The sequence below is a fragment of the Anguilla rostrata genome, chromosome 7 (assembly GCF_018555375.3).
Source record: "Anguilla rostrata isolate EN2019 chromosome 7, ASM1855537v3, whole genome shotgun sequence".
In the NCBI taxonomy this organism is placed as follows: domain Eukaryota; kingdom Metazoa; phylum Chordata; class Actinopteri; order Anguilliformes; family Anguillidae; genus Anguilla; species Anguilla rostrata.
The window spans coordinates 23165105-23237193 of NC_057939.1; positions in this window are offsets into that span (position 1 = coordinate 23165105).

Consider the following 72089-nt stretch of genomic DNA (forward strand, 5'->3'; position numbering starts at 1 on the left):
AACAGGATTCTCAAATAATAAAAATGGGACAGGATATGAGAAACTGGATGTGGGAAGCGTTTCTATACGAGGTGAAAGGGTCACAGAATGTGTCACTCGGTTAAGAAAACATTGAAAGACCTCGTACAGACGACTAAAACGCACAGTGTTTTTCACACATCATTGATTTTAAACTGATTTTGTATCTTCCTGAAGAGCATGTTTGGTATTTGCATGTCATCATGCATATACAAGAAATTGCATCAAAGAAACTGGACTGGACTGGACACTGTCCCCAGTGACACACTGGCAACATGGCAGGGTGGACAAATGCCACAAGGGCCACCTGACTATGGGCCTCATGGGCCTCTCAGAATGGACTATTACTTAGATCAAAAAAGGAAAGTAAAATAAAAAGAAATACGAAATTATTTTGTCTTTTATTATTTGTATTCAATAACTTATTTCAGCGACCAAAGACATTTAAAAAAAAATTATAGGTCAATAGGTGTTCGACTTTGAACTCTAAATCAACAATATTCTAGTTTCACGGAACTTCAATTTAGTGTCACATCGTCATCAAGTCTGTAAATGTTGAACCCGTGCTTGATCTACCATGCCCACACTCCTTCTCCCAGGCCAGCGCTAAGCCTGGATGTTGTAATTGTGTGACGGGTCGCTAACCACCTAGCCATTAGCACAATGAATAACAGAATTACACCAAATTTTTTTTATTATAAAAAATGGATGAAAAGCATTCTTTTTTTATACAAACAAACGTCCAAATGTCAAGCATTATTTTGAAGAAATTAGGAAAACACCATGTGTTTCTCCCATAGGCCATCCTTTAGTTGATCCAGAAGTCTCAAAAATGCAAATGAATCTGAAGGGAATGACACAACTTCTGAGGCCCACTGTGGTTGGTGTTGGGCATAAAAATATGGCCAGTCTATCACATATACCAGGGCCCTTTTTAAATCCCAGTCCGTCAGTGCTTGCACCTGAGAGGTTGCAGGCTCAAATCCCAGTTTAAGCACAGCCATTGAGCAATGCACCTTGTGTCATGAAATGCTTCAGTAAATATTAGGCTGTATTATAAATATATAATGGATAATTACATTTTTTTTTGTTTTCTTTGCCGATGTGATCAATAGCTAAAAAAATTCTGAATGCATCCCCTTCATAAGAGGTGCGTGTATATGAAATGATAACTGTTTAAGCGCCAGGGTAGTGTGCCAGTACATGAACTGAAAAAAGTTATTTGGGATCTTTCAAATAACCTTAAGCAGATCACCTCTGGCATGGCCTCTCAGTGTGTAGCAGGAATATTACCTGTGCCATGTTTGGTTTAGCGAGATAATAGGGCAATTTTAAACCAAGCGTTGACCTAATGGCTGAAAAAGGGTCAACCGCACAGTAGAATTTCCTTATGCGGGTTGAATCTGAGAAACATTTGCAGTCTAATATGGCTTACTTCTGGATCGATGGTTGAGCTTTAAAGGCTTTTCGCCTTCTAACGGCTGAAATGGGAACACAAATAACGGGCAGCAGCTCTTTCCCTACCCAGCTAAAACCCATGCAAAGGGAAATCTGTGTTCTTTACTGTTTTCATTGTAGGTGACACATAAAATATCCTTTAAGCCCATAATGCTTCGGGATGGCTTTGGCGCACCCAATATTTCAGCGAATTAAAGCTGATTTCCTTCAATAAACACTGTTTGATCACATTGCTGCTCAAATCTGAAAATAGTATTTAGTTCGAGCTATTTGGAAGGGCTCCAAAAGTGCTTTAATTAACTTTATGGTAATCCTAAATTAGACCAGGGTGTAGGAAGGAGATGGGTTTTCCTTCAATGGGCTGTACACATTTACTGGATGAAAACAAAATAGGGACATTGCTCCTCCTCGTTGGGTGGCCTCCTAAACCAAACCAAAAGTGAGAGAGAGAATATGAGAAAGAGAGAAAGAGGGAGAGAGAAATAAAGAAAGGGAAATAGAAGAGAAGAGAGCAAAATGGAAAGGGAGAGAGACAGAGGCAATGAAAGAGGTGAAGAAGACAGAAGGGGAAAAATAAGAAACCTCCAAAAACAGGGGGGTGGGGGGGTTATTGTGTTTTTCTTGTTTTGGTGTGTCCTGAGCCGGTTTGCTGTGCTACATTCTAATCACTGATATATGGGCGCAGAAAGCTCACGACCTACAGGGATTTTGGCTCTCGTCCTCTGCATGCTAACTACCGACGCCGAAATAAAAACATTCATCACCGTGGAAGCCTCTGAGGTGACTGCGCCATGTTGCGCTAAACACAACAAGGCGTACGTTTCGTCTGCCGATTATTCAAGGAAAAGGGTATCAACGGGAATAATAAGGAAAGCGCTTCTGGAGCGTTTGCTTTCGGAAATCGCCGAGCCTCGTATCGTAATGGCGAGGCAGGGAAATGTTCCGTGATTTACTGCGTAGTCCTGCCGGTCGCTAGAGACAGGGAGGGAAGGAGAGACCCGAGCGAACAAAAGGAGGAAAAACAGGGTATTTCATTGACAGGGATGTATCGGCATTAGCCTGCGAATGTTATTTACGGGCTGAGCGAGAGTGGTGGGGATCTGGGGCCTGGGTGTGAGTCACGCACTGCGGTGTCTGTCCGGCTCGCCTCTGTGAAGGGGAGGTATTACCAGAGAGCGTCACTCCCAATCCTCATAGCACTCATTCACCTGCCACCCCCCCTCCCCCTCCCCCTCCCCCTCCCCCCTCCACCCCCGCCCGCCCTGTGCTGCATTGTGTTACCACCTGCAACTCACCCGCTATTCTTGCTTTTTCCATTTTTTTGCCCTTTTTTCTTCTTGAGAGCTTGAAAGACAGGTTGCGTTTATTCTTAAACAGAAAAACAGAGGTGCTTGTGCGCGCACATACACACGCATACAGGATATATATGAATACATAATGTATGCACACGGGTACACACACACACACACACACACACACAAACACACACGTACACTTGCACGCACATATATACAGCAAGCTCTATAATGTTAAAGTGCAGATTCTCGGCTTTTATTTCATACATTTTGATTTCACCATGTAGAAATTGTAGCAATTTTTCTACATAGTCCCCACATTTAATGGTACCATAATGGCTTCACAGGTGTTTCTGATTAGACAGGTGTGTTCAATTGCTGCCTTAATCCAGGTATAAGACAGCTTTCAGTATCTAGTCTTGGTTCTAGGTTTCAGAGTGCCTTTGGAGTGTATTTGACATAGGCCAAACCTTAGGTTTATCAAAATCAATGGTTTGGAACATCATTAAGAAGAAAGAGAGCACTAATGAGCTCAGCAATCGCAAGGGTTCGGTAACCCCATGATAGACCAGTTGATAACCCATGAATTATCACCATAATGAAGAAAAAACCCCAAACACCTGTCTGACAGATCAACAGAACAGAAACACTCTTCAGGAGGCAGCTGTGTATGTGTCAGTGATTACTATCCACAGGAGGCTTCACAAACAGAGCTACAGTGGCTACACTGCAAGATGCAAACCGTTAGTTATCTGCTAAAACAAGGTGGCTAGGTTACAGTTAGCTAGGAAGTACCTGAAAGAGCCTTCAAAGTTATCGAAAAAGAGGAAACTAGACAGATGAGACCAAGATTCACTTGCATCAGAGGGATGGCAAAAGCAAAGTGTGGCGACCAAAAACATACTGCCCAAGATCCAAAGCACCCCTCATCTGTGAAACATGGTGGTGGGGGTGTTATGGTTTGGGCATGTATGGCTGCCACAGATCAGGTCATTCACCTGATCTGAATTCAAATGAACATGCGTTTCATATGCTGAAGAGAAAGATTAAGGCAACTAGCCTTCAAAACAAGCAGGAGCTGAAGATTGCCGCAGTATAGGCCTGGCAGAGAATCACCAGAGAAAATACTCAGCACCTGGTGATGTCTGTGGGTCAAGCAATCACTGCATGCAAAGGTTATGTGACAAAGTACTAAACACGACTACTTTCATTTACATTAACATTAATATGTCCCAAACAGTATGGTGCCCTGTAACAGGGGGGCTATGTCTAAAAAGTTATCTAATTTCTACCTGGTGGAACCAAAGTGTATAAAAATACCCTTAACTAAAGGCCAGAGGGTGCACTTTAACCACATTTGAATACTTTGATTACAAAATCTAAAATGTGAAGAAAAAAATTATTTCTCCCAAACATTATGGTGCTTACTACACACACCTACAGTACATGAACACACACGCGCACACAGCCATGTTTACATGCACTGACCTCTTTGATGTAGCTGAGAATATTCTTTTGCTAAATTCAAATATTTTCTTTATTAATCCATAACAATGTTATTATAAATATTATTTAATTGTATAATATAGTATCAAGAATATGTAATCGAGGTTTTATTTCTGTAATTTAAAATAAAGTCTGGCTTTAAAATAAGACTGGGCTTCTTATCCATTCCCAAGTATAAATTCATCAGCAATTTCTTTTTTTTATAATGAGGTTCAAACAGCCACGGTACACAGGTGTTTTTGAACATGCAGATTCAGCATCTAGATTACAAACGAATGAAGATATTGGACGGTGTTTACGAGTGACCCTTGAAGGCAAGTTGGCAAAATCGATCTGGCACCCGAACAAAGTCAATGTTAAATATTGGCCAGGATGCTGCTAACAGCCGTTTTATGAATGCCAAACGCATTTGGAGAGTCGCGCCCCGGTCTCTCCTCTCCTCTGCCCAGGCTTCTTTTATGGGAAACAATTTCTTGTCCATCACTCATATTAAAAATCCACAGCGGCGAAATTGCTTTTACCGGATCTGAGATACGTCCAGCTAGCCGTGCACTGTCCACTTGTCTCTTTCCCACTGCGAATTCGTCTTCTTCCTCTACGTGAGCAGTGTGGTATCTGCACCTGTGTGGAGCTATATTTGGTAATGTATTCTCTATGCATATCCCTCTCCCCTTGTGCAAATGGCTAGAGAAATATCATTCAGTCCTTTCGGCTGTTACATTGACTTTGCTTCACAATTCTAGCTGTCCAAGCACTCTCCATGCCACCAGGGAAAATGGCTGAGTTGCCTTTATGGTCGGCCGTTTTTAGTACTCGTTCACAGTGTTTCCAGGTTTGATGGTTTAATCGCTCGCTAGCAGGATTTTCAGGTCGCTTCGTAAGCCTGAGGTTTTTCAAGGAGAGGCGCCGTTACGCGGATGCTCAAGGAATTTTTAGACCAAGTGATTTAAGCACTTGACACCAGTATGTGTGGCTGTGAAATTTTAAGCATTCTCTGACAGCATTTCTGAGTTAGGAAATTTAAGCGCTTGAAAGCAGAATCCTTAATTGGTCTTTTTAAAGAAAAAATTATTTACTCAATATTTTTTTTGGCTGAATAGTGTATTAGCTTGCTAGCAGTATATCCCATTTTATTGGGAGATTTTTGGCATTTACTGAAAGTCTTTCTAGTTTAAGTGATCTAAGCACTACCTGCAGCATACCCATCCGTCTTAGGAGCAGAATGACCTTCAATGTTTATAACACTGTTTTGTACTTAAATCTGTTTCTTGGAAGAAAGTGATAACAAAACCAGATTATGCTTCCCTTTTAGAACAGCCGCGGCAATCGATAGATTAATCTGGAAGATTAGCCAGCTGAAGCTTTGCTTTTTAAAACTTGTGAGCATTTTGCATTAAGATTTTGTCGTTTATAAAATGCTGAGATATTGACAGGCACACGTTTTTAAATGGTTGTTTTTAATGTGGTCTTTAAAACCAGGTTCAAGGGCATGTTCGGTTTGTCAGAGGTACACAGTAATCCCACAGCTATGGTAACTCTAATCTAGCAGGATATTTCATATCTAAAATGATCTTTCTAGCAAGGATGTTAGTTCTTGTCAAATCCTGGGCAATATGATCTGTATTAAAGTGCGGAGTATCATGTAACAGGTAATGTCACCTTTATGACAGGTGCAGTGTATTATAAAACAATGCTATTAGATCCACATGAACTGTATGACAGGTTATTGTATCAGGTGACAGATATTGTGATTTGTGATCTTTATTACAAATGCTGTGTGTCAGGCAACAAAAAATATGACTTTCCAATCGTAAAATCTTGTAATTTTATTTAACCCTTGTTTAACCTGCCGGGTCGCATTTGGGGTTAAAATCTCTTTGTTAAAAGACCGGAGACAGTTTATCCTCATTAGGCGTGATGACATGCAGAAACAGAGCTTTCAAATGAAACCGTGCGTGTGCATTGCACAGACATCACTATCAGACTGACTGTTTACCACCTGTGTGAGGGGAGGGGGGGTATAGCTGCCGGTCTAGGGGTGGGAGGGAATGTGGGTGAGGGTGGGGGGGGGGGGGGGTACATTAAGAATGTTATTTTTTATCATACTCAACACATCACTGGTTGCTGTTGTTTCCTTTTCCATATCGGCCTAATGTTAACTTTTTCCATTAATCTTATCTTCCAAATATTTTCTGAATACCACTGAAAAATAATCTCTGCATTTCCAAAAAGGATATTCTGGTTTGGATACACCCCTGCTACCCACATTATATTAACACTCTCGATGTTATAATATGACACCAGTGCTCTACACTTGACAAAAAGCACCACAATCTCCTTAATGAGATATTTGTGATGCCTTAATAGAACACATTATCACATAGTGCACAATACAATGTACAGCACTGCCAACTAGTAGGTTAATCTCTCTACCCTTGTAGAGAAATTATCAAGATACTTCCTGGCCATTAAAGAAAGTTGACAAGTGTTGTGATTGGGGGTTGGGGATGGCGGGCATTCATTATAATAACTATGATGTTCTGTAACTTCCCCGGCAAAATGGTGTGAAAAATGTTAAATGTTGCAAATCTTGCTTAAGAACATGCTGATCAAAGTTAAGTGTGAGGCCTTCTGGGGTCAGACTGAATATACCCCTCTTGGGCCGTGACATTTAAGTTAGTTCTGAAACATTTTTCACAGCCAAAATGAGTTTGCTATTTTGATGCTTTCTCTCATTTATAAATGAATCCTGCCTTTTTGCTCATTTAACATTTGGCTTGTCTAATGTTATTTCGTAATCTATGGATCATTATTTTTATCTTTCAGTGCCGCATAGAAATATTTCTTATATTTGGCCTTATTAAATGCCAAAGGCCACAGAGATTCTGATTGATTTTGACCCTCAGTATTAACAATATGTCAGGAAGAGATTTGTTACCTTATATTTGCAATTTTAAAGCCATTTTCTCAGACAGCGAAACACTAACTATCATTTCAAAAGGAAAGAGAGTTAAATAACATAAATATTAAGATTAATGGCCATTTTAGGAAGTCTGCCATATTCTATGAAGTTATCCATGTGAAATATTTCATAACAGGACCTCACACATTAATATTATAAAACCACAGCCTAGAAAACAAAAACTATTTTGATTACTCCTGAATGTGGTTAATATAAAAAGAAAAATAGCATTTTGGTTCAGTTTTATGCAAGTAATTCTTAAAAAAACAAAACCAAGCAAAACAAACACAAACAGAGATAACCAGAAGTGTGTGTGCAACAAGGTGAAATGCTCTGGTGTAAATGAATAGAAATAAAAAGATAAGAAATTTGCATCTTTGCACAAGTACAGCAGTTTGCAAAAAAAAAAAAAGAAGATGTATATATCTTCATGTTTTGGTGCATGTCTGTCAGGAATTTACTTGTAGAGTTTGACCTTAAAGTTCACATTTTTTAGACCCAGGTCCAATAAACTGCTCACCAACAATTATGGGATAAATTAGGGAACATGTCAGGCTCAAGCCCTCTTAACTTGAATATGCATAGGTCATTCTCTGTTAGCTGTGAGCTTTGTAAGCCAAATAACATTGATTTAGCGGGGGCTGAGAATGACCACCTGACAGGTATTTCACAATGACACTATTAATAAATAATAGAAGAAAAACAGTATTTTAGTTCATTTTTGATTGCCTTTGGGGTCTGTTATTGCTGTTTGTTGACATGAGGACCAGATTTATCCCAGTGAAAGTCAAGGAAGCCATTATGAAGCTGAGAAATGAAGAAAAAACAGTAAAGGATATATGCCAAACCTTAGGCTTATCAAAATCAACAGTTTGGAACATCATTAAGAAGAAAGAGAGTGCTAGTGGACTCAGTAATTGCAAAGGGCCTGGTAAGCCAAGGAAAACCTCTACAGTTGATGACCAAGAATTCACTCCATAAAAAAAAAACAACAAAAACAAAACTCCCAACCAGTTGTTCGACAGATCAGAAACACTCTTCAGGAGGCAGGCGTTGATGTGTTAGTGACTACTGTCCACAGAAGACTTCACCAAAAGAACTAAAGAGGCTGTCCTTCAAGAGGCAAACCACTAGTTAAACTCAAAAACAGGATGACCAGGTTTCAGTTTTCTAACCACCTAAAATAGCCTGCACGTGCCCCCTCAGATTTTTGGCCTCTCTCAGATATAAAATTAACATATTTTAATAGGCCCTTCCCTTAAACCAACTCTTTATCTCTCTCTTTCTCTCTGTATCACACACATCCCCCCCACACACAGTATGTGTACAGGACAGATCCACTTGCTTTTCCAATGGCTTTGCTAATTAATCATTGTTGCCCTGATAGCTTTACGGCACCACCATTTAACACAATATGTTTTTGAAATATTTAGTGTGTTTTACTGTAGGCTGTGTGCTGTTACTGTTGGAAGTGTAATACTGTCACTATTAGGAATTAAATAGGGGAAACAAATGATTGGAGAAAAAAAAATAACAAGTTGCTTAATACCTTTAGCCTGTAGTGCAAGTAAAACAGGCACTAAAGTTGCAAGACATATGGCAAAGAAGAAGGAGTTAGCCTTAGATGTGCTGGGCCAAGTAAACATATTGTGTCAAGAGAAATTGCAAAGAAGCTTAAGACTTCCAGATGCAGTGTTCAGAAGTGTCCAGCTGATGGGTATAACCTTGCCATAATATGTTTACTTGGCTCTGCATATCTAAGCCTAAATCTTTCTTCTTTGCCATATTTTCTTTGCAACTTTAATGCCTATTTTAATTGCGCTACCTGTGGTTTAAAAAAAATAATGGTAGATAAGATTCCCATCAATTTAACTAAAGGGGCTATACTGAGGAAAAATGCATCTTTTGTACTTTGGGTTGCTATTCAATGAATGCACATAAATTAACTAAATTCTTCTCTAATACTTTTGGCCTGTATATATATATATATATATATATATATATATATATAAACCTTTCACGCAATACATAGATTACATAGTTACATACATAGATTCTCGGTTATTTTCCCAGACAGAAAACTTCTCACTTCCTCTAACTGCATGTTCGGTCATATATTTTTTTCCTCAGGAGCTTGATTTACAGCCTTCTTGTGGTCATCTCTCTCATGGATTTGTATACTGTAATTATGGAGGGCACCGTGTGTGTGTGTGTGTGTGTGTGCGTGTGTGTGTGCATGTTTGTGTGGTTCACTGAGAATAGGCCCTGTCCTTCTACGTGTGGGATTGATGGAAAGCACTCTCTTTTGATTGAAAAGGGCATGAGGCTGATCATTAACACCTCTTCTGTGTTCTCCAATGGAAAATTCTAATTAATCAAACATTTAGTTGTGAATTACGGGATAAAAAATAAATCACCGGACACACTTTGCACAAAGTGTATATTCCGTATGATCTAAGAAGGCAGGCCGTAGGTCTTTATTCCACTACATATCATTTTTATAAATTGTTCAAACACTTTTGTGCAGGCCTTTGGGTCAGAGGGTTCCCCTGAACAAAAGTGACATCATGTGTTATGTCACTGTTAGGAACAGATTATTTCTTGCATGTGTTTATTTATTTCTATTTTTATCACCTGTTTTTCTTTTTTTTTCCCAACCAGGAATGGCCAGTGGTTTTTATTGGCCCGTCCTGTTAATTAGCCCAGCCTAATTAATTTGAATGAGTGCAGACTAACACGCATATCCTCCTGAGACACGTACGCAGCCAGCCACCACTTCATTTCGCTCGACAGTCCACCAGCTGACGGTTGCTATGACAACGTGGTAGGGAGTTCCCTGCTGATGGAATTCCTTCTTCCCTAGTCAGCACTATGGGCAATTCTGTGAAACTTCTATGGATCTTCTGTCAACAGTCCACACTGGCACTGTAAGGATTTGGCGATAGGGTGAATCGCTGAAATAAGAATGAGCACGTCTGTTTGGCTACGTGCGTTTGTCACCCTTCAGAATGCAATGTGCTTGCTTACGAACGATTAAGAGGTTGTTTTGTCCCTCTGAGCATTACATCAAAATTCAAGTAATGTATTTATAGAAATGAGTGGCTCCTTTTGGTCCTACTAGCCTTTGCTTTCAGAAGTCTTGTTTATTAACATGTTACAACTTGTAATAAAGGGTTTATTTATCAGGCATGTCCTTTGATATTGCCTGACAAAGGATTCAGTACTGCAATCTTTGGTGTAAAATGTGATGAAATTACTAAACCACACTCAATTCCCAAGCAATCCAGAACAGCAAAGAAGTATGTGCATGCTCTTGTATGTACCCTCTTTCATTTCCCGCTGTCACTCTGTGCTGTGGGTGTCTCTGCATTGGGAGTTGGGAGAGGAGAGCGCAGGGATGGGGAGTTGGGAGGTAAAAGCATCACTGTCCCATAACCAAACCTGCAGCACTCCCATAAGAATTAGGCTCCAAGTCGAGCCGAAGTATCCGTCAGACCCGCTGCTCATACATTTTAATCCCGCGCGTTCCCTTTAATAAAGTGCTTTTAAACTTGCTCCAGTCATCCGGGAGTCTCATTTCCCAGAGAGTGCAGCCTATATAATCACGCACGACATCAGAGACCTATTGTTTCTGAGCTGGGAACACACTGTGGTGTGACCAGTACGAAAAAGAAAAAAAAAAATGAAACGGACTGCAAGACCGCTGTGCGGCGGAACAGAGTGCAACTCTGATATGGGGGCGAAAAATAAATCCCGAACAGACACAATCCTTTAATCTTTTCTTTTCTGTCATGCCAGAAGAAATATCTTGGGATGTACATATGGGATTTGAAAACCTATATCTATTCTCTGCCTATATGAAAGATAACCGCCTCGCTCTCCTTCCCCCATTCACTGGAATCATAAATTTTGCATGCGATTCATCCGGACTGGATAGTGGGGAAAGGATGCACAATGGCTGGGTGGGGCACGGGGGAAAGGGGGGGGGGGGCACAGCCAGTATTTCTTGGCGGTAGCTGTCTGTGCTGCATCCAGCCATATTGTGTAGAACAACCTCAAATGTACACAGAAATGGTAGCTATTGAAAACTCATTCATCCAAGCAGAAGACACACACGTATACACATACAGTACATACTCAAACACACATATACGCACAGTACATACTGTAGATGCACATGCATACAATCATGTGAATGTGCAAAAAATGTGTACACACTCACGCAGAGTACGTAGATGTACACACATACACATACAAACTACATGCACGTTTCAGGTGCACACAAAAATACACATTGATGCACGTGCAAAAAATGTGTACACACACACAGAGCACGTAGATGTACAGGCATAAACACATACACATACAAACTGCATACATACCATACACAACACACACACACACACACACACACACACACACACACAGACACACATGCATGAGACACATGCATGAACACATTGACCATATGCCCATCTTCAACAGGGAGGGCAGGCAAAAAGTAGAATCTCAGAGAAACTGTTGGGGAGCTCATTTGTGTTGTGTAAAATTAAATGTTTCTGTGTAGGTGTGTTAAAAATTCATGAGGAAACCTATTTCCCTGGATTTCTCCACAGGATTCAACACTCCTCCCACGTACTCATTCACTTTCAACAATCACTCCTGGGTCGTAACCGCCTCTCAGGGAAAGATAATCATTCAAGTCTTTAAAACTTTTTTTTTTTTTTACTGCTGGGGAAGAATGGAAGAAAGAAGAAAAGGAAACAAACAAAACAGAAAAACAGGAATAAACGGAAAGTATTCTTTGGCCTACTATACCCCCCCACCCCAATTCACAAGATGGTAATGGTTGATAAGAAGGGCTTTGATTTGTTTCGCTTCTTTCCTTATTCTTAATTGAAACGTTGTGAAATGTGGTTCTTTCTTTTATATTGCAGTGCCTAGACTGCCAGCTCTTTTGAGCTGTTGAAAAATACCCTTGTTTGCCACAAATCCTATCCTCGCTGGCCATCCCCACCCACACACATGGACCGAGAGGGATTTGTTGCGGAGAGCTGTGCTATGACAAGTGAAATTTAATGTTAGACTTCCAGAGCTGTCTCCACTAACTTGCGGGGGAAAAGAAGACGAGAATACCCCTCACCAAACAGTTTTGCATGGGAAACCACTCTTCACGGGTAATTTGGTGCAGAATATAGCGCGGCTGTTGTGTTTGCTCATTGAAGATGCACTTATAAAGAAAGAAATACGTTTGTCGAGCGTTGACATAGCTGTGAGGAAGTTTTCAGATGACACTTGTCAGGGCTGACAAACAATAGAGGGATGGTCATGCCATGCACCATGAATGGGGAACGGATGCGAGAGATGCTTGGAGGACATTTTGCGCTCTTATTATGCACTGTATGTTACTCTGTTATTATTCTTCTTCAAATTCCTCCCATTTTCACTACTGTGTTTAGACATTTCAAGGTTTTATGTGAATAAAACCAGACACCATTGTAATTTTTTTTTGTGCACGTGAGATAGTGACAGCAAAACACAAGAAGCAAAACAACCTGCCCTTTCTCTGTGTATTCACATGTACCACTACACACTCATGCACGCATACACACACACACATGCACAACTAGATACACACGCACACACACACACACACGCACAACTAGATACACACGCACACACACACACATACGCACACACCACAACAACACTGACACAACACACATGTCAAAACAATGCACAATGCACAAGAAATACTTCAAACTTAAACAGTATTCAACATATTTAAGAACACAATTGCTACAAATTCCAATCTGTCAATGATTGACCTTATACAACACACAAACATTGAATTACATTGTTTTTACAAACATCCACCTGTTCAGCTCAAGCTGCAAGATTTGAGAAAAGTTTCTTGGCAAACTGTTCCGCCACTGCGCTTGCTTGTGTTGTGGGGGACCAAGACCAAGATTTCTGCCACTAGAGGCAGCATTTTGTTGCTGGCCTCTGTCAACGTGAGCTCCGTGAAGGCAAACAATGAGAGACCGATGATAAATTTTGAACCTGGCAGTCTAATTCGTCATCTGGCATCGAAGAACTCAGGGAGTTTCCTCAGCGAATTCCCCAGCGTTCTCGCAGACCGCTGTTGGAGCCAGAAGGTGAAATTCACACTCTGTTGGCTTTCGTTCAGTGTGCTAACCCGTGTAATATTAATGAAGTGCGATTCGACATTCCCTCAGAAACTTTTCTACAGGGTTTATTTACGACATTGAACCTACCCCTGCATAACCTCACTCAGACATACAAATATCCAAGTTCAGGATCTCTCCTGTCTAATTTAGTTCAGATGGAATAAGTTTTATAATGATGTTAATATATGCAAGAATATGCAGTATACACAGCCTTTTTGGTTCCAGGGAACAACATCTTCAAACAGAAAAAAAAGAAAAAGACAAAAAAAATAAAGTTTTATGTTCTTTCTGCAACTTCTATTTGTTCTGCTGTGTCGGAACAGAGTGGACTGTAATGTAATTCTGACAGGGGTTTTCTGCTACGGCACCGAATTAGCTCCAGCGAACCCCAAAATCGGCGACCCACGTCCTGCGGGACTCCTTTCCCGCCCGAGCTCCTGGCTCCGGATTAGGGCCGGAACAGATTGCCGACGACTCCCCGCGAAAAAAAGATCGGGTTCCCCCTTCCGAAATCCCGCCTTGCGCTCGGCAGGCCGGGTGATTTAGTGCGAGAGGGCGGCGTGGCGCTGGGCTTAACAAATGCCGCGCAGGAAGGGGCGCCTTCCCGCCGAGCCCTGTCGGCGCTCTCCATTTTAGCAACCAGGAAGCAGGTTTATTTATCCCCCTAATGCTATCTGCTCTTCGCCGATTGATAGACCGCCTCTTGCGACAGAATTGCCTTGGAGGTCCTCCGCTTCTCCACGATGCCTTCATCTGCTGGAGGTGGGCATTAATGAAAGACATTTACCAATGCCTAGAGTGCAGGCATATCCAATTGTCTTGTTTGTTGCGAACTTTAATTCAGTGCTGGTACAGTGTAACGACAACGAGGTGGAGATGAATTGAAGAAGATGAGAATGGGCAAAAGAGAAAGGGGAGAGGTTAGCAGATGGTTGATGAACATCATTGACTGGGAAAGAGTTGGTGTAGTTTACCCAACTTCACTTATAAAACTTTCATGTGCTGTAAGGTGATATATTGACATTTTTCTAGGGGAAAAAAAAACTGGGGGCCCTATTTAAAGCACAAATCACAGTTAGTGCTTATGCCATTGTCAGTGCACCTCTCTAATGAGCTGAAGGTGTGGTGAAGATGCAGGGCTGTACAGTCTGCGGTCTGGACAAACAGGCCAATCAGTCCCTGCAGGTGTGCCTGTGTGCATCCACATTCTCTCTAAATGAGAGCTTTCATCACAAATCTGTAATTTACTGAGTCTGAAAATATAGTTTGTTCTGAGCCACAGCTCTTACATATGATTTTGGCTTACCATAATGTTACTGATAATACTTTTATAGTATGAACAAAGATGCAGAATGTCCTTAATATGTAAAGCACAATTTGTTAATGGTACATTCTTTTTATTTATATTACTACTAGTAGTTCTTCTTCTTCTTCTTCTTCTTATTCTTCTTATCTATTATTATTAATAATAAACAAACATATCTACAGCAGGAACTGCAAGAGGACTAAAAAAGAACTGCGAAAAGCTGAACTGGTAGTATAACATAATTATAATAGGAACTCAATTGGCGAGTAGCATAGAATTATAACAATAACTGAAATTGAAGTGAAACGCAATCATAATAGGAACTTAAACTGAAGAGAAACACAACCATAATAGGACCTAAAACTGAAATGAAACAGACTTTTAATAGGGACTCAAATAGAAGTGAAACAGAATCATAATAGGAACTGAAGCAGAATTATTGTCAGACTGCACAGAAGGGATTAAGAGAGAAATGCCTGTGATTAAATATGCAGGAACAAGACAGAATGATAGAATTCAATGATTGTTCCCCTCTGCGATACAATAAACATTTTAATTGTTTTGACAGGAAATCATGTCACTCTGTCATGTTTCAGGAAGTGAATTGGGCGACGTGTCTCTCGGGGGATGGGGAAAGCCGCCCGTACATCACACAGTGCCCGGCCAATGGGACTCCTGCAATCAGAAACCAATCCTGAGTCTGGACCACTTCCGTTCCGGCAGGGAAAAGGCATTCATTTCAGAACGAACACCGGCTCCTTCTTCATTTTTCAAGCTCTAACGGTAAAGGTGGGTGTTAACAATTAGCGTCCCTTTGATTAGAATTTAATAACTATGAAGTGTCATAATTAAACTTCCATCAATCACGGACCACTGCCATTAGCAAACGCATAACTCATTATGCAAATTAATAAGTAATATTCCCATTAATAATTTCACAATTAACAATTTTTCAAGCCCCGGTGAGCACAAAGGAGCTTTTGCTGTATGGCTTGAAAGGACAGCGTCTCTTCGGAGACATTGATTACCCTGATTCCCCGGCGACGGTAAACTTGTTGTGCGGCGATAGGTATGTAGGTGTGGTGAAGGAATTTGTCAAACGATGCGGCTGGACAAATGGAACACAGTATGAGACTGATTTACGGCAGTCAGTCTTACAAAACAGCTGCTCCAGGCATGAATATGCAGGTCCACAGACAGGATGTTCATAATGACAGTACTGGGGCGTGGGGAGGGGGGAGGGGGGTAGCTAATGGCTGCTGGATGCTCAGACTCTAAGAATTTGTCCTGTCACTGAGCTAAACTGGAAGGCGTCTAATAAATCTGGAGTAAAGCCCTCTTCCACAAAGCAGGTTTTTTCAAGCTGTCATTTAATTCAGCGTACCCCTAACCAAAAATACATAAATAGCATCCGCGCAATGCTGCTGTAACACCGAAGCAGCATTGTGACAGCATTAGAGGAACAAATATATCACAGAATAACTCAGCATATGGGGAAAGAGTAATGAATTGGGGGGTGGGGGGCTGAATGTGGGTGGAATGTGATGGGTTGCATCAGAAGAAAAAAAAAACCTTTGGAAAAAATAATTCTTCAGAATAACTAGAATATCTTCGAAAACTACAATCCTTCCAAAGCTATTAAAAAAGTTGATAGCTGAAAAAAAAGTATTGTGCTTGAGAATGTTAGAGAGCTGAAAGTGGAAAAAAAAAAGTATCAACATGAAATAAAAACAACAGCGAGTGCTTCTTTAATGCAAACTGCTTTTGGCTGATATGGTTCAATACGCATTGATTAGAAATGCTCTTCCCGAGTGGCGGCTGACTTACACACAGCAATTCTTAGAACTCTTGTTTTTTTTTGTCTCACATTTTGAGTAAATTCTTTTGTTAAAAGGCAATTTATCGGGAGGTGGCACGGGGGGGCTCTGGCCGATCGGCGGCTTGACATATTTGTCTGGAAATTCTCGGAACAGACGATTTTTCTCGGGCGTGATTTCTCTCTTTCTTTCTTTTTTCTTCTTTTTTATTTCTCGCTCTTGAAACTCCGGTAATAGCCCACAGAGCAATTCCAGAGAGGAGGGATGGCTGGGTGCAGTTTCTCTGCATCCCACCTCCGTTTAGTTCACGGAGAGACAGAGAAAGAGAGGGTATGGAGAAATACAAAAAGAGAGGAAAGAGAGAGAGAGTGACCGAAATGAAAAGAGGGAGACACAGAGAATGAGAGAGAAGAAGAAAAAAGACTGAGAATAAAGCAACCGCCCGGTGGGGAAAGAAGGAACATTCTGATAACTTTTTTCGGCAGGGTCAGCAGCCGCTCAGCTCCTTGTCTTCTCCCCAGCCCTCAGAGTCCTTTGATTATGAAGAGGCTGCTCGTCATTAAAGCCTGTCTGAGGTGAAAGAAACAAAATGGGCTCCGTTGCATTCTCTGCAGACAGGCCCGCGTGCCTCGGTTTTGAGCCAGTTCTCCAAACAGGAAGCTGTATGCTCTTTTACCACGTGCTCTGTCTGTGGCACAGAATCACAGGATTTTATGTACTGTTTGTAGAATATGCACAAAGTTGTATGTACTGTATGCAGAAGGAGAACCCAAAAACCGCAATTTGCCAAGACCCTGTATTTTCTGTGACCTGTATTCCACATGTCAAGACAAAGTCTTTCATCTACATCTGCAGAATACCATTTGAAGTGATGATGTATGTCACTGGCATAGAAGTCATTGCTATATAATTGGGAAAAAAGCTGTGTGATGGCATCTTGGCTATTGTTTTGTCAGTATTTGAGAAGTCGTGGTGATGATATTGTGATATAAGTCAAGTTTATTTAAGTTTCACCTGAAATGTAGCATCTGCTAACTTTTCTTTATCCATTCTCTACAGGGGGAATAATGGGCAGATGAGAGACCTGGATGACATCATTGTCTGAGGTGGGGTTTTTGTATCTTTGTATTGGAAAAAAATAGTATATGTCACTCATTATAACTTACATACAGTATGTAAGGCCCAACTTGATAAATGATTATATTTGGCTGGAATCCCCCTTTAATTCCACATGGAAAACTGGCAGGTGCAGTTATAGGATACAAATAATGTTTGTGACTAACGTACCCGATAGTCGTATGTGCCAAATGTGGTACTAATGTAACGTTATAGCTTTACGTCCTATGAATTACATGTAGCACGTACTGTACGCAGCATGAATGCCAAGTTGCATGTACGTTGTATGGTAGAAATGACATGCTGTATGTGTTTTATGCGGTAGATATAAATGACATGCTGTATGTGTTTTATGCGGTAGATATAAATGGCATGTTGTATGAAACCGCACAGCTATAAGACCGCTGCTTCTGCAGTGGATCCTTTGTCGAGCAGAAGTCATCCATTCTCGGCCATTAATAATTAATATGAATTACCCCGCGCCGTGGTAACTCTTTCAGTCAATGGCAAGTAAGTGCTGACCCTGCCCGTGGCTGGCAACATGAAAAGCCATTACTATGGAGATTAAACACGGCGCTGCTCCCCCACACCTCCCTGCAGCCTGGGAGTGGGGAACGAAGTCCCTCGTCTTTGCATATGCAGGAATGAAGATGGCTCATAAAAAGAGGTTGCAAAAAAAAAAAAAAAAACAAACCTGCAAACAAAAAAGAGATTAGTGCAGCTTGGACACGTTGAGGGATTTATTTCAGTTTCCCCTCTGCTTCTCAGTCTGTCTGTTTATCTGTCTGTCCCCCTCTTTCATGTCCCGAGCTCATGTTTCAAGCATGTGCTTTTTATGATTGTTATTTACTTCTGTGCTGATATATATATATATATATATATATATATATATATATATATATATATATATATATTATTTGGGAGGGGCAAGCTTTGCTGTGAAATAAACGTACCAAACATATTGGTATGGTTACAGTCATTTAAAAAATTTTTTTTTTTAGCAATGGCAAAGGATGAAATGGATTCTAATTTTGAATAATATGGCACAGGCACACTCGTTGAATTGCATCAACACATTGCTCTGTGTGTGTTTGTGTGTGTGTGTGTGTGTTTGCATGCGCGCGAGCGTTTGTGTGAAATGCCCTGGTGTTGGAGATATGATTGTTTGTTTGTGTTAAGTACCATTCTTCCCCTGAGAGAACATAAAATGCAGACTGAAAAATCAATGCGGCTCTCCGCTTCACTGGAATCGATTCATAAATTGTCTGGGCAAAATTAATATGTATATAATCATTGAGTATGGGTGAGCACCACCTTAATCAGAGCTTCTCTCTTTGATGATGCCCCCCATTTTGCCAGTATTGATATAAAAGTACACAGGGTTGGCCAGACTGCAAACATAGATTGTGGACATTCAATTTCCTTGGATTGCATCAGATAAACACGGTGGAAGTTCAATAGCTGATTGAAAATGAAACCCATGGTAACAATTTGTTTGGCCATAGGGCAAGTGCTCATTCCTTTAAAGACTTTAAGGTTCATGCTTACTTCCTCTTCACTTTTTCCTTTATTTCTTTCTACATAGTAAAATGTTCTGTGTCAATTCAATCCTAACAGTGTGTATATGAATCCATTACAGATAACAAGTACTCAGACAAAAATACTCATTTACTGGGTACTTTAATGCAAGAATCTTTTGACCCCTCCTCCCATTGATGATGAAGTTGGGTTTTCTACTGTTTTCAGAGTATTTCATTACAGGCAAATGTCTAAGAAATGCAGATTTTTCCAGAAAACCTTTCTTGTTGATTTTCCTGATCTATTCAAACCAAACATACCAATGTGTGGTTTGTTATAAGGTCCTGCTCTTTCCTTAGGTCATCCTTTGATTCTTCAACAGTTCATTTTAATTTTATTTTTGGCTTTTTAGTTTCCATTTTTTGCTGTCTCGAGCAACCCGTAGCCTCACCTAGAGTGAATAGTCAAATGGCTGCCATGTTTGATTCAGGTATGTTTCGAAGTGGAGAGAGAGAGAGAGAGAGAGAGAGTGAGGAAGGAGCAAATCACACTACAGCCAACCGTGCTGTGGCTTGGGGATCAGAGGCAGGTATGCTGGGTAGGGGTGGGGTACTGTAGGGGGAGGGGGGGGGGGGGTCAGACATGCCTCTCTTTCTCTCTCCTTCCAAGTGTGGATGGAAGAGTCAAAGCGAGTCTGGAGATGGCAGCAAATCTAGAGATCATGGCAGGAGTCTCCTCCGCAGAGATAAAATTGAATTCCCTCAGCTTTGATTATAAGTCGGATGTGCGCCTCTAATCTGCAGTCGCAAAGCTGCAGGACTGTCTACATGGTATCACCGCACGAGCAGGTATTACTGTAAGCCGCAATGCATCGCACTGATTTCACCTGTTTTTCTTTGCGCTTTTAAGCGTGAAATCTTAACTGTCAAATACCTTTCTCTGTCTCTCCCCTCCTCCCTCTCTCTCTTGCTTTTTCTTTTTCTTCCCAGCCTGTCTCTCTCACTCGCACACTCCCCCCCCCCCCTTTCTCTGCCTCTTATCTTATTCCTTGCCATCTGTTGGATTTAATTGATATTTTAAGAAGTTGGGGAATGTCCTTGCCCGATCTTTTGGTGTTTGATGACAGTTCTCACCCTCTGGCTTTCTCTCTCTTCCTCACTTCCGTTTCTTTTGTCCTCTTGTGCTCTCTCTTTCTCCAACAGTAATCATATTTCATGCCTTTAATGAGGTATACAGGAATCTAATCTGAATGTGTAAAAAATAATTTTTTAAATAAAGGCTATACAAGCTCAATGCACAGGAAATATCCATACTGTTCCCAGCATGAGGATCTCTAACTTGACAATGGATCCTGAGCAAAAAGATGATGGAAATTAAACAGAAATGTTGTAGCACATCCTCCTTACTTGGGTGCACCTTCCCCCCCAGCATGCCATGTTTTGTTCACAGTTTGACCTCCCTTGGGCCCCGCCGGATATGTCAGAGTTCATTCCGGAAGCTCTCGTCTCATTCGCCCTCGTGTGTGAGCGATCACACGTGAAAGCCAGGCCTGAACCGCTGATCTCTAATGCGGTTGGAAAGACAGAGCGCGCTCTGACACGCCTCTCCCTGCGCTGAGCGTGGCAGTCGTTGGGATGTCCGCATTCCACCACTAGGGTGCCACCGTGGACAGGGATAAGGAAATGCAATGATTTTGTAATTTCTCAGAAATAACTAGCTTCTTTACTCAGTTTTAACTAGCTTCTGTCATTGCTCCTTGTGGCAGGCCACCCTAGCGGCACCAATTTTCCGCCCCATGTCTTTCACCGTCCTAGGAAGTCACCTAGAGTTGCCTAATCGATGGTCCGGCCCTGTCTGTACTCTATAAGAGCTGATTTAACGCCAAACATTTCACTGTGTAGCAGGAGCTGGCCGCGGCTGTTGACCCGTTTGGATCGGAGGTGAGGCCGGCGCCCTTGAGCCGCTTATGAGCAGAACCTTTCAGGATTCACGCCCGTTCCCTCAGGCCATTCATTCAGGGGATTTGATTTGCTACATGATGCTATTTTACACACTGATAATCAGAACATAGTGAAATATTGAGTTTATTTTCTACCCTTTAAATATGTTTTTCTCCCCCCCCCCGTTGACCTTGCTTAACCGCTGATAATAAACATCAATATTATGGGGCGGGGGGTTGTGGGAGTTTGGGAGAGATTGCGATTACGGACCGGGGGTGGGAGGATTGCGATTGCAAAAGGGCACCTGTGGGCAGGGAGCGTATGCTTGAGCATGTCTCTGTCTGTGCATGAGTCTGATGATCACCTGCATACCAACAGTTCACTAAGATGGAGGATGGAAGACTCAGAATGGCCCACCTGCTGCAGAGAAGCCCAGCTGGAAGCATCCATACCAGTCCTTCAGCAAGCCCCATAGCAGTCCATGCATAACACATTAGTCCCTCTGTATGAAGCAGCTTTCTTTCACCTTCTGTCAAAAGCAGATTGCACCAAGAGGATTCCTTAAATAGCACAGAACGCAAATATTTGTGATAAAACAAATCTTTCTGGTTTGTTCTTCTCGTTTCAGAAGCTACCCTGACGTCGGTCCCTCTCTGCGGAGCAGTCGCCATCGGTTTGCACGCGTGCGGTTGGATTCCCTCTGTCCCAGCTGCCGAGCCCGCGTCCCCAGGGAGCCCAGAGCGGGGGAAACACACTCCTGCCTTCAACGCACGCCAAGCCCCCGCCCCCCGCCCCCCAAAGGTTTGTGAGGTGTCCTTTGAAACTCTTCCAAGCTGGCACGGCATTTCCAGGGTCTCGCTTGTCGAAGGCGGCATGTAACACAGTGCTGTCCTTTTCTCAGTCCCTCCCCTTTCGTGTATCCGACCACTCCCCCACTCCGCCACTGCCACCTCAACCCCCACCCTACCAGAATCTGCGCTCCTGCTGATGATGTCATTTAGCTGAGATGAACAGAGCCCAAAAAGATGGAGTGCGAGCGGGTGAACCCGCCCCCTGCTTCACCCAAAACACGCTCCCACCCCATCCCATCCCTGCCAGTCTCGCAGTGCCCTCAGTCGTGTTGGCCTTCACCACAATCCTAACACCGGCCCCTTTAGGAGAACAGTTTGCTGTACCATGCAAATATTATCACCTCTTCATCACGAATCCCTGAGACGAGATGGTTTGATCCTATCCGAACGACACAAATACAAGGGGATGTATGAGGTGTAAAATCTTTTCCCTGTGCCTTATCTATCTGCTGCGGGGATAAAGCCTATTAATAGCTCGACTGCTTCATAAAAATAGTTATTATGTATTTATTTATCTGGTAGATGTTCTTATCCAAAGCTGATTAAAAGGTCACCGCACAAGACTTCTTAAAAGGTCCTCATGCAAGTGCAGTAAATATAGGCCAATGTACAAACTAAAATTAAAAATTAACCTTAAATATAACCTCTTTCAGTTTCTCTGCTTGAAGGCTAGCAGAGCCTAAACGTCCCCCATTGACGCCGACAGATGCAAAGGCATACCTTGGCAAAGCACTGCACTAGTGGAAGGGATAATAAAGCAGTATATTAATAGTAATATAAAGCCACCTGGGATGACAAACGCTTGGAATAATAACGGGATTGATCTGTATCTGCATATCCATTATGGATTTGCATTAGCTGACTGCAGAGTAAACCCCACACAATGCAGCAGAGAGACACACTGAACTGAGAAAAAAAAAAAAAAACACACACACTGAATTACCCGGGAGATCATTTGTGAGAATACTGATAGGAAGAAAAACCCATTGGCAAGTTCTCATTTCATACAGACTTTCTCCTATTTTAGCTTTCTTTTTTTTTTCTTCCAGTTTCTTCCATCCGCATTCCTTCCTACCTCATTTACCAAATTGTTAATGGAATTCCCGTTAATGACTGCAAACGTCTCGGAGAGAAAAGAAGCAGGAGTGAGAAAATAAGAGAGGGAGGGGGAGAGAGAGAGAGAGAGAAAGCGTGAGACAGAAAGGGTGGTTGAGAGATGGAGATAGGCAGGGATTGAAAATGTGTGTATGTGTGTGTGAGAGAGAGAGAGACAGAGAGAGAGAAATCATTGTATAGTGTGAACGAGGGAGATGGAGAGGGGGACAGATTGACAGTGAGAGCGAGGGGGAGAGATGGTGAAAGAACAAGGGTGATGTAGCGAGACAGAGAGGGGAGAGAGGGAGCAGAGAGTGAAAAAGCAAGAGAAAGGTGGAGGAAGGAAGAGGGGGGGAAATAGGTGGTGAAATGGAGAGTGAGAAAGAGAAAGAGGGGGTGAGAGATATAAAGAGAGAGAGAGCAAGAGAGAGACAGAGACAGAGAGAGAGAGAGAGAGAGAGAGAGAGAGGGAGAGAGAGAGAGAGAGAGAGAGAGGGAAAAAGCGGTCAGTCAGCGCAGTGCTGAATTTCCTTTAGCGGAGTGAGGATTTGGGTCATGTGGTGAGGCAGGGGCTGATTCAGCAGCCTGGGCACTGCAGCACTCAGCCTAATCTACTGGAGAGCTCTCAGACGCTGGCCGTCTGTCTGCGGCTGCCCGCCGCTCCCGCCGTTTCCCCACATCAGATTAAAGCAGAGCGGGGTCCGGTCCCTAACCCACCGCAATTACCTTAACTCTCTGTCTTTTTATGGTCCCAACATTTCTGACCTCTTTACTCTTCCACATTTACCATTTCAGCTTCACCTTCATTTTCACACACACACACACACACGCACACACACACACATGCACTCAGGCACGCATGCACACACACACATGCACTCACACACACATGCACACACACAGGCACACGCATGCGCACATACACACACACACAGTAATTATTCTAATTATTATTCAGGGGAGGAAGGGAAAAAGGAAAAATAACTTTCTTTAGAAACCCTCAGGATCATAATGTTTTATTGAAATATTATGTGCATATTAATAAATAAATACAATATTTTAATAAAACTTAAAAATTAAGGGTAAGTACAAGTTGGGTGGTATAAGTGTCACATCCTTTTCCATGTCTGTGTGGCTTTCTGTCACAGTCCCCACTATGTCTATGCCTTAAAGTAGGTTCTGCAAAATACTGGGACAGTATTTAAAATCCCGGCTTTCTATGAATGTTTCTATTGTGTCTACCTCGGTAGTGTCTTATCTCACCATATGAATGCCTGTGCAAACTGGCCACGTTTGGTTTTTCTAATCCACACATGGCCCAAATTTGTCATGTTTCGGTGGAAAGAGAGGACTGCAAGTGTGAATACACTCGCTGCACCATGAATCCCCCTCCCTCTTTCCCCATCCTTTGCTCTCTCTTTTCTCTCTCTCTCTCTCATTCTCTCTCTCTTCCTTCTCTTGTTTCTTCCAACTCTCTCTCTCTCTCCTTCCCTCTGATGAAAATGAACAGTTTGGGTTTCCTGTTCATGAACTGCATAGTATGCTGTGTAATCAGAAAGCGGGTGTTGGTGTGCGTGCTTTTGTGGTGGGGGTTGGTTGTATTCCTCCTGCGCTTTGTAATGATGTTAATGCCTCTTTGGGCTTTCATACAGAGAGGACAACAGGCAGTGCTCTTTTGACAGTGCTGCATTATTTAGCTAGCCAGGAAATGCCTCTACGCAGGGGGGCGTGGGTTAGCAGTGCCTGGCACGGACTACTCAGGGTACGTTACGCTAAAGTGCTTCACCTAGAGGTTCAACAGCAGCGTGTCACCTAGGCTCCACAGCACCCCGAACTCCTCCCTCCGCCCCCCTCCATCCCCTTCAGCTGAGCCCCGACTAATTCAGCAGACAGCCACACGTCGCCGTTTGCAGAACCTCCTTGCAGTTGCGTGCAGGCTCCAGCAGGGGGCACTGAGGGAACACGGAGGCCGCGGTACCCGCTGAACCTAATCACATCTGAAGGCGGCTGCCTGTGAGTAATGCAGCAGGAAAATGTGCTCCATAACCTATTGTTCTTATTGGGAAAGAGGAGGAAGAGCGTGCGCACTTGTGTGCTTGCGCATGCATGCTTGTGTGTGTGTGTGTGTGTGTGTGAGTTGAAGAGGAGAGGATAAAATAAAACAGGGCATTATGGAAAGCATGCAGGGACTCCAGGTGAACTCCTGGCATAAGGTTATCCTTAGACATTATTTTTGCATCCCCCCTTCCCTGGTTATTTTTGGTTCCTCCGGCTTCCCGTTGCTAATGGCAGGGAAACCCAACTCAGACACAGCGGTGTGGCCGCGCCAGCCAGAGGCCTGCTTAGAAACAGAATCCGGCGCGGATGCCAGAAACTCCGGACACTCGCGTTCTGACGGGGCAGGGGTGGTGTTTGGGTATGGGTGGAGTGGGGGGGTGGGGGGAAGGCCAGTCCATGCCAGTCCTGTGAAACGTGGGACGCGTTCTGTACGCGCGGCAACAAAGGCGGTTCTGTCTGACACGCCTAATCTTGTGAAAGCGTGCCGATCGCTCGGCGCTTTGCGGACCGAGCCTTTCATTTACTTAAAAGGGTCCTGTGTCTCTTCATCAGCTCCTGATTTCAGATCATCACGTCCTCGGAGCCGCCAGACAATCGCGCAGAAATGTGCAAGCAGCCGGAAAAAAAAAGGAAGAAAGATTCAACTTGTGATTTTTTTCTCTCTTTTGAATTCATGCACCTAAATGGATTTGACCTTTGAAAGGGAAAAAAAGGCAGAAGTTATTTGCCATTTTGAATGTTAATGTCATTCATTCTTTCCTAATGAGAGCGATTCAATTTTTTTTTTTTTGAACAACAACTTTTCTTTTAGTGGAAGTGCAAATAATCTACAAGGTGACTGGTGTGGCATTCACGCCTCTTTTAGATGTGTGTGAGTATGTGTGTGCATGGGGGGGTCAACTTAAAAATGTGTTTTGTCACCACCATACAACTATACAGTACACAGCGATGCATGAACTTTAGATTCATTAGACAGTCATTTCATCCCTGACTGGTATTTATACAAAACATAAAAAATACCTTACTATAACCCTAAAAATCCAGAGCTCTCAAGTTAAGTATGACTTAAAAATCCATGAGGGTTCTTCGTACTCTGAGTAATCGAAACAGTGCTTGGTTTAGTGACTGAGAGTTGTCTTTGTAGAAACTACACTTGACTCCAGCAGCACTGAGTAGTCTGAGCTTGTCGAGTTCTTTAAAATATTTTACTAGCCTTTGCACAATAGACTGTATATTACATGGCTAGCAGCTGCCATTACTCCCTCTCTTTCTCTCCGTCTCTGTCTCTCTCTCATCTCTCTGGCTGCTCCCGAAACATCCTGCCTTCAGGCTAAAACTATCAATTCCAGAACAACAATTCCAAACAGGTATTCTCAATGAATATCAAGGCTGTTACAACTGTCGCACTGAATCCAGCTGTTACACGTGAATCGTGCAACTCCGAGTAGTCACAGCAAAAACCATACTGGATTTCCGTAACTCTGAGTAGTATGAATATAAGCTGCGTCTGAATCGTGTAACTCCGAGTTGTCTGAGCATAAAGAATATTCGATTCCTGTGACTCTGAGTAGTCTGATTACACGCTGCACCCGATTCATTCCTGCTGGAAAAGCAGTGGCGACCCGTTATCACCGAATAGGTGAAACAACCAAAGTAACCTTTAACAGAACGAACACCCTGAACTTGCTGTTAAATAAATAAAAAACATTGCCTTTTGAAGCAAGGACCACCCGGCAGCAGCTGGTTCCTTTTTTTTTTTGGCTTAATGTTGTTTAATTTATGTTGTAACCTATTAGCGTGGAATTACAGCACCCTTGTGTACCTCACATTAGAGCGAAGGTCAGGCTATGACAAAGGCAATCAAGTTAAATGTAATCTACGGCTAATGGGTGATCCTTATTCAAATTTGCATGCTTGTTATTTGTTCAAAACTGGAAAAATTGGGTAATTATTATCAAATAAAAACCACCTCACCTATTTCTCACTTATCTCAGCCACCAACGCAACTGTGCACACCCTGAACTAATACAATACAAAGCCAGATGGGTACTGATTTTTGCATACTTCAAACACGGATCTTACATGATCAATGTAGGGTTTTCCACATAGTGCTAAGCATAATTGACCTTTGAGGCCTGTGAGTGACTAACTGACCACTAATCAGAGCGCTCGTTTGTGTAGCAACTATTGCTAACCACCAACTTTTCACTTGAAGGCATAGAGAGCGTTAGCAAGCATTAGACATATCATAAATGTAACAAAATAAAAAATGGTGTGCATGGACAGTTGTAAATGTGACCCCATGTATGCCTACAATCAACAAAGGACCTTTAATTGCATTTCCAAAACAATGGGGTAATATAGGAACATTTAGACTCAAGAATCTACAGGCAAGTGCACCATACATATATATGTAAGGACTGGGTGCAATTTTTGGGTCAACAGCTCAGACTTTCGTCAAGATCACATGATCATGGACAGGCTGATATATGGACTGGGTACTTCCTGTAGATGCCCGTAGAATCCGTGTTCTGGTACATCCTCTTTTTCATTATTCTGTTTGCAGCTCAACTGGAGAGACGTGCATAAGGCACTCTCTAAGGACACAGGCCTAAAGAGAGCGAAGACCTCCCTGTAAAGGAACATGTGGAGAGACACACTGTCTCTCTCAGGTTATAACCATGACCAACTGTTTATTACTCTAAGTAAACGCGTTAGCTATACAGCAAGTAAGCTAAAGAAACTGATGGTCAAGGGATCAATTTTCTCACTAACTTCACACTTTCTATTGTTCTGCAACAAAGCAATAAGTTAAACATGCATAGTCTATGTACTTTACTGCGGCAGCAAGCGAAGCACAGCTTTACAGCTCCAGCAAGGACGGAAGAAAACTAGGAAGGAGGCCGGTCTTTTCTAGAGATGGCGCAACAAAAATCTAGAGTTCCCTTGGACAATTCAATAAACTAAGTTAATGAGCTAATGATGTGAGCTATCTGACAATGACTGATGTCAGTTACTTAACTAGCTAGCTACTTGCCAATCAGATAGAAATCTGGGGAACTGGATGGAACTGGAACTAGCCAGTTAGTCAACTGATCATGGATAAGGTAAGCAATGAGATTAATGATGCAATGTGACTGTGATGCACTCAGAAGTCCCTGAGATGCAATAGATCATATTAAAATACAGACTTCGATAGGCCCTGTGGTTTTTACATTGTTTTCAATGAAAAGTTGATCTCAAGAGGTGAAAGAAAGCAGCAACAGTAACTAAAGACATTATGGGTGGGTCAGTCGGTGGCAGTGTTCTGCAAGGAGGGTGAGATTCAGTCAGCCGGGAAGACTATATCCTGCTGCTCACTGGCAACCGCCAATGGTTAATCGGGGACCCACAGTCTGCATGAAGTGTCTTCCTCTGACTCAGGTCTGTGAAAACTAAACTTGAGGGCTGCAGCGTGAGAACAAGTAGTGGCTTGGCATCTCCTGTTTTGGAGGAGCGCATGTGCGCTCTCCTGAATTATTAAAGGCAGTTCCAACAACGATTGAATGCCATTAGGCATTCCAAATAAGGAGGAGAAAAGGGAGAATTTAAAAAAATAGCTTCCTTTGAAATGTTCATGATATACACTAACAGTTTCCATCAATATCTTTCAGCACGTTTCCTCCCCGCCCTCTACATCATCACCGCTGGCACAGTCCTTATCGGTGTCATGGCTCCGTGACCGTAGACGAACAAACGAATCGAATTCAGCCGACAAAAGGTGAGGGGGAAAAAAAAACGGGAGAGAAAAGACGACTGCAACACGAGGGCATTTGAAACCTCACCACGTACCTGACTGACAAACAGTGCATGCGCTCGGCTGCATAATGGAGCGCAGTCTGTGCCTCAGAGCCGCCCGAGTCTTGGCTTGACCAGCGCTGCAGCTGGAAGGCAGCGGGAACGGGCAGACCAGGGCCTGTTTGCGCCGTTTGAAAAAACAAAAAAAACACAAAGATCACAGCAACAGATGCGGCAGCGGTACAATAGCGACGACGAGAATAAAGACTAAAACGTCTTTTGCAAAGCATTACAAAGACTACCACAGCAACAGCAATGGCATGAAAAGCAGCAACAAAAACATCAACAATGCCAATAAGAGCAATTATATTGTTCAAACAACATAAACGACCATGACAAATACAACAGTAACAACAACAAAGACAAGTGCAAGTAGTAATAATATAAAAATAGTGAGCAGCAGCTTCGCACATCAATAACATCAACAAGCGCCACAACATCTGTAATAACAACATTTCCACCACAAAAACAACAGCCATAATGACCACAGCAGCACCTACAAAACAATCACCAGCGTTTATCTCCCTCCTATAGATAATAAGCAACAGGCACTGTGCTGCCCGTGCCGCCATGACAACAAGCTGAAGCACAGCACCAGCGACTGTGAAAACAGGACTGACTTCACCAACCACTCCACTGTAACAACCAAAAGAACACCTGCAACTCAATCACCCTTCTCCAGCTAACGGGTTCTCCGGCTCCTGATTCGTCAGTAGGGTGGAAATGGGTCGGCACCATTTTGAAGCTGGGTTCAAGCGAACATCTCGCCATAAATAAACAGATGGTGCAGGCAGAGGGGACCCCTGTCACAGCAAAGTGTCATCTGAGTCTGTAATAATTTGCAAGCTTATAGCTTCAGGTAAGTGCTGTAAAGCAGAACGTCTTCTTTTTACAATACATTGAGCATTGATATATCCAGGGAGCTGTGTTTTATCCTGCAGGATCCTACATGCTATGCATTGAAATCAGCCACACAACTTCACAACACTCCCATCAACAGTCCAGCCTGGAAATCTACTCATTCCTCAGGAACACACACACACGCATGCACGCGCACACACATACACACACACACACACACACACACGAAACAAACACACACACACACCACATGCACGCATGCACGCACGCACATATCAGACCTGGGTCAAATACGTATTTGTTTTGGATTCAAATACTTTTCTGAGCTCTATTGATTTTGCCTGGTGTAATTGAACCTGCCAATATGACCAGAAGGTGGGGTTTGCACATTTTGAGAGTATTTCATTGGTTTAAATACACCAGACAAGATCAGTAAAGCACAGAAAAGTATTTGAGCCCAAAGCAAATACGTATTTGACCCAGGTCTTATACATACGCACACAAACACATGCACTGGCACACACGTGCACATGCACACGCACACACACAATTATGCACACACATATAAGCACGCTTGAGCACACACACGCATGTACACACAAACCCATGAGTATGCATGTCTATGCTCAGACACACAATCAGACGCATACACACACGGAAACATGCACACAGGCTGCCTCTTAACCCGCTGAGCACACACATGCATACTTATGGGTTTGTGTGCGCATGAGTGCGGACTATCGGGGGAAACATGCTGTAATTGAACATTTTACCTAGAAAAACTCTTCCAATTCAAACACTACCAGGAGGAACACTTTGTATTAAAACATTTTACCAGAATAACCACTCTCAGTTCAATCACTACCAGGACAAACACTCTGTACTCACAAACACTTCACCATGAGAAACTCTCCCAATTCATTCACTACCAGGAGGAACACTCTTTATTCAAACACTTCACCAGGAAAAACTCTCCCAATTAAGAGAGTCAATTCCTCGCGTCACCTCCTCTGTGAAGGACGAACTTTGCAGAAAGGGGAAAAAGTCTGAATGGAGCCAATTGTAATTTCACCGTAGACATACCACGAAGCGTTCCACTTACAGCAGAGCACGTACATCACTGCAAACCCCCCCCCCCCCCAAAAAAAAAACAGAATAACAACACCTCAGCCTTCATTCCCGCTTTACGCGTATTTTCCAATATTACTTGTCCAAGACCTCCAGTCATTTATTACATAACACATTCTCCCTGCTCTCTGGGGGCCCTGCTCCACTCTGCTGCTGGCCTCAGGTGAGAAGCTCGCTCGCATCACAAAAGGCTGAATTCAATAGCTGTTTTTTTTTTTTTTCTTCCCAACTATAACTAACTATTTGCTTAGAAGACATTCTTATCCAGAGGGTTTACATTTTATGTGCATTTTAGCCATTTAAGAAATTGAATACTTTACCTGTGATGGTTTATCTTTTTGTTTTTGCGTTTTTTTAAAGCCTGTTTTAAGATAAGAATGGAATGTCTGCAAATCCCCATCTGGGATTCCGTCTTGGGGCTTTCTGAATATGATTTAGATTTCACACTCAGTACACCGTGCTTGCATCCCTTTCATTAAAGCGCTAACTGACCAGAAGCAAAATGCATCTGGGATTTAAAGTGCTCGATGCTCCAAATAGAACATTACCAGCTGAACAACTTAGTCTGATTATGAAAAACATAACAAGATAAAATGTAATGCTCTGATCATGAATTAGGATGTTCCAAAAAACCCTTAGAAACTTTAGCATATTTCATTAATATTCTGCAAAATAATAATAATAATAATAATCCAAACTAACTTTTACCTAAACTAAAATTATACAAATGTTTAGCATACACTGTATGGTGCTACTAAATGTTCATAGTAAAGATGAAACAAGCTTGCTTTGCAGTTCTTGAAGAAGACATCATATCTGCTCTGTTGTTAAAATTGGAGGGATATTGCTCTCTGTATGCATTTAAACAAATATTTTTCGGTATATTGCTACTGAAATGGCTCAGACCTTTGTGGAAAAATCTGAAGTGTTGATGGTACTTACCAGCACCTAGCAACACACACATATTTCCACTTCCTGGAAAAAAAAACAAACAAAAAAAAAACTTCATGCTGTTTCCCGGACCAAGACAAGAAACTTCTCAGAACTCAGCGCTCTTCAGCTGAAGGCGACAGCATTTTTCTGATAACACCACCTGGTATTATTATTATTATTATTATTATTATTATAATTATGCATTTTTATCTGCAGCATAGAGATTTATAAATTATACAGCTATATATATAACTGCATTTATTTACTGAGGTAATTCACGGCAAGTGGCCTGAGTGGGATTTGACTGGTTGCAAACCAGTTCCTTTCACAACTTGTGTGTGGCACCAGGAACCTTCATTCTGTCAGCAGTTTAACCGCTGCCACTGAGCGCTCATGGTGGTTGTCTTCAGTTTGATTTGAGCAACCCCCTCCCGCGCTTCGAGTGCATCACCACCCACTGTCAGTCCCACTGACATGAGTCATACTGCTGGTCATATCCACTGCGGAGAAATGTAAGGGGTCCCATATTTGGGCATCAGAAATGACAGATTTTTTTCTAAAATACACAGTTACATTCATGCAATCGTAAATAAAAACTGGGTCAAGCCATACTTTGACTGAAAGAGAAAAACGGAGAGCACTCACAAGAATATTATAAACAATTGTTTTATTGTATTCATGTATGAAGGCACAACATGCACAGACATTTCGGCCTAACCCTTCAAGCCATACCTTGCCATCTTGCTTACAGTACTGTGCACATCAGAGACCTTGCAACCTTGTATCCAGAGTTGCCAAGCGGTGAAACCAGGGTGCGAAGATAATGATGGCATATTTGTTTACCACTAGCAATGATCAACCTATCAATTATTAATGCCTCAGCAAAACACATATTCCACAACATTTACAGAACTTTTTAGTGCACCATAATGTTTGGGAGAAATGGCTTCACAGGTGTTTATGATTAGTCAGGTGTGTTCAGTTGCTTCCTTAATGCAGGTATAAGAGAGCTCTCAGTATCTAGTCTTCATTCTAGGCTTTTGATTGCCTTTGCAGTCTGTTATTGGCCTTTGGCAACATAAGGACCAGAGTTATGCCAATGAAAGTCAAGGAAGCCATTATGAGGCTGAGAAATAAGAAAGGAAACAACCAGAAGCATAGGCCAAACCTTAAGCTTACCAAAATCAACTGTTTGGAACATCATTATAAGAAAGCGCGCTCTGGTGAATCGTAAAGGGCCTGGTAGGGTAAGGAATACCTCTACAGGTGATGACTGAAGAATTCTTACCATAGTGATGAAAAACCACTGAATACCTGTCCGACAGATCAGGAGGCAGGTGCGGATGAGTCAGTGACTACTGTCCATAAAATAATTTCCTAAAAGAGCCTGCGGAGTTATAGAAAAAGGTATTGTGGACAGATTGACAAGATTGACATGAATCACAATGATGTCAAGAGAAAAGTGTGGAGGCCAAAAGGAACCTGCCAAAATCCAAAGCATCCCACCCCCCCCTCCACCCCCGCGTCTCCCCCCCCTCACCCCCTCACCCATTTGTAAATCGTGGTGGTAGGGGTGTTATGCTTAGGGCATGTATGGTTGCCAGGGGTAATGGCTTCATTGCTGATGTAACTCAAGTTCAACCAAATGCCTCCACACCTAATACAGTGTTTAGTGGAAGTGTAGTTGTTATCATTGCAATCTTGTTAGGAATACTCAACACACACTTAACATGCTTGAAATAAAAAAAAAAAAACTATTTCCTCTGAAAAACACAGCTTTGACCGGAAAAGTCATAAATAATCAAATAAAGTTCTCATTAAACCAGCAAAGTGCCAAGATTACTTCTACCTTGCAGTGGAAAAAAAGAAAAATCTTAGAGAGACATTCCTACTCTTATCAGCCAAACCTGACACAATACCAGCACTGTGAGGCTTAGATGCTAATGCTTGTTCTGATGAATAAAAAATAAATCCCCCCCCCACTAATCATGCCACTAGACACACACTGGTAAAAGGTTTTGTGTAAATTATGAAAAGATTAGTTTCCTTCCCGTTTTATCTTCGGGTCCAAGTGAAAGCATTCCTCGAAAATCTCAAAGTCCTCAAGCTGTCTGGGTTTCTATTTGGCTTCGGAATCCCACCTGATTTTTAAATCCCCCCGATTGTCCCTACAAAAACTGATAAAAAACAGTGTTTTAAGGTTGATGAACAATAATACCAGATTTCGCAAAGTTTTGACCAATTGGACATGGTTTGGTTGGACCAAGTTGTGAGTGATTTGGTATGCCATAGGATCTACAGCATTATGTTCTATCCTCAGTTGGTCACTGGTGTGTAAATACAAAGGCTTTCCATCATGCTGAAGACCCAAAGGAGGGGTGGAATACTTTGCGCTGCACATTTGAAATATTTCTCCTTCCTTTTACTTCTTCTTTCTGACCCAAAATTATATTTGAACATTAATATTGTTAAAAAAGTAAGAAAATAAATAAATAAAAAAATCTGCAAAAGCAGCAGATTGTGTAACTCAGAAAAAACCATGTTCAGTAGATAAGGAGTGCACTTGTCTTTGTCAGTGTGCCAGACCACTTTAAATGTTTTTGGTTACTTTTTTGTACTTTAACTTTCTTTTCACAACTGATGCTGTGGAATTATTTGGAATGAGTCTGGCAATTGAAACCATAATGGTTCAAAAAACAGCACTCATCAGAGTATATCATCGGAGTAGATCTGTAAAATATATCTTATCGTTCTGAATTTATATGTGATATACAAATGACTGGCGTGTGAACTGTGGGCATCGTTGCCTGCTCTTTCTCAGTTAGCTGCACACCCCCCAGTGAGGTCAAGGCTCAAACACTTGGGGGGGACAGGAACAGATGAAACAGGGACGATGTTGGGACCTTGCAGTCAGACCTACATGAAGAGAGCACCGGGGGGGGGGGGGTGGTGTTGGGAGGGGGCATCATATAAATCTGATCTGAGACTGAACATTCTGAGTGAGTGATATAGTCTGGGGGTGCAGTGTACAGTGTGTACTCCTCTGTGTGCGTGTGTGTGTGTGTGTGTGTGTGTGTGCGTGCACGCGCCACACCTTACTCAATGTGCCCCCACCCTACCCCCTGTACTACACCTTACCTACTCCTTACTCCCCCATATACTGTCAGTCCTAGATTAAAAAGGAGCTCTGTGCTCAAAGGTATCAGTAATTCATTAAAAGAGAGGACCCTCCACTGATCTCAAGCAACAAAGTGGAGGAGCCGGGTATTTATTCAATCTGTGGGGCACGACGCAGCAAGCGGTGCAAGGTTAAATAAAACAGCACAGAAAGCACTGCGGTGCCTTGCTAGCCCACATATCACTCGATAAGGTGTTGAATAATAGATCTGTACCTCAATGTTTTCCTCTCCATGCTTCACTCATCACTCTCTTTCTCTGTCTGTCTCCTCCCCCCCCATCCCCCCATCCCCGCCAGCCCCCACCGCTAACAAGCAAGGACCACAATTGATCAAGTCATCGCATGAAATTGGGCTTGCCGAGCTACAAAGAAACTGTGTTTGGGAAGGGAACAATCCACTTTCTGGGTTATTTGAACAGACAAACCAGCAAGTTTTGTATTCATGTATGTCTACAGAGTGAAGTGAGTTTTGTTCAAGTTTGATGCAGGCTCTGCCCCTGTCCCCTGACCCTGGATCATTACGGAGTGATAGTTTGAAATGCTGCAAATCACTTCAGAGCTCGGATAAACCTCAGGTCTGTGGCTAACTAATGACCCATCTTGGCAAGGGAGGTAATTACCATGTCCACGAGGACATTGGTTCCCAAATATTTTTTTTTTTTGACTTGCTACGACCTGAAGTAAAGTAAACAAAACAATCACAAATCTGAGAAGTTCGCGGAGGACAAAGACTGTGAAAAGGCAACGGCTGATTCCGATGCTGATTGGCTGAGATGTGCGTGTGCAGGCCAGTCTGAGCTTAATGAGTTGAACGTTTTTTTGTCATAGAAGAACAAATGCAAAAACGAGAGCATTTAAACTGGCCTCGCAAGTTCAAACTTTCAGCCGTCTGGCAGCCGCTCTCTCTTGACTCCCGCCGCTGCCTCGAGTTCGGCCGCGCGTTTCGCGAACGCGCCTTCATTCCGTGACTCATGGGTAATCGATGAAAGGTCTATTGATCGGCGCGTTAGGTGGTGGGGAGAGATGATTGTGGGGTCGGGTGAAACCACTTTGCTGCCGGTCGTAACAGTGCGCGCGGGGGGGGGTGGGGGGTGGGGCGGGGGGTGGGGTTAGCGCAGCCTTGCTCCCGGACTTTAACACTGTTTCCGACTCGTCCGCGAGAACCGCTTCAAAAAGCGGACGCCGTCCAGAACCCTTCCCCCATACATCATGGAGACGAGACGATGGCGGAGAGAGATTATCGGGCTCGCCGGGCGGCGGGACGCGGAGATCCGGCACGGCGCTCGCTCTGGACCAGGCGCCTGCCGGCTGACCGCCGCAGATCAGCCTCTCCGAAGCGAGCGGAGACGACGAGCGTGGCGACCCGGGGTGGGGGGGGGGGGAGGGGGTCACCGGTATAAATGATGAAAGTGAAGATAGAGGTAATAAAACCGGGACGGAGCGTCGCCCCGGGCGTCCGGGCCCGGCCCCAGCGCCCCCGCATCTCCCGGGAACAGGGCCGCGGTGACGAGATAGCGGTGACGGGGGCGACGGCGCTACGATGGTATCAGTCGACGCGGGGAGGGATACGCGGAGCCCGGAATAGACCTCCTCCCTCTCCGCTGTTTGTCACTGATGATCTTTAATAAGTTCCACGGCAGCCTCCCGCCCACCCGCCCGCCTGCTCTGCTCGCTACTTCAGGCTGCCAGTGCAACACGAAATGCGAGGTGACGTGTCTGCGGTTTACAGAGGCCTTCCAAGAGCCTCTTTGAAGAATGCGTGAAGCACTTCACAAACAACCATGATTAAAACAATTAAATAAATAAAAAAATCAATAATAATAATAATAAGATATCAAGGAAGTACAAGAATCACTACCATCATCATATAAATATGCGAAAAAGCATAATAATAATAATAATAATAATAAAAAACAGCTGCCATCAACATCATCCTCATCACTATGATCATCATTACAATAATAATAATACCTGTAAATATGTTTCCAAAAGAAGTGAAAGCCGTACCTAGTCTACATCATGAAATGCACTCTTACTCGTTTTGGGATAAAGCTTGCCAAATGAATGTAATGTAATGTAATGTAATAATTCCTGTAAATATGTTTCCAAAAGAAGTGAAAGCCTGTTACCTAATAATAATTCCTGTAAATATGTTTCCAAAAGAAGTGAAAGCCTGTTGCCTACTGCATAGCACTGTGAAGAGGCAGAAAACGGCATTTACCACTACAGGTGCCAATAAATAGCCAGGCCAGTTGACCGGGGATAACTCTCAGGGCTGCATGTGCACGCCGGAGTGTAATTTGCACTTTGCAAATCATGACTATTTCATTAGAATGCGTTTGATGTTCCTGTTGCTCTGCTGAAATGGAGTCTCTGCTTCCGTATCCCCAGATGACTCTGCGAAGAGGCTGTCTCTGAACCCCCAATACATCCACCCCACAACCCCCGCCCGCCCGCCCGCACCCACCCCCACCCCCCCAGCCCATTTATTTCATTAGCAATTTTAACGAGCTTGCTTATGGGCCTCATCGGCCTGATCGTTTACAGAGATTAGACTGCATCATGCAGTCCCAATGGCTCCCACGTACACAACTCTGAGACGCCGCTGTGGACCCGTCTTAAGACAGTTAATGTGCTTCAGTACTGAGAAGTATACAGGCTGGATAGATGGGGGGTGGGGTGAGGAAAAGAGGAACCAGAGGAGAGGAAAAGAAAAGCAAGAAGGAAAGGAAGAAGGGAGGAGGAGAGGAGGAGGAGGATTGTAGTAGAAAACGAACAAAAGACACTCGTTCTTGGCTCATGATTAGCATCCTGTACTATACATGGTGTGCGTGTATATCTGTGAGTGTGGGGGTGCACTCTAGGTATAACCTGACCTTGTAAGCAGGGGTGCTATATGGGGTGGTGGGGAGGGGGGTTCCAAGGGCCCTGACTCACAGAGAGCCTCAAAAATTGTGCTGCAGTTGTGCAGGGATGGTGCAGCCTGGGGTGATGGGGCCCAATATGAGAACTTTTCATGGGGACCAAAATCCCTGCTGATGCCCTTCCTGTGAGCACACACAGACTGCTACTGTTTCTACTTTTTTCCATCTCCTGTTTTGCCATTCTAAATGTCTGAATATGTAAGTTGCTCTTTTGGTACGTCACACCCGACAACATGTCCGTTCTCATTGCCACACCTTATCCTGGGAAACTCTGCATTTTAGAGGGGAGAAATTACTGATGTGCTGGTGGGTTAGGCTAGATGGGTTCAACTACTGGTGCTTTGTCCTTCTCCATATTTGAACCTGGAGCCTCTCTGTGATGTCCAGGCTGTGTTCTCGTGACAGAGGCCCCGGTTGCACTCCCTGAACTCTTCGCATCATTCCGCCCTTCATATTGCCTCTCCCCATTCCATTTCTCTCTTCCCTTCACGCTTAGCGTGAGCTATCGAAAACAGTGTCTCACATCCCAGGGTTTCTAAGAAAAATGAAAATTCATGTCGTCTGGACTTCATTTGCATTTTTACCTTGGTATGGGAAAAAAAGGAAACGAGATTGATTGTCAGTTTGCTGTCTGCACCATCCCAGTGTGCCCAAGGTGGGGTTTTTTTTTTTTGTAACTTCGCCCACAGTTATTCTCTTTGTCTCTTGCTTCTCTTCAGATATCTCTGCCACCCTCTTCTGGTCTGGTTTTGGGCCGTCTGGAATAGTGGTTGGCATGCCGATCAACACTGAACGCTACGTGTCACACTGTCCAGCTGGTGAGCCTTTTCGCTCCAAAAAAAAGAAAGCATTTATATATACTCTCTCTCTCTCTCTCTCTCTCTCTCTCTATCTATATATATATATATATATGTATATATATATAGCCTTTGTTAACAAGGAAAGAGAATGCCATGGTGATGCAAAGAGTGCCTTCTGCACGATGCACTGAAAATAAATCAGGGACAAGCGGGCAAATGCCAAACCCGGCTGTTTGTCGCAAAATCAATCGAGGAACGCAGGCGAGAAAACTCCCAAACATTAGGATCGACGCGGACGTTTATCAGGTTTCGGAATCGCATTAAAATAAGAAAATTGGAAATTAAATTTTCATGGCGCATTTCCGCTAAGTGGAGATTCAAAATGAGCTTTTCAGTTTCTAACAAGTTTGCCTGCTCGGCGTCGGCGTCGGCGAAGGCGTCGGCGTCGGCAGAGTAGATCTGTGTTAAGAGCCGCCGGGAGAGACGCCCAGAGCACTCGACTCCCCTTCAGAGGCAGTTTGTTTTAATGAAACGCAGTAAAGAGACAAAGAAGACACTCGGTCCTCCTCATTCATATTTCAAATCCATCTGACACCTCTTTTCAGATTATGTGCATTTAGCCGCAGCTGACGCGCGCGCGTGTTCCCGGCTAGTCTCTCGCTTCCGAACGCCTCGAAAAAGAAAACGAAGAAAAAAAGAAAGGCGCCAGGCGCGCACGAAGCCCAACGCGCGTGCTGCTCCGCGTGAAGAAGGCGAGCCGCGATAGCGCGCTTACCCGCGCTCTCAGGGAACACCGGAGGTGCGGTGCTGTTGAGGTGTATTACTGAGCTCGGATTGCGTTTCCTGACGCGTTACAACATTCTTTTGCACAATGTCGAATCGAATTTTTTGTGTAAATTAATATTTCAATTTTAGCAATTTTTTTATATGTTAAAAAATGCTACGCATTTTTAATCTGTGCATCAAATCTGCTTTATTACACGGATCACATAAGAAGCAGCTTGTACAGGCCACCTGTGTGGGTGTGTATAATCACCCCACTGTGTAATTACAGGGCACAAAGTGCCTGTGTCACCAGGGCATTACTTCCTGCTGGGCTAAGTGTTGGTCTGGCCCAAGTGCATTCTGGGATTGCAATGTCTTGGAGGAAGTAAACAATCCAGCGATGCGCTATTGCTTCTGCATCTGCATTTCTTTGTTTCCTCAAACGTTTGCCCCAGATAAACTACAGTGAAATCCCTAGAACATTAGAATTTGTCAATGGATATCTGTCGTCCTTGGAAAAAGGTAAAAAATAAAAACAAAATAAAAAACGCTGGCAGCGCTTTTCTGGCAGTTGCCCGAGTATTTTCTTTAATGACAATGAGAGCACACAAAACATCTGCAGGTGGCAAATCTTAATATTTATTCTCGCACAGCTTCGTTTTTACCCCTGGTAAAGGCCACGCGCGTGGGAGTTTAATTTGTTCTTTCACGGTTTCCGTCTAAAGTGACGACGTTAATGCAAGTATGAATTAAAGAGGCCGGGCTCAGCGGGCACCCACGGTGTTTAGGCTCAGAGAGACGGGCTAATTGTTGTGTTTGAAAGCAGAGGTGACAGGCTCATCTCGTGACAGATCTGCTGCGTTTTGGAGGAGGGAGACAGTGCTCGATGAGTAAGGGTAGCGATGAACAAGGTTAAAAAAGACGCAAGAAAGATGCATTTTTTACCTGGAAGTTGAGAAGCACACAATTGCATAATTTTAATGGGGTTCTATACTTTCAAAGAGCAAGGGGTGATGGGAAACAAAAAAAAGAGGAAGAGGAGAAAGAGCGAAGTCGGGGAACTGCAAGTACATGGTGCGCATTCAAAAAAGTTATTTCAAGAATGTGAGTTAAATAAACCACAGGATTTAAGTACACCATAGGTCTTCACTTACCTGTGTTCACAAGGACATTAAAAGTGGCTGCAAAGTTGTAAGTGCAACTCTTCAAATTTAGGACTGAGTGCTTTTTTGCATAGTTGCTAGGAAACCCTTGTGCTATTCCTGAATGCCCGGTGAGAGATTTATTCTGAGCTTGAGCACACTGTACCGTGGGGTAGACAACAACATACATTTCGCCAAAGTGATTTTCTGTTTCTCATCGCTGCATATAAGAAATGAGAGTGAGAGCTAGAGAAAGATGACACCTAAGAGATCACACATCTAGCGTGAGATGTTCATCTGTGTAATTGATCTCGGTATAACTTGGAATACCCATGTGGCATATTATGAATCAAACTAAATTAGGTCTCTGGGTCCTGAAACCAATGCATTGTTTGTAGGAAAAAAAAAAACAGACTGGTATTTTACCATGAGGATCATATGAACAGAATCAATATTAGTCTGTTTTTTTTTAATATGAAGCAATTTGAATGCAATTACCGCCTGCGTTTTGAAAGACGTGAGGCTGACAGATTCCAATAAAATATTTAAAATAACACAGCTTTAATGATTGCTGGAGGAGGGTTACTCTCATCCCATATGTATTCTTAGAGCTAAACTTGTTAAATCCATATTAACCTTGAGGTTAAAGTGTGGTTATTGTTCCCTTTTCATCTGGTGCCCCCCAATCCCCCCTCCCCCCACACCACAGACCAGGGGACAGTGCAGTGCCCTGACCTTTCATTAAAATCACCATTCACTGCTTTGGGATAACCCGTGCATACCACTATCAGTACTTGATCAACAGATCCCTTCATCATTCATGATCTAGCTCTGTTTGAATGCGACTCCCTGTTGAGAGAGAGAGAGAGAGAGAGAGAGAGAGAGAGAGAGATGCCATTGATGCTCATTTATTTTAGCCACTGAGGGCATCAATAGGCCTACTAAAATATATATTCACATAATCGGGACATTTTACAGAAAAATAACAGCCACAATACTCTCGAGCAAAAGCAACACAACACAAAAACAAATAATGATAATAAAAAGTTATATTTACAACACTTACACCCATAAACTAATAATATCTGAGAGTGACAGAAAGGAAAATAGGTGAAAAAAAATTGTATTAATAGTGGAGTATTAACATTCAAATGTAATTTGAATCCTTATACATGCTCTTAAATATTTTAAGTATTTCATTTTCTGTTAAGTGAAGCAAGAGCTGGGCCGAGATCACTGTACTGTGCATTCAGGGACTAGAGCTTGAAATGACTGAAATAAATGTTTGAAACCATGCAACCAAACCAAAATTTCTCAAGCAGTTGTTCCAAACTGTGGAATAAATACATGTTTTCAAAGAGATTACTTCTGATGTAGAGCTACAACAGCTAGACAAAGGGCCAAAGCCCAGTAAGGAAGAATTCAGCCCCAACCCTGGTGTGAAACAGGAAGAGACCAGAACCAACTCTGATGTGAGATTGAAAGAGACTAACCCCAATTCAGAGCAGGAAGAGACAAACCTGAACCCTTACGGAAGACAGGAAAACTATTCCTAATACAGATTAGGAAGCCACTAACCCCAACTATAATACAAAACAGTAAGATACTAATCCCAATACAGAGAACAATGCCTGATGCTAATAAAAAACAGGAGGAGACAGACATCAATACATAGCAGAGACTAACCCCAATACAAAGCAGGAAGAGACTGACCCCAATATACAGTAAAATTATAAACCAGGCAGTTATTTCACTTGTTTCAAAGGAAACTCCTGTTGGGGGGGGGGGACCTCATTGACTTAAATGAAGAAAAAGTTAGCTATGTGTAAGGCTAGGTGTGGCTGTAGCCACAATACAGAGATTTGGCTAGTCATATGCCTTTCATTTTCTCTTTAAAAACCTAATCAAGCATTCACTGTGCACACATAGTCAGCATTGCAGTTATATCCTCTCAGATGAATGTGCCAGCTCCCATATTGATTTCTCTCTCAAAAATTTTACAAGCACTTCACAAAACAAATATGCCGCCCCCCCCAAAAAAAACTAAACTAAAAAACAAACAAACAAACAAACAAACAAAAAAATCTGAGAGACCTCCAGATTGCACAAATCAATCAGGAGTCTGTTGAAAAAGGTAAACACTCTCAGAGAATCTTGATGGCCTATACTGTTGACCGTCCGCATAAATAACTTCATATTTTAGGGGAAAATATAGAGACCTGGAAAGGTTACGAACCACCCAATTAATTTCTCGTCTTTCTGAGGCACTCATCACTCGCACCGTCTGCAAATTCCGGTTTCTTTCGCTTTGTCTCTTGACATCATTTTTCATCAGATACTGCTGTGACAAATATTTGCGAGGAGCGCAAACAGAAATGCGCACCAACATCGTCATGGCCTCAGTTACGCAGGCTGTAAGATCACACAGATATACAGATTTAACTGCGGTGGTATAGGTCAGACCTGTCACAGTCTAGACCCATGCAACTTCAACAAAGCTCATTACCTGTAATATATCAGACGCAAACAAAACTACTAGCACTGCTACTAATACTACTACTTATCATAATAATAATAATAACTGGTCATATAATGAACTGATTTTTTTTCTGTATGTCATTTTTAGCAGATGTCTACATCATTGTGCATATGGTTAAAAGGAAAAAAAAAATTGTTAGTGCCGATAACATTTTTTAAAATTTAAATGAGCGATATATTTGGCATTCCTGAAAACACTGAAAGAAATCAATAACATCCCACAAAACATATAATGAATCATGAAACAAGATTACTTCTTATTTCTTCACATGTAACTAGACAAGGCCAGAAAATGACAGTGTCTTTTATAGATCTGTTAAAAGCACCCTTCCCTCTTCCAACAAAATAAAGAACAGTGAAGGGACTCATGTTTTCTTGATGTAAAACTGATGTGTGGTCATTAAACATTGCCATAATGTTAAAGCTAAAGGAAACATCTTAAATCTAGTCATATTCATATTATACTAGCGGTGTGTTCTCTCTACTATGTGACACAGTTACTGTAACACAAGCAAAAAAACTGATCAGCCTCGAAAACTACTACATTTTCAGCCGGCCTGTCTCTGACCTTGAGGCCTGCTTACAGGTTAGTGTGTGGTTCCATTGATATGCAAATTCATTAAAGATGTCACACATAAACAAACATGCATGACTGCGGTTGCTAGGACGCACACTGTACACTGTACACTGTACTGTAAAGTGCAGCTGATGCACTTTAGCTAATGACGGGATTTCTGAACAAAAATGGTGGTGTTGGAAAAATAACAACCACAGTGTCAGGAGCTCTTTTTTTATATTTTAATAAAACGACCAGTTGGGAAGTCCAATACATGAGTTTATATGGTTTTGAGAGATAAAGAACTGTGGTTTCAGCGTATGAGATTTATTCAGCCATACCTCCATGCCAACAGCCATACCTCCATGCACTCTGCTCCTGCTGAATGGCTGAAGCTAAGCAGGTATGGGCTTGGTTAGTACTTGGATGGGAGACCACCAGGGAATACTGTGTTGCTGCTGGAAGTGGTGTTGGTGGGCCAGCAGGGGGCAATCTTCCCTCTGGTCACTGTGCTGTAGGAGAGGCCGTCTTTCGGATGAGATGTTAAACCGAGGTCCTGACTCAGATCCCATGACACTTATCGAAGTAGTCCGTGCTGGCTAAATCCCAATCTGGTCGCAACTTGCACAAACCATCCCGATTTAATGGCAATATGTCTCTCCCTCTCCACCGTTAATGTGTGGTGAGCTCTCTGGCGCAAAATGGCTGCCGTGCATCACCCAGGTGGGTGCTACACATTGGTGGTGGGTGAGGTGAGTTCCCCTTCACTGTAAAGCAGTTTGAGCATTCGGAAAAGTGATATATAAATGTAAGGATAAAATTATTATTATTATTATTCAACCACCATGTACAACAAATTGAGGAGTCCATACAAAGACTGGCCATGTGAACCTTTTCCAACTTAACAGTATCAGGAGTCCTTTTGGTCCCTTGGTACACTTGATTTATACTACATATGGGGTCTGTCGTTTCCTTACAACAGATAAATTGTATGGGGTGAAACAGCATTCGATAGACATTCAACACTTCGTGAATTATATTTGTCAAATTACCTCAAGGCCAGTATGACATTTAAAAAATATATTATTGCATGTATAACGTTTTGTATATGTAAATCATTATCAACCACGACTCTTCACTAGCCATCATGGAGGAAAGCAGAGCTGGTGATATTTCTATGGTGATGTGTATGAGCTTGAGGAGCCTGATCAACCGCAAGATGATGTTGTTGTGAAAGATGCCTGGCCGTGTTTAGTAGGTTTCATTTGCCTGGCAAAGTGTGTTGGTGCTAGTGTGGGTACATTACGGTACGCAGCCAGCCAAACGAAAAGACATGTCAGGCAAACATCTCTAGCTATGCAGCTAAACTTACCTCTTGTTCCTCATTTTTCACTAATTTTTTTTCTTGTTCTCAGTGTCAACTGTCTTTCCACATTTGGAACTAAGCCTGCTGGTTGACTGAACAAAAGACTTTTAAAAAGTCTGGAAAGGATTTTAGCCAGGGACTCGTGTGATGCCATGGCTGTCAGTACCCCAGGGATGTGTATCATCACAAATTCATGGTTAACCTTAGCTTGAAATAAGCGCCGCGAATGCATCCAGCATCGGCTGCAAAGCTGGAGCCTTTTTCCGACACAATCAGAGTAATTGCTGAAGGTGCACATTAATCATGCTCACAGCCGAGGGAAAAACGAGCCCAGCGGCCGACGTAAACCATATTCGAAGGGGGCCCGGCATTACGGAAAATTACCGGGGTTCTGTAACCAATTTGTACCCCCTTTACGTCTATAACCAATCACAAGAGTGGGTTGTGAATGCGATTTTTGAATCAAAATCATACAGTTACTGTAGACTTGGAAAAGAAGACCTGTTAGTTCAGGCGAAAAAAAACAAAAAAACACCCACTATCGGGAAGGGTCTACATAACCTGGGAATGGAAAAAAAAAGGGGGGGGGGGGAGGGGGGTGAGGAAATTAAGTAATTATCCTTTCAAGCCTAATCTACACTGCTGTTTGAAATTAACCTATGCAAATGAGAGGCAAAATCACATTGAGCACCCTTGTGACTCAGCTGTTATGAGAACATGTTCATTTTTCTTCGTTGAGGAAGTTCTCTTGGTCGGCATCGTATGCGCGACAGTGAACGCGGTGGCTTTCCTTTATAATAAAATCTCTCTGCATCATGTTTCATCGTCTGTTACTCAGAACGAGTGCTTATGTTATACAGTATTATACAGTATATATACATTAATGTAGTTCAATTAAAACAAAACAAAGACAAAACATACACACACACACACACACACTCAAAGCTAATTCTGTTGCTATAGTAATCAGCCCAAATGGATTTAAAATGTAAAAACATGTGACTGACAAGGTCATATGTACAAGGCAAGAAATGTTTTTTTTAAAGCAATAACAGTTTTACTACTACTACTATGACTACTACTACTACTAGTAGTAAGACATTACACAGACATTAAATGAAGATTGCACTGCTTCAGGGATTCATTTGCAGCATGCACTACCTCCAGCTCAGCTCTCCAAAAGTGTGCCCTCACTGGAAACATTCATTCCTTATTTTATTATGGTTGGTTTCTCACCTTGATGAAAATGTATTTAACACATTAAGAACAATCTTGACAATCTTGTGTGGGACTGCTCCGGTGGGATTTATGGAGTGTTTAGAATACTGTAAGTTTGGATTCAAAAAAGCAAGACAGTCTGTGTGCTGGCTTCCTTCAGTCTAATATAACCTTGTAAATACAATAAATAGGTTTGGGAAAGTTTTCTTTGTATGTGCGAATGTGTGTGTGAATGTGTCTGTGAGCATACTTGGTATTCACATGTACATGCATTTCTTTTGTATGTGTGTATTGTGTGCACTTGAATGTGTGTGTGTGTGTGTGTGTGTTTGTATGAGTCTGGGAGTGCATGCCTCATACACATTTGTGTGTGAATGTGCGCATGTGCGTACATGCGTGTGTGTGTGTGTGTGTGTTTGTATGAGTCTGGGAGTGCATGCCTCATACACATTTGTGTGTGAATGTGCGCGTGTGCGTACATGCGTGTGTGTGTGTGTGTTTGTATGAGTCTGGGAGTGCATGCCTCATACACATTTGTGTGTGAATGTGCGCGTGTGCATACATGCGCGCGTGTGTGTGAATGAGTGTGCTATGCATGCGCTCCTAAATTTCCCCCGAAGCGTTCAAAGCAAAGATGAGAGTAAATATGCTAATGGTACAAACGGGGGCACGCGTTCAACTCAAGCAGTTAAGACCAAAACCGCCATTCCCCGATGACTTCCGCTAGCAGCTGCTTCTCATCGTTATTTTATTTATGTATCCACTTATGCGCGCATGCATTTATTTATTAATATTTTTCCTTTTTGCTAAACTATGTGTATCAGTGTCTCCGCAGTTCAGAACCGCTCACTTCATTTATCCATTATCCATATTAAGGGTGTATTCCGTCTTTGCGTTATTAACGGTTTGCTTACGATCGGCTGCTGATTTAAATGCAAATTTACGAGCACGGAGGCTGTCTTCCAACTTATTAACTACATGGATGGGTTTGATGAAGCCCCCACAGCAGGAGAAATAAATTGTGAAGTGGGGCATTGGAGTGATGTAATTAAGTAAATTAATTAGTCCCTCATTTTTTTTCTTCATCCTTTAGTGATCACATTCATATTCATCCCTGAGGGGTACGTCAGGGCTATGGTATCTTTTTTTTGTAACTTTGGGATTTGGTGAATTAAGTTGTGATGCAGCAAACAGAAGTAAACACTGATACACAATGTTTGAGAGAAGACAGCACCGGAAACACAATGACATAGCGAGCGCGGCGGCGTTACCGTGGGAAACACGAGGCCCAATGTGCGCTGTTACTTGCAGTCGAAAACAGGAGGATATTTTGCTGTCACTCTTCGCTTTTCTTGTTTCAATTTCTGGGAGTCCAATATGGTTGTGTTGTTTTATTGAAGCTGTATGTAGGGTGTAGTTGAACTAATTTAGGCTTTCAGTTGCATGCAGTACTCTGCATTTATGTAAAGGTCACATTTTTTTAAAGACACATTGACATTCCTGTCAAGTGAATTGGTGGCCACAAATGAATATCTGTCTGTCAGTTAAGATACACAGGAAAAATATACCTCTAGCTACATTAATACAGCTCATTAACACAGTCAGCTTCAGAAAAAAAAAACATGGATTTAATCTTCAGAGAAAAATATCTTATTACCACCCGACGCTCACTTGCATGCACGCACGCATAAACACACAACCACCCTCTTGAATTATGGAATATTATTATTGGTGACGGTGACTCAGTTTTTCAGGGTTTTTGAAAGTTGTACAAGGTACAGCAAGCAGAAGCAGGAGGCAAGAAAAACCAAACTGGGGTGGGCTACACAGCCCTTGGGGCTGATCCTGGCTACTGGAAGACTGGAATATCAGGCTTCTGTGGGGATTAAGGCCAGCATGCTGGATTTACTGATGTGATTCTTCTTTCCCTGTGAATCATTATAGCAAGACACCAGGAAATCACTGTATACTACCATTGATGTAACACCTGGATTTTCCCCTTCGTTTTCAGACAATAAAGGCCCAAACCTGGGTTATTTTGCAGTGACTCCTTCTTTTTCCTGCCCACTTTGTCATCACAAATGCTCCAGTTACTATTGCAAGCGTTGCCCAGCCAGGGGCTTGTTCTGCGGGCCAGCAGCCGCGTATTACTGGAGTCATTTCGCAAATTGACTGGAGTCAATTTGACTTTAGTGAGGTTTCTAGTGTTGGCTACTTTTCAGCTAGGCTAATCATTTAAAACACTTACAGAAATCCATTAAAAAAATTAATTTATTTGTGGAAAATGAAAAGGAAAAATGACTGAATTCACACTTATGTGTTTCTTTGAGCTAGAATGTTTGTATTTTTGCATGTATGTACATGTATGCATGTCTCTTTCTAGATTTTATCTTATGGTTTATAAATGTATATGCATTATCGTTATCAGTTACTCATAACTGGACACAGTACAAAAAGAAACGATATCTCAAAAAATGGTTCAACATCCAAAAATGCCAAATTATGCATACAAGGCACTGTCCATGAGTCATTTAATTAAAACTTGCTAAATCTAGGACTGCTGTGAAAAGCATTGATATCTTAACTCATACATATGAAACAAGCTCTATTCCAAATAAATGCTACCCAGTGTTTTCAAAATTATTGTTTTCCTAACTTGGTCCTGTTTTTTCATCTTTATGATCTGAAGTGAATGACACTTTTGAAATCTAAACTTATATTTTGGTATCAATGCTTTGAACATCAGGCCTAGATTTAGCAGGTTTTAATTAATGGCTTTGTTTTGTATGCATGAGTATTTTGGCATTTTTGTACGTTGAAAATGTGTTTATGTTGAGATAATGCGATAGGTCTGATACCATTACATTACAGGCATTTAGCAGACTGCAATTCAGGTTAAGTACTGTACCTTGCTCAAGGGTACAACGGCAGTGTGCTACCTAGGAATCAAACCTGTAACCTTTCGGTTACAAGACTAGCTCCTTAGCCGTTATACTGCACTGCTGCCTACCCTGGTCCTAGAGAGCTGGCTACAAGCTCTGCTGGGTTTTATTTCCACCTTAAAATCAACATCCAACTCAGACCCTAGGTGAAATGAGTTAACCGGGTTAATCAGCTACTGTAATTGATTAATTAAGTACAGAGAAACCAAGGAAACCAGCTGAGCCTGTGGCTGCCCAGGACCTGGGTTGCAGAACCCTGTTATAGACCATTAAGGACTGTACATTTCAACTCTAAAACATATAGATGTGGTGGCAGTTGTGTGCACAACACAAAACAGAACCGCATTGTGAACTTGGTCTCTAGTTTACATATCACTGTCAGGAATCAATTATCTGAAGAAAATGGCAACAGGGAAGCATGTTTTCCTTGCGAAGTAAAATAGGTGCAAGAGCTAGAAATATAATATTCATACTACCTGAACATATCCTTTTCAGAAGGTTTTACAAAGATTTCCAAGGACATTTCTTGAAAGGAAGTGAGAATGTAAAGAGCCAAACAAACTCGGGTTTGGTAAATACAGGGAAGAGCAGCGCGCGAGAGAGACTCCACATGTGGGTAAAGCTATTCAAAGACCTACTCCTTAAAACATTTTTTAAAATAAAAAAGTCATATTGCCGAGGTGCATTTGAAATGAAAGCAATCTTTACCCTTTTGATATGTAAATGGTGTCTGATTTGCAGAGCACCTTTGAAGAAATCATGTTATTAAAAATTCAACGTCTCCGCATGGCATTCATTGATATTGAGTTTATAATCTTAAACAGGGGCTTTTTATTTTTATATTTTCACCTTTTCTGCCCAACTCATTTTTGCCTATGGAGAGGATTTCATTTTGAAAGGTCACAATTCAAGTTTTCCGTGGCAGCAGCTATATACACACATACATGAGCGCATACATGTGTTCATATAGAGACACAAACACATACACCAGCATGACCACACTGACAAACACACACTCTCTTGCCCTCATATATAAGCACTAATACTTTGTCACACCCTTATATGCACAAGCACTCGTGCACATGAACCAGACCCCCAAGAATTCACTCCCGCACATACACGCACACGCATGTGCACGCATACATGCACGCACACACTCACACACCTTCTTCAAAACATCCTGACTGTGACACCTGTCAGTCACCAGAGAGATGTTCGTGGAGAACAGGCATCAATGACTTCATCCTGTTTGCCATCTGTGCTTTTGAAGCGCACATCTGAGCTGGTCCGTACTGTACCATACGGTGTGCGGCTCTGTGGCTCTCTGCAGAAACAGGCAATCATGTGATTCCACACAGCAGTTTGGCCCCCTGCACAAACAGCCAGTCATACAACTGCACACAGCAGTTTGGCCATCATCACAAACAGCCAATCATACGATTCCACACGGCAGTTACCATGGCGTAGCATTAATGGCTGCAGACATTTTCTATGTTGAAAAATGCAAACTGTGATTTATCCGTGGACTGTGAAGGCCTATCAGAAAAACTAAGTGACTGCAGGAAGTGGTGATGGTGGGCCAGTAGGGGGCAGTCTTCCCGCTTGAACCAAGAAGAAATCTAATGTCCCAGTGTGGGGATGGGAGATATTGTACTGTACTGTTTGAGATGCCATATTTTAGCAAACACATTAAGAACATTCTGCCTGAATTTAAAGGATACATTTTTGAATTCCATTTTCAGTTCTATTGTGAAGAGTTTGAAAGAATGTCTATGCCTTACATATTATGTGTGTTCTTGTGGAATTTGCAGAATTTTGGGAGCTGATATTATGCAGCTGTTCAGAAAGTGTACATTAAAAACAGATTAGGACATTGATCTAGGCGCATAACATGCTAATGACACCTTATTTCAATATAGCCTCATCTCATTTATGTTGTAATTACAAATGCCACGAGCTATTAGAAGGAAAACATACTTGTACAGTAATTAAATTATAATTTTAAAACACTTTCCTCACCATCAGAGGTGGCACCACCCTGTGCTACAGGGCAAAGTGTATTTCAAAATTGAAAGGAAATGGCAAAAATCTCTCTCACCTCTCCAAAAAAATAAAAAAATAAAAATAAAATAGTACCAATGAAAAGAAAATGTACAAGCAACAGAAACAGTAGTAAGAGTCTTATTTATTTATTTATTTATTTATTTATTATTTACTTATTTTAACCTTTGATAATGGCCATAGACAGAGGGAAGGTCTGAACGATGTGTCTCTCATCCAGATCTTTCCTTTCATCAACCTGGTTAGGCTGGAACAGGAAGGTTCTCTTTTTTTGTTTGTTCTTCAGAAGAGGGTCTAGGCCTGACTCCTCTGTGGAGCCATTACAGGAGAGACAAAGAGACTAAAGACAGGCCCATATATAGTTTGCCTGTGGGGGGAACTTGTCTACGATGGGATATTTTAACCAGAGCAGTACTCATGCTCCTTTGTGGTACTTCACCACAGGGGAGTTGAAAAAAAAATGGTGAGGCAGAAAAATGATGGGTACTGTATATAAAAAAAATAAAAAATCAGATGTTTCATATGCACCACCAGACTTAACCCATTTCCACAGCATAGCATACTTTCTCAGGCATATTCACCCTCATACAGGGGGTCTTACTCAGCTGCTGTTACACAAACTGCATGTTCACTGAGGCGGTCCAGGTTAAATGCCCAGCACAAAAGGTTCAACAGCTGTGCCCCACCCGAGATTCAAACCTGCAGTCTGCATGGCAACAACTTCCCTACCCCCCCTCCCGACTCCCCGTCTCCCTGTAACTATACTAGCCAGGGTGTGCGCGCAGAACAGGCGCTATTATTGTTATCGCGCTGGAAATGTGGTATTCATAATGGATCCATCCGGAGTTGGAGCGCTTTCACTGACTCCATGGATCAGTAGCCATGTGTTTTTGTTAGCGTGCGTGGATGAATAAATGAATATAATGCAGGACTGCAGAGAGGTGGCCTCCACTCCGCTGGGCTCGAATCACAGAAGGGGGTGTGCTATCTCTCTCTTTGACTGCCAGAGATTTGTTATAAAAGACACTCCATTTCCATCAGAAAGCCCAAATGATTTTGTTCTATTTGCGTGTTACTTGAGGCTGGAGTGTGCAAACACGGCATAATGTTTTGCCAACCCCGATGATGCTCGGCGTTCGCTTTTCAATTTGGAGTTTGTTTTGCTTATTTATGTATTTCTGCTGCTTGCCCGGTATTCTTGAATAAAAAAAGAAGGCACTTTCTGTTTGGAAATGTAGCAGTGTGTCAGGATGTTTACGGAGCTGGGCCTTTAGCTCTGAGGCCGCAGGTTCAATTCCCAAGGCTCATGTCTCTATGGTCCAGCTGCGTTGCCAACAAAGTCTACTGTGTATTACTGTTGCTCATATAATTCAAGCGGATGCATTGCATTCTTTTGCAGTGTCAGCCATAAGAGCATCTTTTCAGTGACTAAAACATCCTATGAATAACATCTTAAACTTTATATTCTTTACCTTGGCAGTGTAAAAGATACATTTTTTTTTGTTATATATGTGAGTGGCTGATCTTCAGGTAAATACAGTAGTAGCAATTTTGTTCTGAGGACTTGTTTTTCCAGATGTGCCTTTGCAATGGTCATTTAAAAAAAAAATAACCTCTGCTATCTATTCGGAAGAACACAGACAAGTGCACTCCAAAGCTCATGAAGTTTCCCTACCACAGCACTAGCCAAGATGGACTCATGACTCATTTCAGAGTCAGAAGAAAACATTTGTAGTGCATCTCAAAAGCCATGGCTTGCAGGTGCCCAATCCACCAAATGGGACACGGTAAGATGCAATAATTCCTGCCCATCCCTGGGTGACAAAAGAGTCAATTGTGGATCCCCCTGCAGAGCTACCACCCAGCACTGGTGTGGTACTAGAACAGCGCCTTAACAGGATGACTCACCCAGGAACACCTGCATCGCTCGTTAAAACCAGGAAATTTTGTGTGAGCATTCCAAACTCTTCTGCTCTTCTCCAGCAATACTTTTGAATCATTAAACAAACTCACACATTTTTTTTTTGCTACACTGGAACAATGTAAGTGTTCATTAGGAGCTACGTGAAAGCTACTCAAAATGTTTTTCAAATGGAACAGAAGTGGCTCTGAATATTAACTTTGAAGGCCAAGTGTTTGCTACATTGAGAGCTTGGGTTGGGTGGATCCTATCTGACATTTTTAGTCAAAAATGGTTCATTAACATAAAAATACTCTTTGTTCTGTCTTTTGGCTTTGACGTTTTTGTTGAAAATGAGTCAACAGGGGAACGCACGTTGTTGTCTTTTTGCTATGCAACAGATGAAATGCTCCCAATGCAATGAAAAACATTAAATCTAACAGAAGGGCAAAGCAATGCTCTGATATGGGGCTTGAAAGTTCTTAATTCTTGATATCTCATAATGAGACAATCCTCAGATAGAGCAAAATAATTCAAAGCTCTTGACATTTAAATCAATTTGTGATTAATAACTCTACATTGCCCCACAAATTGTCTTCTGAGTCTGTGGTGAGTTATGCTGCCTTTTGTTTTTATTGCGACACATATTCATATATGTATTCTTGCTTATTTTCAATCGCACAACTGTGTGCCCTGTCCAAGTGATATGGTTTCATGGACACTATTCGGAGATCAGCATTAGGATCTGGCACTGATGCTGATCTGAGGTCAGTCCTGTCAAAATCAAATCTTATTTTTTAAGATCTTAATTCTGCCCTGTTCTCTAAAATTAACACTGACAGTGTATCAGTGTTTTGTAACAAACAAAAAAAACACTGATACACTGTCAGTGTTCCCTAACATTAAGACTGACAGTGTATCAATGTTTTAGTTTGTTACAAGCCCAGTTCCCTAACAATAACGCTGACAGTATACCAATGTTTAGTTTGTTACAAGCCATCTTCCCTAACATTAACACTGACAGTGTACACTTTTTGTGTTACAATCCCATTTGCCTCACACTAACACTGCTAGTGTACCAATGTTTTTGTTTGTTACAAGCCCAGTTCCATAACACTAATATTTATAGTGTACCTGTGTTTTTGTTTGTAACAGGTCCAGTTCCCTAACACTAATATTGATAGTGTACCAGTGTTTTTGTTCGTTAGAGGCCCAGTTCCTTAACACGAACACTGATAGTGTTCCCAGGGTGAGAAAGCGGAGTGCACAGAAAGGAAGTCTAGCATCTCAGGTGTTTGCCTGACATCAGTGTGTACGGCTGAATAAACAAGCTGCATCCTGCATGAAACCGAGCTGACATGCCCGTTGCCACACTACCCTGAATCCCTCTCATGGAGACCGGCTGAAGTTTGACTGAACTGAAGTGAACTGACCGACATGTTCGATACTTGAGCGGAAGACCTCTGGGGAAGATCACGTTTCAGCTGGAAGAGGTGTTGGTGAGCCAGTAGGAGCTCTTTTCCCTCTAGACCAAATAGGAAACCCAATACCCAACACATTGATGAGGCCTCCGTGCTGCAGAAGGTGCCATCCTTTAAATGAGATGTTATACTGAGGCCATGACTCATTCCAGGCATTAAAGATGCCTCATCACTTTCCCAAAGAGAAAGTGCTAATTCTGTTGTTGACAAAATTTCTACAAAACATCCTACAAAAAACTGCACTCTATCTGGCCACTCCCTACATCTGATAGGCTGCACAATCCCTTGAACTCCCCACACAATTTGTTTCCCCAGGTCAAAAGATGACTGAGTTCTTCTTATATCTATAACGGAGTGACCTACCACGTTGCATAAAATGGATACACCAAGTTGAAACCCCTACAAGAAAATAAATGCATTTTCATCTAGTTCTTCTGCATTTCAGTTACATTTCATACAAAGAAATCAGATTGCCCTCGTGGTACTGTTTTCCTCAACAGACAAAATCTCATTATCTCCCAATCTCTTAGTTGGGACAATTTAGCACTGTAATTTATTCATTCATAAATTTTCTATGACAGGCCATACTGTGATGTCCCTACATGAGAGGAGCCCCCAGAGGTTAAGAAAAATAATCCATATAAGTATTATACACACACACACACACATGTGCATGCGTGTGCACTCACAAACACACACACATACACACACACACACACACAAACACACACATCCCAATGGTCATATATAAATTATAAAATCATGTTGCTGAAGACATGACTATTGTTCTTTTCTCTCCACTGGGACAGTGGTTGCTTTAGGTTGAATATGCTTCTCGTCTGAAATATTTATGATGGGGTGACAAGGAATTTTCCGGGCTTCTTAGTGATGATTCAGCCCTGCGCAAACCGGGGGTTGTACCGTGTAATTGAAAGTGGAGTTGAAAAATGAAGAAGGGAAAATCACCACACAAATGCCTAACCATGTCCCACTTCGATGATTGGCTGTCACGGTGGGGACTGGACCTGATGATTGGCTGCCGAGGTGGGGACCAGGTCTGATGATTGGCTGCCGAGATGAGGACTCGACCTGCCATTCTCCCGATGATTCTTCATTGTAGGGACGATGCCTTGCTCCCAACACAGGGCAACAGAGGCAACAATTGCACTGCAACTTTTCAGTGTTTTCTGACAGCTAATCTGGGCTGACTTTTCTCAGTCTGAAGGAAAAAAAAAATGTTGGTCACCGTGACTCACCCGGTGAAGTTAGTCAGTGAGTAAGTGAATGAATCCTGGCACTATGTGCCTACCCTACAACAGTATACATGTCAATTCATGTATGTGTCACTGAGTGAGTGAACAAGTGAGTAAGCAAGAAAGTGAGGAAGGAGTGAAAAAGTGAGTGTGAGGGAGTGAGTGAATGGACAGATAAATGAGGGTGAGGAGAAATACAACCATTTGCTTCTCCTTTTCCTTTTTGAGTGAGTCAGTGAGTCAGTGACTGAGTGAATCAGTGCGTGAGGGAGGGAAGGAAAGACACAGCCATTTCTGCCTCCTTTTCCACCCCCTCAAAGCCCCTCAATCTGTAATATTTGTGAGAGCACAATGTGCAGTGCATTCTTTTTTTGTTCAATGATGAAAGAAGGCTTGCTGTCCATTCTTGCTGTTCACACTGCGTTCAAAAAAGAGATATCCAAAAGTGACAGCAAACATTCTTTCATTGTGCACTTGTAATTTAGATCCATACGACTGTTGCCCTCAATGCACAGCAATTTATTTCTTTGCTAGTGTTTTCCTCCCCAACGGCTGTCAGCTACAGGTACCAGGGGCGCACCGATTGATCAGCCGCTGGTCGGTTTTCACTCCATAACAAGCGATTGGTGAGCGGCCGGTTTATTTTTTATTTTGGCCGATCTGTATTCCGGTTTTATGATGTAAGAAATGTGTGCAGCAAGCTGCATTGGTATGCTGTTGCTATATCCTTCCCAAAATGTCAGCCGTCTGCAAACAATACAAAGTGTGTGAAGCTGACACAGAAGGTCTTTTTTTTTTCCAACCTGGGTCTTATTTTCATATTCTTTTTCACACATAAGTAATATGACCTTACTTATGTGTGACCTTACTGTCTTTCTCTTAACAGTTAACACCAGAAGCGAACGCCATAAACGCGATGTCCGTTTCCCTGCAACAAACTGAAAAAAAAAAAACCACGCCTAATCACACTGTTGATTTCGCAGAATAAAATTACTGGGTTAGCGTGATGGCTTCAGTTCGGGTATGTCTAATATGTGTTTATTCTGCCAGGACTGTCAAAGGAAACAATGTTTCTCACTTGCAGTCGTGATCTGGATGTTCGGGTGGCCAGATTGAAAAGGACAGGCTGGTGCGCTGGGGTTAGCGCCGCTCGCTATTTTCAATAAGTGTCACGTTAGCGTACGTTTCCCGCGATCAGTCAGAGGCTCACGCTGCAGTCATGTCCACCTGAAATCTTTCATCTTCGTTGCGCGCTGAATGCTAGCTGATAAAACACCCACTCCCCCCAATACTTTAGAAAACTTTTTTTTTTTTTGCTCAGGAAATGAGAGAAAAAAAATAACAGTTCAGAGGGAAATACAGGTAAATTATGTGAGTCGATTAACCTCCAAACTAACCACATAATTTTCAGCCTTTTTAAGAAGCGAGAGAGAGAGAGAGAAAAAACAAGATAGTTTCTGATTGAACAGATACGGAGGCATGGAGTACTCTGTGAAATGCTAATTCGATTGACATAAAAGGAAAAGCACCATAGCTGGTGTTGCCCCCAGTTAAGTATACTGCAAAAGAAGTGCCTTTTTATTTTTTAATAAGAATGTCGGATTTACTGATGAAAGAAAAAAAAATGTCTCCCGAACTTTCTCAGGGACAAAATATTTCTGGAAGCAGTTTTTTATAAAACATTTGCCGCTATGTTTGCTTTTATCCACTGCAGACATTGCTGTTTTCTATTTTTTATTGCCTGAAAACATTGCCTTTGCATGTACTGGCTGTGGGTTTTTTTCGCATGTTGGATTTAATTGTATAATTTAATTTTGGATTTGGTCTAAAATGTAAAAATATACCCCAAAAAATGTAAAAACTGTTTGGACCTCAAAGGCCAAATGAATGAATGAATAAATTATAACAAAGCATCCACCAGCATCATTTCATGATGTACTCTCCAAATTAAATAAATAAATGAAAAAAAGCATACATAAATAAACAAATAAATAAACTAATACAGCCTTTACTATTGCTTTGTATGGCCTGCCATTCCAAAGTATCTTTCAGCTAAATTAACAAATTGAAATATAATTTTTGTATTAAAATTGTTATCACTTTGAAGTTCAGTTTTCCCTCATAGGCAACTTATAATGAAGAAATCAGGACTTGCTTTCAGGCATGCTTGACAAGAATTTCTTTTGATGCATATTTCTGGTTAAATTATTAAATAATTTTTTTTTTCCCCCATCAGCTAGAATGCTAATGCTTCCACCCGCCCGAGAACCCCAGAGAGGCAAACAATGCTAGTGTTGACTGGACCATCATTAGCTCTTGACCAACGGACCCATTTTCAGCATTAGCACTGGCCAGGGGGTGCGGGTGGAATTTTCCACCACGGAAGAAAGACAGGAAAGTGGAACGGATCAGAATGACTCATTTCGTTTCGGGCGAAAAGACCAGATAAAATACAAAACCGGTCTTCCAAAGGTCTGTTAATTGCAAGCAGACGCACGCGTGCTGCGGTCGCCGTAGCGGCAGCAGTCGCATCCGGATCCACACGGGCTGGAGTGGACTTTCTGAGGCTGTCGTGCAGGGAGGTGGCATCAGGGTGGGCAAGGTGGGCACAAAGTGTCACTCCTCTCACGGTGTTACCTGACTACACTCATTTTACTGCCCAGAAAATATTCATAAATGTGCACCAGATAAAGAATACCGTAAGAAAATCTGAAGGCCCAACATTTCTCTGCCTTCGTAGCAATAGACCAAATTGTACTGATATCTATATGACAGCACTCTTACACTACGCAGAAAATGTGTTAATGTGTGAAAATGAAAGGTTAAAGAACAATCATATAAAATAGAATCATTTATTTGCTTGGTTTTCACAAGATAAGACACTCCCTCCATGCCCACAAATGTTGTGACAGTTTTGAGAGGTAATCACGTTGTGATCCTGTGACAGTAGTGATCGCATCACATCTGTGAGGTATTTATTTATTTAGGTTAGCAGGAGTGATTGTACAATCTTACAAATATACAATATGTTTGACTAATCCATGAAATCCCTAATCCACAATTGTACAGAACGACAATTTTAAGGATGCAGATCACTTTCACCTTTCAGAAGCCAATGAATTACAATAACAAAATAAAAAGTCCTATCACTGACCAGTTCATGATTGTTCAGCAGCCAATAAGCATACAAGCTTTGCCCTGCTTTATGCCATCACTGACTCACAACCAATCTCCTGGCCTTTGACTCGGATAGCTGTGGCAATGCAAAAGCCTGGGGATGCGGAGGGAAGCGTCTCTCTGAACCGACGCTGGCTCTGCCGGCCTTTGCATCTCTGCTCAAACACCATTTATGTTTGAAAGGCGCGTCCTGCGTCCCTGCTATTTGTCTAGCGGTGACATTCCCGGGCGCAATGCAAATTGAGCTACTGTAGCGCTGATGCTCATTTGTACCCGGTCAGGCGGGGCTGTTTCTCGGGTAATCGGGGGCGGGGTTATCGGCGTGGTGGATCCCTCTGCGCGGCCCTGTCTCACCCCTGCCCCGGCCGTAACGGGCGCTGATGCCATCGGCCCCGCTTCGTCAGTCACTGTAAGGTTAAATGGGCTATCTTAGCTGCCAGTCATGTGATAACGGAGCTTTCAGTTTCAGCCTGTGTCGGAAATCTCCGCTCCAGGTTTGCCGATACGCATACGCACAAGCACAAGGAAACACACAGAAATGGAAGGTGAATTTTTCTCTCCGCTTCTTTTTTCTTTCCCTTTCAGAGTGCCCTCTTTCTGTCTTTCGTCCTTCTACCATCTATCTCCATGGCCTGTTTCATATGTATCTATCACCCTCTGAAAAATCTCATTACCCTCTCACTGTTTGTATCAACTTTTTGGCTTCAGTGGGGCCAGCTCTACAAACGGGAATGTCTGTGACTGACTGACTGACTGATTGAGTGATTGAGTGACTGAGTGATGAAGTTACACCATTGGTCGGCCGTGTTATGAAGTTACACCATTGGTTGGCCGGATCAGATGCGTTAGTTCCAGCCCTATACTAGGTTTTAACCCCTGGTCTTGTTTATGGAGGATTAGTACCTGTTAGATCCTGTTCCCATAGTCAGTGTGTTGCATTGTGGGTTCAATTCCCTTAATTTTCTGGCATTTAGCAGAAATTCATATCCAGATTGGGGGGGGGGGGGGGGCGGGTATTAATCCCAAGACAGACAGTAAGTAGTAACATGAACTAAACTATACACAAGAACAAAGCAACTAGAATGAGCATTAATCTACATTAAACTAATAGCTGTAAAGAGGCAACTTTTAAAATCTTGGGTAAAGTGCACCCTTGAGCAAGGCACATGACCTACAAACTGCTTCTTTAAATATCAACCTGTATATGTTTAAACATTTATCGCAAATGTATAATATTTGAAAGAATATATGAAATATGAGAGGCAACCAGATCAACAGTAACAAAGGCACATGCACCTCAGAACCAGGTGCATAAAAAAGTGGCATAAACAGACAACTTAACTAAACTTGAATAAATAAATAGACACATCATATTAAAAAAATAAATAAAATAAATTAATAAATTAATTAAATTATACGGAACAGGCATGTGCATCCTTGGTAATAGTTTTATTTGTGTGCTGGCTTTGGCAGTCGGTCAGAAGCGAAAGGCATCCGTGCTTGCTTCTCATAGCGATCTGTCCACTCCCTTTTTGATGTCGACCAGCAACAGAACAATATGGTCGCCGATGGGGTGCCAGGTTCTTCCCCAGCACACTGAGTATCAGTGCCCATCAATCATAGTGCCATATGGACATCACACCCCTGAGCAAAGCTAGCACACAGACTCACTACAGGTGATAATTAGCATATCCCCACCTCAATTAGCGCACGCTGACAGTCTCTGAGAATGCCGTGCCGAGTTTCGGAGTTAAGCTAATCAACTTCAAATGGCTTGCCCACATCGCTCGAGAGATCCATACTGTTTAGGGGTGCTCAAGATACAATGGGGAAAACCCCACACACACACACACGCACACGCACGAATATGCACACACACACACACATAAGTACACGCACACACACACACAAAACAATTTCAATATTATGTTTGTTTAAACTTTCTTTTGACATATATTACTCCTAATGTGAAGGTTCATTTCACACCCGAATGGGAATGCAATCAAAAGCATGCTTGTTTTCCTGTGGAGGTGGGAAATTTTTTTTTGTTTTTATTTTGGCCTGAAGGGAATACTGCTTGTTTCTTTGTATTTAAGGTGCTCTACAAATAAAGTAATAAATAATAATAATAATAATAATAATAATAATAATAATACATTATTTTGAAAAGTGCCCAATGCTACTTTTTTCCTTACTTTGTAGGTCACTTTTGCCATTGCTGCATAAGAGAAATATATAGACTCCCAAATGTGAATGTTTTCAAGTGGACGCGCATCCAGAACCCGAGGCTTGTTTGAAGGTCCATTCTGAGGATGAAGGGCGAAGCGGTTTTTGTTTTCCGCCGAGGGTTATGCCGTCCGCTCGCGGCAATAAGACCGATCCGATCAGACGTCTGCTAATCACGCCGACATCTCCCAAAAACAAACACATCGGCTCATTATCTGTGCCGGCCAGGTGCCAAGCCACGCCAACAGCATTACACGAGTCTGGCTTAGCAGCAGAGGCCCAAAGCAGCGACGGCTCTCAAATTGGGAGATATTTAAAGAAATTTCTAGACAAGACAGCACAGCGAGGGAGGAGGACGGTGCCCAAACAAACACAGGGAGCTACAGCGGGAGCAAACAGGGGCTCAAGTGCAGGGAAACAGCTCTGCAGTTTTCGCACTTTTCGGTGGTCCTTTGTGAAGTGTGAAAGGGTATATTTATTCGGCTTTTTGTGCTGGAAACCTTGGCAGTGCGTTTGTTTGTTTTTCCTCTCTTTCTCTGACATCTACACTCATTAACACAGCAGTCACCATTGATCAAGGGTAATTTTGTGGTGCACATAACTTTTACACAATTAAATGTAGGCATAGCTACCATGCCGGTTTACTCAACAGTAGAGCAGGGCCCATACTCAATGAGTGCTGATCTTGGATAGAGTTTGCCTTCTAACTCCTAATGGGCAAGATTAGGACAGGGACAGGTGAACCCTGATCCTAGATAAGCACTCTGTGTTATGAATATGAACTGAGCCCCTTATAGGTCTTGAAGCTAAAATTTCAAGGTCACAATTCCAGTTCTTTTAAAACCTTTCCAAACGATGTTGCTTCTCTTTAAAAGGCTCATGCACATGAATTCCTGCTGTGCTTTACTGTAAAGAAAGTCCTTTAGGACATATTGTCCGCACACCACAATAACTAAAATACAATTCTTATCACTTTGTTTTAAGCGCTCTGCATGATTTCCTTCCAGATTTATCATTGCTGCTATTTTTTCCATTCAATTTAATTGAATGCTGCTTTTCTGTTATATTTCTCCATTATTTTGTGTATTGCATTGGAGATGTCCCCTTGTGAAGAATGGTTTGTAACTTGTTGTTGCACGCCTTTTGTCTACCTGTCGATGTGACAGCAGGCAGACATTTTGGATTGCGTTCACGTGAGAACACGCGGCTATCTCCGGGACTAGGCTTTAGAAGGTTGGAATTCTTGTCTTGTTCCTCTTGTGTCACCCCATGCTGAATTCCAATGCGGACAGTGGGGATCCGTGACTCATTTTCCTGACGTACCAATGGCGTGCGAGAGTAATCGCGTGGCCTCGCTCCAACACAAGAAATCAAAATGAAAAAAGAAATATGTATCTACGGTTTTTTTTTTTTTTTCGGCCATGACGAAAATTGCTTTCTTCTTTAATCTTATGATGGACACTGAAATATATTAAGGTAAGCCATGAAAACCAGTGGATCTTGGCAGCCTCTGCTCTGTTTCCAATACCCGTGAACAAACAAAGCAGTCCTTGCTCAAGGAGCGTACTGCATTTGCAAGGCTATTGATCTTTATGCATTGAAAGGGGTGCCCTGCCCATTATGTCCGGAATTGGAATGTGAAGGCTTCTACTTCCTCATTCACATGGAGAGGGCAATCGGATGTTTGCGCATGCCGTGGAATCGGATGGGGGGTATGTTTGGGAAGGGGAGTGTAATTTCTGTTCCTTTCGTCCAATGCTCTTGTATGCAAACATACTCTCGTATGCTCTGGTATCCAATGCTTTTGCAATGCCTGTGCAAGCCCCAGCACGATAAAATGTTCAGTCAACTCTGAAAGAGTACATTTTAGTCTGATTTAAGAGTACATTGATCCCTATTGGACTCTTCTTTTAAAGCTAAATTAACACTGAACATTTTCCTATGTGTCTGACTACAGTTTGTTTTGTCCGACTGACTTTGTGTCTCAAGCACTCCTGTGTTGCTACATTTCTTCACTTGCCACATGCCGCATAGATTGAGTGAATTACACAGCTTAGAGTTAATGTTTTGCTCATTTCACAAGCTATACTGGCCTTGCTCAAGGTTACAACAGCAGTACTCAACAATCTATAACCTTCTCGTTACTATAACAGATACAGACTAGGCCTTGCTAATGCCTAATAATGCAATTGTGACACTAATAGGGGTTTTTCAAGCCAGGGGTCAATTTGTACAGCTCTGCAAGTGCTTCTTATGCACACTGTATGAATTCCAACACTAAACATGCATGGCATAAGGTTATTAGGATTTACTGTATGTAGCTCCGCATCAAACACCCAATTTAACAGAATTGTAGTTCACTTTGCTGCATACTGATTCATTTTCCAAGTGTATTTTCATCAGTCGCTAATTAGTGGATTAATTTACTAAACATAGCAATTACCATTTCTTAGACTCATATTCTCGAGATTGTGCCTTGCCCATTTCAATTAGTACCTCTCTCTTTTTTTGTTCTCAGACAAATTCATTTCCAAATAGTGATATGAATAATAACGACTCAATTAATATTCAATGTCCCTTTTGCGTTTGAAGATTCTCATTCTGGCTCTATCTGTATGGTTGTTCCGTCGTAGTTCACTTGTTCAACAAATGGGCCCTGTCTTTTTTTATATTTGTCAGTGCACAGGAAGTGCTAATTGGAAGGGTTTTGCATAGATTAGGAGAGTACGTTCAGGATCAAAGTAAACCCCAGGGGAAGTAAGGCAGGGTCTCAGGGAAAGGAAGGTGTGGTCAATTGGAAAGAAAGACTGGGTCACTGGGAAACTAAGGTGTGGTCAAAGGGAAGATTTATTTATTTCTGTTGCTTTGGTGTTTGTGGACCAATAAAAGGCGATAAACCAAACACCTCTTTTTGTGTTTTCCCTGTCTGTTCACCACGAGAGCAGTGCCCTGCCTCACAATTCAAGCTTTCTGCTAGTATAAATTGAACATCATATTCAGAGAGTGTAGGCTAAATCACTCTGTAACCTAAAGCTGATTCTGAGACAGCGTTCGGGTTTTATCCTCAGACTTGGATAATTTCCATTTGTCATCGTTGCACCCCTGCTCTTGTATTCTGGAGAAGGCCCAGGGGCTATGCTGTTATATTCTACCCGTGTTGGCAACCACTCTGCGGCTGTCACAAGAAGCCTCGTCTTACTAGCGGCCTGAGCGAACACATGGCGAGAAACAAATGTGTGGAAGCAGAGTTCAGTATTTACTGACATCTTTATTAATCATCCTCATCAAGAGAAATAATAACAGACAGCCTTTTAAAAGTGCTGCCAACAGCTACATGGACAGATTATTTGGTGGTCTGCACCGATAATAAAAATAATAGAATGAAATACCCACGAAACAAACAATCACATGTAACCGCTCTTGTTCTGTGGGGTAAAATGAGCAACCTGTCCATGAGCTTCAAAATCCATTTCAACAATGAAACGGCTTTGGAGAAAAAAAAAAAAAGTAAAAGTAATCAGTAAAATAAAAAGGGTTACCGTGACCATGTTTTCTTTGAGGCTTAATTGGTTTATCTTATTCTTCTTTAACCTGCCAAACCAAGACATGAGCTGGCAGTATGGTTTTGTTTTATTTTTGTCCATGTCTAGTCAGTAAATTTCCACAGACAAATTATTTATTCTTGTGAAGTATTCCCGTTACGTAATTGACATTGTTGAATCGTCAAAGGAATACAAATTTTCCCTGCTGTATTTTCAATCTCTTGGATAGGAGGAAATTATTTAAAAATGTTTTTTTTTTTACATGCTAAAATCATTTAAAAACCAATACTTTAGAAGCACTACATGCCTATTAATCCCATCACTCTCCAAATATATTCATTTCAGTTTCTTTTCAGGAAACTGCAGATTTTGGTGGCAGAGTGTAATTTTATAAGTGGACTGGACAAATTTAGCAATAAGCTTGAATTTCACGTTTTCTTAGCTTTGATCTAGTCCAAGGCCCTTTAAGTCTATTTAGCAGGCAAAAAGACTTTGCTAGCTAATGATGACATTTTTAATATAAAGTAAAATAAGCACATTTTTTTTTACAACAGGTGATGTGAAGTAATCTATAAAACCAAGACAAATAATGTATCCAAGTGTTAGCATTGAAATCAATGCCTGCTGGCACAATTTTAATCTTAAATGTAAATTGGTATTAAGATCACACAATTTCAGCATAATTTTAATCAAAAAAAGTCACATACTGAGGGTACTTAGAGGTACTCAGATGTTTGACTCATAAATTAGGATTCATAACCTTGATGAAAGGTTGAGGGAAAAAATCCCTTTTTTTATGAAAGACACTGTAAGTTAACTTGCTCTATAGCTGCTTAGTTCCTTACACATTACTCTACACTTCTGCTCCTTTCAGGTTAAATGGTACCAAATTAAGCGGCCGGTGTCCATCTCAGGTCACCTTTTACTCTAGACATTGATATTGCTGAAACAGTGATGTGGTAAAGTTAGCATTTACAGAGCAGTAGGCTGCTGTTTACCATCTGCAGAATGTATAGCCCCATATTGTGTTAATGTTTTGGCGGCTTAAACATTTAAACTACAGTGTTCATCATTTTATACTGACACTGGCAGAAAGACATTTTCTTTACATTTTTAGGTATTGCAAACACTGTGATGCAGAGTGACTTAACACGGTTTACAGTCCTTCACACACAGCTGGACAATTACCGAAGCAAATCAGGTGAAATGGCTTACTCAGAGGTACAACAGCAGCATCTTACCTAGGAATCAAGCCTACAACCTTAATGTTGCAAGCACTGTTCCCAAAGCATTACTGAAATTTGTATAGACGTAGCTGCTATATCTCCCATACCAGTGCAATGTTTGTCACAGTAAGTGGCACTACTGTAGCTGGGGTTTCTTTTCATTTTTCTATGAAGGATATGTTTATGTATATGTGGCAGTGGCAGTTCACTTTCTTTGTGCCTTTTTCCATAAAGGAGTTTTCACCTTGTATTGTCCTTTTTTTGTAGGAGTTGGGTGATATTGCCACAGATTTGATGTAGAGTGGGAGTAAATATTGTGGATTTTTGGCACCTGAAAAGTCCTTGTGTTTGAGATTGTGCTTTCTCTTTTTTTTCCGCTCTCCCCACGATAAGGCCTTTCCCCATACTGATTATGTTTTTATTTCAACCGGTGCTTTAAAATTCATTGCAGCTGTGGTGATTCTCATGCCCAATGTAGTGCTTATATCTAATCGCACTCCTGTGGCTTTTACATCCAGCCTGGCTCCAGCTGGACTGTGTTCAGAAAGGTGGTGTTTCAATGCCGTTCTTCTTTATTATTATTATTAAGGACTTAGCATAAATATTTATACTACACTACATTTATAGTATATGAACGATGGGATCATTGATATATCTATGTAAGCTCTGTAAGTTGGTCTGGATAAGAGTGTCTACTAAATGCCAAGAAGGAATATAATGTGATTTAATTTCTTGGAGATAAAAACAAAAAAAAACAAACAAACAAACAAAACACCTATGGAATCACAACACATACACTGTGGGACGTTTTGCATGTTTTTATTGCATCACATGTTTTTGCTTCTAATATGAATAGATTAAACTACTGGCAGACAGCTATTTAGGAGAAGCCTGCCTATAGGAGAAACATGGCTATTATGAGATTTCTTGACTGCATCTGGATTTACTCAAACCTGAAACAGGATTCTACTGGCCTGGTCTTGAAGAACTGCAGGGTGCAGTGGTTTTCATTATTAGCCAGCACGTAATTGATGAATTACACCAGTTGACTACACAAGTGGTACACAGGTTCGATTTCCCGGTAGGACACTGCCATTGTACCCTTGAGCTAGGTACTTAACCTGCATTGCTTCAGTATATATCCAGCTGTATAATTGGATACAATGTAAAAATGCTACGTAAAAAAAAAAAAAAAAGAAGTTGTGTAAGTCGCTCTGGATACGAGCGTCTGCTAAATGCCTGCAATGTGATGTAATGTAACAAGTAACTCAGCCTACATGGTTTGTAGGCTCTGAACTGTTCGCTGATTTTATAGGGTAAGCCTCACATAACGGCACCCCCAAAAGACACAGACAAATTATTTTTGGTTTAGAGGTTTTTCAGTTAATTAAGCTGAAACTGTTGTTAGTTTGTTGTTAAATTGGTCAGTCCTGGCGGAAACACCTGCGGTTATGCCAGAAAATAATTTCTGTGATGCATGATGTAATAGAATGGAAGACAAACAGCTCTGCCTTTAAACCTTTTGTTTGAAAAGATGACAGAAATGGACAGCATTGAAATATTTGATTCTGAATCAAAGGACCTCATCAGTGAATCAGGTAACTCTGATGAGACTGTAGACACAATTACTGATCAAATACAGCCAGGTTTGAGCGAGAGGTGCATCAGAGTTGGATGATTCTTCCCAAACTCTACAAAAATTTGCTTTTGAGCTATCGTGCCCAGATTCATACAAGAAGACTGGAAACAGTACAAGGATATTAGACAATATGGGCTGCATGCTAACTGTGCTAGCTCTATCAATGGCTGCAGATGGACGACACTAGCTAATTAGCTCCTACCTTAGGATGTACTCTAATCCACCAATAGTGAGCAAATTAGCCTAGCATCATATGTCGATTAAACTTGTTTACCATTAGCGTTATCAGGATAACTTTCTTATGCGCATCAAGTTAAAAAGATATAGACTAATTTTTTAATGGAGAAAGGGCTAGCTATATCTCACTTTCTCACTCAGTAACATCACAAAATATGACACAGGTGATCATTCTGAAGATTGTTGAAATCTGATTTGATCTTTTTATGATTTGATCTTTTTTATCTTTAAAATTATGTTTATTAACGTTGTGAATCATAAAATAGGACAACTTCTTCCTTTTTGGTGGTGTATTTCAATTTTTATAATGTATGGTGCTTACTCCTTAATTTTGAAATGAAAACCTGCTGGCAGTTTGATTCTCAAATACCAGGGCTGCAGACCCCTACTCCAAGACAATGGCGGGTAGAGAAGAAATGAATGTACGCCTGAATTCAGTGAATTTGCCATTTCTTTCAGTCCATCAAGTATAGCAATTAGAGTCCCCAGCGTCTCTGGAGGACCCGAAGCAGGCTGCTGCCTCCATGCAGACAGGTAAATCTCCAGGACTCGGTGGGATTCTTCCGTAGCTTTTATTAGCTGTGAGGGTTTGAGGTCTGGTAGCGCTGAACGCTGCACATTATTCTCGGAAAACTGGTCCTTCCCAGAGAACGGGATTCTGCGTTTATTACATCGCACCTCAGAAATCCTCCAGAACACTCCAGGTTCAGTCCCCAATCTGTTTTGAAATTCAATATCACGATGTACACTGATGTCTTCACATAAAGTCCGGAAAAAAAAGTTGACCAGACTTAAGGCATTATGACTAAACTGGGCTCTGGAGGAGGAGGTGATTTGCTTCCCAAAACATTTTTGCCTAGTGCTTGTAGCAGCCAAGACAATATTCTGTGAATGTGCCTTGGCCTTTGGTCACCTACAGAGCTGCTATCCTTATGAGGACTTAAGACACCTTTATTCACATATGTGTACTCTATTGTACTCATATCTATTGTAATCTGAAGACTGCAGTCTACAGTTTGCACAAGCTATTATAAAAAAGCTCCCGCAATAAGCCTGTACAGATTAAGGGTTGTGCCCATCATATTTTTTCTCTCTTGACATCCTTTTGTTTCTTTCTGACATCTCAAAGACCTTTTGCAACGGCATCATTTCAGTGAATTCAGTTCTTGTCTGGTTATAAAAGCAAATGGACAAAGACCATCTCTGTTCTGTTTGTTACACTCAATACACTAAATTCACCTTAATGCAAGTTTCATTGGTAAAGACATTTTCTCTTATGCAGTTAATAATATTACATAGGATTTAGATTTTTAGATTTTTTTAGGATTTTAAATGGCCGTCCTTGAGTCTGGCTTTACATGCATGATCTCAGCAATGCACATTAATATCTCTAGTGTATTCTTTTCTACGTAACTGTTTAATTATAATTGCAAATGTGTTGACAATATAGCATCGTGAAAACATTATGGAGCAACAAACAATTGAAAATCAAATCAATGGAGCCACTCTACAGTGTCCTTAATTTTCAGAACTCTAATTACTGTCAACGCCCTCTAATTTCAAATGTTATTCTGCTCCCTGCAGCTGAATCCCTCGATAATAAGGTTAGACTCAATTTATCTGGTCAATTGGCATTAACAAAATAAGCCCCAGTAAATCAAATTCAAGATCTACTTTTCTCAGGTAACGAACAAAGACTTTCTTCTCTTTGAGCTGAGTCTGCCAATACAACTCTTTACAAATATGGAGGTAATGTAGGAGAGTAGACCTTTGGGCATCCTCCCACCCCCCATTTGACACAACAGTAATGTATGATCCTCTCTTTGTTCCAGAAAGATTATTCACTCCTTAAATGTGTTTGATGCACAGGGCCCCTTGGTCGTTCCAGATTTTAAAGAGATATACATTCTCCCTGGTGTTTCATTTTCTTTTATCTCTGCGCTCGCTTTGTTCTTCACGCTCATGGAGTTCTTCACAATACTGTATTAAAGTCCAGCGTCTTCTAAGTCTCTCCTCTCTTCATACTTTATATGGGTCTAGTTTCTTCTCTTTATGGCAAATTTACAGTCTTAAAGGTACCTGCCATTAAAACTATATTTCACCCTTTCCTTTTCTGAGGAAAGACGGGGAGCTCCATACTTTTAAATATGAATCTAAATTGTGATATTTTTCAGTAAAATGTGACTCTCCAAGCTGATATATTTTCTGTTTCTGATGAAAATGTGCAATGGATAACAGGTTGGCTCTGGGTGCTTTGGGGAATGTAACACATGGTGTGGGAATGCCCTGTTAGCATGTTTTCTTTTTCTGAATGTTTCTTGTGTAAGTACTGTTGTCTGTGGTTGTGCCAGCATGCCAAGGGCTGCCTCCTTCCAGGAATCAAAGATCAAGACATGCCAAAATACATTAGGGAAGACATTACATAATGCAGTGCAGAGACATCAACAAGTATCCACAAAACCCAAAGGGGCCTTCAGCAGGAGGGACACAGTATCTGCAGGTGTTTGTGGATTCCTTTCGACCAGCAGCAAATTAGAACCTTGAGAATAAGTGTGTAATACTGAGTGTGCACTATTTAGCCAATAAAGGACTTACATAATTCACTGGCGATGAAATGCCAACCTCCTAGACTGAATTCAGAAGTCCAAAAGTAAAGTTTCAGAGAGGAGAGGCCTGCATTTATTCTTGATTGGCAAGTAAATGCAAATTACACTGCTTGCTTTCTAAGTCAGTTCGGCGAGTTTGTTTCAGTGATTGCAAAACTTGCCAAACTGAATTGGTGAAGTAATAAAAATAATGATTCTTACTTCTAGTTCGTCCACTTTTAATCTAAGGACAATGTTGATTGAATCCCAGCCGCAGACTTTGAAGAATTCACTGAGATAAGATGGTGACAAACCTTTAAGTGCCCTGAAGCTTAAAACAGAGCAAGTGCAACTTGTGGAGGTTGTGTGCAATGTTTTGCTTTGCCCTGGTATGAGGAAAAACTTTGGCAGCAAAAGTTTAATTAAACAATCAAGCAGTGGAGGATTAATTTGAACAACAAAAACTTTCATTAACATGTTGAAAACAATACTGAAGGGTGCGGGGAAGCCACTATTAATTTAAAATTAATTTGTAATTTGGTTATCCTATTTCCTTGAGATTTTATTTATTTGAATACTTAAATTGGCAATATAGGCTAAGCTATAACATAAACTAACCTGAAGATGATAGTTATGGTGCAAAACACTGTGAAGCCATTGTAATCATATAAATCAGAAGCATCTGAAATATCAATCAATCAATCAATCAGACTTTATTTGTATAGCACTTTTCATATAAGTTATAAGTGCTTACACAATACAACAACCCCCCCCCCCCCCCGATGCAGACTGACAGACAGACTGGATTTTCTGTGATTTAGCAATCTTAGTTTGTAAATAATCTATCAGTTGTCATTAGAAGGCTCAATTGAAAACGTGCATGCTCATGGAAACATCAGGAAAACATTACATCTTGGACAAGGTTATCATTCTTTTGAATTTTTAAGTATTGGATTATTAGGATCATCAGCAGATACATACAGTACATGTAAACACAAATGCATTGGGACAATGACACAGTTGTATTGCTTTTAATTAAGAATGGATTTAAAATAAAACAATGAGCACGAAGTGGAGACTGTCAGCTTTTTCATTTGATGGCATTTACATCCATATGGGGTGACCACTGTAGGAATAGCAGCCCTGTTTGTACATGCAATGAATTAAAATCACATGTGTGTCTGGAATGTGGGTGTGTGGCTAAATTGTTGGTTATAGCTTGGTTCATTTTAACAGCAGTAATTTGATATGCATGTATATTTTTTAAAAAAATGCTCCTGTAATATGCAAGTAGTTTTACTTAATGAATAATGAATGTCTGTGCACTACTTATGACAGGGTTTTTTAATTATGAGCTGAGTATGGCAAAAAAAAAAAAAAAACTAATTGTGGAAAGAGTGGATAACAGAGAGAACTTGCATTGTGTTAGAAAAGAACAGAAGA